This window comes from Solanum lycopersicum, chromosome 11 (assembly GCF_036512215.1).
Source record: "Solanum lycopersicum chromosome 11, SLM_r2.1".
NCBI classification, from domain to species: Eukaryota; Viridiplantae; Streptophyta; class Magnoliopsida; order Solanales; family Solanaceae; genus Solanum; species Solanum lycopersicum.
Genome location: NC_090810.1, coordinates 6,974,164 through 7,046,252, shown reverse-complemented (window position 1 = coordinate 7,046,252; position 72,089 = coordinate 6,974,164). Strand labels below are relative to the sequence as shown.

The 72,089-nt window shown below is 34.3% G+C and overlaps 4 protein-coding genes and 2 long non-coding RNA genes across 9 annotated transcripts in view; 4 read left to right on the top strand and 2 right to left on the bottom strand.

Annotated features, from left to right (window-relative positions):
* Positions 1 to 13,694: 13,694 nt before the first annotated feature.
* LOC101255158 (uncharacterized) lies at positions 13,695 to 19,517 on the top strand. Its single transcript, XM_010314498.4, is given in 4 exon segments — positions 13,695 to 14,053; positions 15,358 to 15,672; positions 15,674 to 15,868; positions 19,152 to 19,517. Coding segments are annotated over 4 exon segments (756 nt in total). The 5' UTR covers positions 13,695 to 13,813; the 3' UTR covers positions 19,158 to 19,517.
* A 1,913-nt stretch (positions 19,518 to 21,430) lies between these two features.
* Positions 21,431 to 42,024, top strand: LOC101254859 (E3 ubiquitin-protein ligase BRE1-like 1). 4 transcript variants are annotated; one of them, XM_010314495.4, is made up of 19 exons: positions 21,431 to 21,656; positions 22,391 to 22,552; positions 22,755 to 22,842; positions 24,233 to 24,457; positions 24,548 to 24,709; positions 26,360 to 26,553; positions 26,641 to 26,724; positions 26,853 to 26,972; positions 27,039 to 27,225; positions 27,329 to 27,489; positions 27,589 to 27,660; positions 27,889 to 27,965; positions 31,138 to 31,332; positions 31,859 to 31,931; positions 32,039 to 32,125; positions 40,156 to 40,293; positions 40,368 to 40,570; positions 40,674 to 40,839; positions 41,627 to 42,024. In XM_010314495.4, exons 1-19 carry the CDS (start codon positions 21,639 to 21,641, stop codon positions 41,756 to 41,758), a joined length of 2,544 nt encoding a protein of 847 aa, XP_010312797.1. In that variant the 5' UTR covers positions 21,431 to 21,638; the 3' UTR covers positions 41,759 to 42,024. The 4 variants fall into 4 exon arrangements, with proteins under 4 accessions (XP_010312797.1, XP_069147534.1, XP_010312798.1 ...); XM_010314496.4 differs by lacking the exon at positions 21,431 to 21,656 and adding an exon at positions 21,709 to 22,025; XM_069291433.1 differs by lacking the exon at positions 22,755 to 22,842 and having other exon boundaries at positions 21,480 to 21,656.
* A 1,166-nt stretch (positions 42,025 to 43,190) lies between these two features.
* On the top strand, positions 43,191 to 46,547 carry LOC138339603 (gibberellin 20 oxidase 2-like). Its single transcript, XM_069291435.1, has 3 exons — positions 43,191 to 43,777; positions 44,884 to 45,205; positions 45,899 to 46,547. Exons 1-3 carry the CDS (start codon positions 43,332 to 43,334, stop codon positions 46,064 to 46,066), a joined length of 936 nt encoding a protein of 311 aa, XP_069147536.1. The 5' UTR covers positions 43,191 to 43,331; the 3' UTR covers positions 46,067 to 46,547.
* A 2,763-nt stretch (positions 46,548 to 49,310) lies between these two features.
* Positions 49,311 to 58,576, bottom strand: LOC101254352 (uncharacterized). Its single transcript, XR_183229.5, has 3 exons — positions 58,179 to 58,576; positions 57,947 to 58,103; positions 49,311 to 49,659 (listed from the first exon to the last, which is right to left on the bottom strand). It is a non-coding gene; the product is annotated as an uncharacterized lncRNA (long non-coding RNA).
* Positions 58,577 to 62,214: 3,638 nt separating this feature from the next.
* On the top strand, positions 62,215 to 67,940 carry LOC112940319 (uncharacterized). The gene is made up of 2 exons (XR_003244310.2): positions 62,215 to 67,151; positions 67,471 to 67,940. It is a non-coding gene; the product is annotated as an uncharacterized lncRNA (long non-coding RNA).
* A 2,939-nt stretch (positions 67,941 to 70,879) lies between these two features.
* Positions 70,880 to 72,089, bottom strand: part of LOC101254049 (uncharacterized) — a 2,560-nt gene continuing 1,350 nt past the window's right edge. The window contains exon 2 of the mRNA XM_004250296.5: positions 70,880 to 71,612. Coding sequence (XP_004250344.1) covers positions 71,010 to 71,612 — 603 coding nt within the window. The 3' untranslated portion in view covers positions 70,880 to 71,009. The remainder of the gene's footprint in view (positions 71,613 to 72,089) is intronic.

The window sequence follows — 72,089 nt, the reverse complement described above, 5'->3', positions numbered from 1 at the left end:
CTCAACATTTACCAATATTTCAACGATAGTGAACAAAATATAATGCGGAAGACTCAAAACTCATTAAGGAAAATCAATTAAATAACTTCTAAAACTCAATACTTATTATTCCCAAAATCTGGAAGTCATCACATCAAGAACATCTATCCTCAAATTTCTAAATCTAAGAGTATTAAGAAGATAAAATAAGTAAAAGGATGGTCCATGTCCGAACTTCAAGACATCAAGACGCGAAGGAGAGAATCCGCACGAGCTAGGAACAATAGCTCACCCTGAATTCTAATATGCTGGAGACTGGCTAGAGTTGAGGGCGAGTCGAAGTCGATGGCGCACTTGCTGCACTCCACAAAATAACAAAGAAGAAAATACAAGTAGGGGTCAGTACAAGGAACAAGTACTGAGTAGGTATCATCGGCCAACTCAGAATAGAAAGCAATATATATTGAATAATAATATAAAATCAACCATAGTACTTAACAGGTGACAATCAACAAGTATAAGAACCATTGACAACAACACCAAGCACACCTATGAGGACTCAAGCCTCCACACCATACTCATTTGGGAATTAGGTTCTTTGAATTTGAGTATATTAACATAATTCAAAATTACTTCTCTTCTTTATTATCATGTCGGAACGTGACACTCCGATCCCTTAATTCTACGTGTCGGAACGTGACACCTGATCCCTTAATGCTACGTGTCGGAACGTGACACCCGATCCCTTAATACTACATGTCGGAACATGACACTCTGATCCCCTAATTCTACGTGTCAGAACGTGACACCCGATCCATTTATCTCATTACTTTAGTTCATCAAGCCTTCTTTATGTCAAGGCATCATCTTAATAGAGAGGGATAAGATTAAAGATTTCCACAATCACAACATACAAACACACAATCAAACATATAGAAGACTTTACAACAGGGGTGCATATCGGTCGGTTCGGTTTGGTTTTGAACATTATCGGTTTTGCTTATCGGTTTGTAGACTAGCTAAACCGTTAAAGAACCATTAAGTTATCGGTTAATCGGTTATTGGTTAATCGGTTGTCGACCCTTATCGGTTCGGTTATCGGGTTAACCGTTAACATATCACACATTTTTTAAAAATAAAAATCACATGAAGAACAGGCAAAAGGTCCTGCAGGCTGCAACGGTGCAACTAAAGTGACAACATACTAGCAATTAGCAAACACTTACACTGCTTCTTTTACTTGCTAAAGCACAAAGTCACACACTAAAACACAAACAAAACAGTACATGATTCAATATTCATCACAACCTTTTTATACTATGGTAGGTGAGCATGGAACCCAACTATCTGGTGGACAAAAGCAAAGACTTGCAATAGCAAGGGCTATCTTAAAGAACCCAAGATTACTACTCTTTGATGAAGCTACAAGTGCACTTGATGCTGAATCAGAGAGTCTTCACAGAAAACACTAGAAAATTCTACTAGAAAACACAACAGCCACAACAGTCAGCAGCCCACAGAACACACAACCACAGCCCACAGCAATAGCCACAGTCCAACAGAAAATTCTACTCGACACAACAGCCACAGCCCACAGCAGTCAGCAGACTCTGCACAACACAACATTTTCTACTAGAAAACACTCGACACAACAGCCACAACAGTCAACAAATCCCCAACAGCTCACACAGGCACAATCAAAATTTCAAAAATTCAAAATAGCAGTCACACAAACTGAAAATTTAGTCCAAACATAGTACTAATATTTCACATTCAAGTAAACCAAATAATAGCTAGTAATCAATTCTTGCGAGTTAACGATTCTGGTTTCTTGTTTCCAAAAACAACGTTTAACATGATTTCTTAAGGAGGCAGTTCCATTATAGTGTGAATGGTAATAAGCAACACGACCACAATGAATACATTTCACTGTCCACGATCCATCTTCTTTTTCTTCAAGTTTTTCATAGTGATTCCAAATAGGTGATCGAGCATTAGAACCATGAAGTTGAGGCATGATGAAATCTGATGAACAAAGAAACAGAGAAAGCATTAGATATTTTAATGATTAAAATGAAAGATTAGTCAAGATAAAGTGATAAACTGATACAGAACACCAAATTCTACTGGGAGCTTTGCACAAATATTTGTATCAACCATAATATTACATACCTATTACTCATTAGTCATCAGAAAAGAGAAGTCAATCATAAATCATGCATAAAGACAAGATAATAAATAACACATGTATGATGTAATATAAGAGACCATCTCAATAGTAAGACATCTACCTTCCTTTTCCTTTAGTAGAATTAGTGAAGGAAACCTCCAATTTTACATGTCATCAATGCAAAGTTCGTTTCCAAGTTTTGCCAAATCTAAAGACAAATATAACAAGTCAAGGCTCAAGACTTAAAAAATAAAAATATAGAATAAACTATTCACAGTTTTACATCAATAAGGTTCTTTTTTTACCTTCTTCAAGTTGCTCAAGAAAATCTAAATCTTCCTCAATACTTATGGGTTGTGGCTCACTTCGAAGCCAATCTTGAAGGCACACTAGAGCTTGTACCAATTTAGGAGTTAATGAACTCCTAAACGAATCAAGTATTCGTCCTCCAGTACTAAAAGCACATTCAGACGCCACACTTGAAACGGGAATAGACAACACATCTCGAGCCATCTCAGAAAGAATTGGAAATCTAGGGGAGTTAACTTTCCACCAAAGCAATACATCAAAATTTGATTTTCCAACTTCAATTTCTTCATCAAGATACTTAACTAATTCTGACTTTGAACTTGCTCCTCCTTTTTCAGATGTATGTTTTTGTAATTCCTCAAAAAAATTTCCAAATTCTCCTCCAGACCTTGAATCAGAAGTATCCACCTCAGTTGAAGAAAATTGGCCATTTTTATCAGAATCAACAGGCTTTGTATACTTATTAAACAAAGATTCCATGTATGTTCGCACACCGATTTCTAAAGCAGCCCCTTTTTCTCCAAACATCTTCCTAAGTGCAAAGCCAAGAGTGATAAATTTGTGACGAGGATCCAAAACACATGGTATAAAAACCATTTTATTCATTTTTTCAGTATCACCCGAATATTTATCAAATTTCTCCTTCATATTTTTTGCCATTTTAGCCAAAACATGATCTTCATTTGATATCAATTGATTCAAGTAAACACCAACTTGACAAATTTCAAGAAAATGAAGATTTGATGTAACATATCGTGATCCAGATATCTTCAAAGTAAGATTAAAAAACATTTCAAGAAATTTTGTGATTCGCTTTATGCCCTCCCAATCACTACTCAAAAGTGTACCTGTAGAATTTTTATCCACCATATCAACAAACTTAAGATGTAGTGTCAAGCCAATATCACGATCGGCGTACTCTACAATTGCACCTTCATATTCAATTACCCGCTTCAACATCATGTAGGTTGAATTCCACCTTGTAGGAACATCCAAGCATAAAGACTTTTTAGCAAGATTTTCATCTTCACAACATTCTTGAAACTTTTTCCACCTAGCAGGAGATTGTCTGATGTATCTCACTGCTTGCCTAACTCGTTCAATAGATAAATTTGCTTCTTTTGTACCGTCTTGAACAATAAGATTTACAATATGAGCCATACACCTTATATGAAGGTGACTACCACCCATTAGGTTGGTCCCTCATTTAGTTAATTGCTTAGACAACTCAGTTATTGCCACACTATTTGAACCAGCATTATCAACTGTAACGGTGAAAATGTGATGCAATCCCCACTCATGTAAGCACTTACTAATAGACTTTCCAAGATCTTCACCTCTATGACTAGTGATTGGACAAAACTTGATAATTCTTTTATGCAAAGTCCAATTTTTATCAATCCAATGAGCAGTAATGACCATATAATTAATTCTTTGGATGGAAGTCCAAGTATCAGTGGTTAAAGACACCCTTTGTTTTGTTCCCTTAAAAAAAGCCATCAACTTATGTTTTTCTTCATCAAAAAGATTAAAACAATCACGAGTCACAGTGGTACGAGAAGGAATGTGGAAACAAGGTTGTGCTACTTTCATAAATTGTTTAAAACCTTCTTTTTCAACAAATCTAAAAGGAAGTTCATCAATAATTACCATACGACACAAGGCCTTTCTACACTCTTCCTGATCAAATTTCCATGGAACAACAACTACATCACCCTTGTTACCACCTATCATTGGTTGAAATGCTAATCTTGATTGTCTAATATCAATGTTATAAGGCATCTTAGGGCATTTGGATATATGAGTAAGCATTGACGTCGTACCATGTTCTTTTGTATCAGCAAAATACTCTTTCTTACAGTAGTTGCAAACATCCTTTTCATTTCCATCAGAATCAGTTTTACGAGAAAAATGATCCCACGCACGAGATCTTTTTTTCCTCCCTTTCTTTAATTGAGACTCAACAATTTGACTTTGATCTATTGCATTTGAATTAGAAGCTCCACTTTCACCAACAACCTTATCAGTTATGACATTTTCAGCCATGATACTTTCACCAAAAACTGCGAAAAGATATGCCATAATCGTTTATTATTAACGTTCAACAAGGAGGAACCATCATCCACTTGTCCTAATCTTGAAAAAAGAAACACACACAATAGCTAGCTAACATGAAGATTTTTTTAAACATGTAAATGTAAAATAACATCATCGAATAGGAGATAATAGAGGGCATGAGACAATAAAATATCCCATTGGGATAGCATAGATTTACTTCAGGCTAAAGGCAATACCTCAAACTCTGGAAAGCAGTAAGGCACGCCTGAAAAACTCTATAGGAAAGATCATGATTAGAAATCAAGTAAATATAGGAGCAATAGGAAAAAAGGCAAACACTAGTATGTCTCTTAATGACATTGTAAAATCAAAACTGGTTCCTGCAAAACATTAATCATCCGACCAAGTTCCAATATTAAGTGATTCTCCACTTACTCTTTTTCAACACATCTCATCTACATTTCAGATTTTTGACTTCAACAGATCTCATTGCCTGATTCTGAGAACTTATTTTATTGAGTTGAATCAATGATAATGCACAATTTCCATTGCTAAACAAAAGTATCTGATATTTATCCATTTTCCAATTGAAAGTCTTATGATGACCAACATAAAAGAGTTTCATACAATTAAAATACATTTGGCAAAGAACAAGAAGACATCTGATATCACGAACTCGAAGGATACAAACTACACTTCGTTAAACAAGTTAGAGTTTCAATTTGTGAACTACTGATCATTGCCCCATATAAGCTCAGCACACAGCCACACATACCATAATCAATTAAATTGCTTCACAAATTCACATGTTCTTGTAAACAAATAATGCACCATGAAATCATATACAACACAACGAGAAGGGTAAAAGATACAACACAACGCGAAGGGTAAACACATAATGCACCATGAAATCATTGTTAGTCATTAGTCGTTACCTTGTGAGACCGATATGCACCCCTAGACCCTAGTTGTCGCCTCGCCGGACGGCTGACTGGAGTGGAGAGTTGGTTAGTCGAGTTCTGTCCTCGCCTCACCGGAGTTTCGAAATTGGAGACTGGAGAGTGGAGACTGGAGTGGAGAGAGCGGCGGAAGCAGAAGGAGTGAAGGACGAAGCCACGAAGGTTTCTCCTTTCTAGACTTTGTGTTTGTAACCTAGAATTAGAAAATTAGAAAATAAATTTAGGGGGAAATAGTCGGGTAATCGGGTGACCCGGTATATTTCCTTCCCAAACCCATCACCCGAACCGATAATCCAATTAAAAAAATTACTGAACCGGTGCCCGACCCAATTACCCAATAGCCCGACCCGTTAACCCAATAAACCGAAAATTGGGTCGGGTTATTGGTTTTACCCGTTTTTTGCACAGCCCTACTTTACAATACTACCCAACACATATCAATCGCTATTTTGAGTTTATCTATTAGATAGAAACAAACCATAACCTACCTCCACTGAAGAATCGTGATCAAACAAGCTACTTCCCAATGCCTTTGCTTTCCTCTTCGCTTCTCCCTTTTCTCGCTCGTTCTCCCTCTCTATGTTCTTTTTATTTTTCCTCTCCAAATTCTTTTTCTTTTACCCTAGTTATCATATAATTCATTATGACAAAAGTAACCCATTATTTATTTCAAGGTTATCTCCTTTAACCCCCAAGTAAATAAATTATTAAACTTACCCCACTAATTTCATAAAGTTTGTCATGAATGGTCCAAAACACCCCTTTAAAACTTTTAGCAGAAATCCGACCCAGTCAGGGTTACGCAACTCGTGACGGTCCGTCGTATCTATGACGGGTCGTCCTGCAAGTTCGTCACAAAGTTCAAAGACTCAAATTCAGTAAAGAGGTTTGTGACGGTCCGTCGTATCTTCGACAGTCCGTGCTGCAATTTCATCGCGAAGTTCAAAGAGTTGATCCCAGTACCCAGATTTCCGAGTTGAAGTGTTTTGGAACGGAAACTCTCGACAGACCGTTGTGCATATGACGGTTCGTCCTACCTGTCGTCGAGGGCAATGAGGAGAGCAACAGAAGAATTTACACAAGTGTGGGACGACGTAGTCCATCACAGTCCGTCGTGTGATCCGTCGACCCAGTCAATTTTTTTATCAAAAATAGTTTTACTGCTCGAACTGACTAAACAGGTCGTTAGAGTATATCAGACCCTTTTCCCTTAAGTAAATAACGTAAATAATCTATTGTAAAATAAATTTTAATTTGGTTAATTTTAAAATATAAAGCATTTTATCATCAAAATATTCTTATTATCAATGTTCGTAAATTGAACAGAGAAAATATTATTATTTCTCTTCAATATTTGATTCACAAAATTTTAAAACTCTAACCAAAGAACTATTATTATAAATTTGGTAAGACTCTTAGTTTACTTTAATTTCATTTAGTTTATCTATCTATCTATTTTATTTATTATTTTTTATTTTAATGCTCCATACTTAAAATATTTTTACTGTCATTTGATACATTTTAAATCATATTTATTTTAGTGCAAAAAGAAATGTGCTAATGAAAATTAATAAAATACTCCTTCTGTCCCTTTTTACTTGTCCACTTTTGAATTGACACACCTATTAAGAAAAATAATTAATGACGTAGTGAGTTTACCATTTTACCCCTATTAATTATGAAGTGGATGAAAAGTTGTACATTTTTCAAAGTAATTAGTCATTTAATTGTGGCTATAATAGGTAAAAGAAAATGTATTTTCTTGATTTATCAAAATGGAAAAGTAATTAGGGACAACTATAAAAGAAAAAGTTGACAAGTAATTAGGGACGGAGGAAGTAATAAGTACTCTTCTAAAAAAATGGGTCCACAATTTTAGATAGACACATAGTCATCATAATTACAATTTTATATTACCCTCAAAAATAAATTATTTACAACTTTGTCATTGGTCGTCCCTCACTTCACTCTTCTATATAGTAATAAAATAATAAATATATATAATAGAAATATATTTTAAAGGCCCTACGTATGTTAGTTTTTTCCTTCAATTTAGTTTTTTTCCTTCAATTTATGTGACACAAATGAAATTTGAAAAAGGTGAACTAAATTTTTTATGTGTTTTCTAAAAAAATATTTTAAATTGTTAATTTATGGAGTACCTTTTATGTTATTTTCGAATAATATATGTTACTCCATCTGTTTTATTTTATGTGATACAAGTGATTTTAGAAAAGTAAACGGAATTTCTTATATGATTCTCACATATTTTTAGTTGTCATTTTACTGTGATTCATAGTACTTTCTAATTCTTACGTTATTTTCAAACAATATATGCAACTTTATTTGTTTCGATAAAAATAAGGGAGTCAACCAACTTTCATTGTGTTTTTTAACTATTTTTTTTAAAAATATCTTAAATTGTCACATTGCGTTTTTAAGATTCTTTCTTTTTATGTAATTTTCAAATATGTAACAAATTAGAAATTAAAACGAAGAATTAAAGTTTTCAAATCATTATATTTCTATATTAAAATGTTCAAAACTTTAAAACTCCACATATATGCACAAATTAATAAAGGAAGCCAATTTTTTTTCCAAAAATAATAATATATGAAAGCTCATTTCAATAATAACACATATATATTTCATTTTTAATGTATGACTCCCTCCTTTTTGATTTATATGAACATATTTTTTATTTCATTTAAAAAAAATAACTTCTGAATTTTAATTTTTTTATATAGCATATTAAAGATCACAAATTTAAAAAATATTTCAATATACAAAATTTAATATACATATAAATTTTAATTTTAATTTTAATTGGTCTCGCCAAACATTATACTTGATATATAATTATAAAGAGCTAAGTGTAATCATTATTTATTAACTTTCATATAATAAATAGATATCACAATAACTCATTAAAAAAAAAGAAATAACAAAAATGAGGTAATACTAATAATAATACCTAAAGATGTTTTTAGAACTATTTAATTTTCTTGTTATCATTTTTCGTAGATTTTTGCTTGCATGAGTTAAATTTTTACCTTTGATCACCATTCACTTCATATATAGAAAGATGTTTCTAAAATTATTTATTCTTAATAGATTTTTATTAGAATGAAATTACATTTTTATTCCTGGTCATCTTTAATACAAATATATCATCCTATTTATTTTTATTTGTTTAGTTACTTTTAAAATCTCTTTCTTTAATTTCAATCTAATATATATTATTAATTTTATCATACTAATTTATTTTCAAGTATGTTAATTAGAGCAAAATAAAGATAAAAATAATTAATTATGATATTTTTATATAAAAAATAGGTTTTTTAATAAGCATAACGAATAAAAAAATATTAAGAATTAAATCAAAGTAATAGTAAAATAGAGTAGTAATAAAATAGGTACCACCATAGCTCACAAAAGAAATAAAAAGGAAATGAAGTAACAACAAAATAAGTTAATGGTATTAACAATTACTGAAGATATTTCTAGAACTATTTAATTTTTTTGTTATCATTCTTGGTAGATTTTTGTTAGAGTGAAATTATATTTTTGCCCTTCATCATTATTCATTTCATATATAGAAAGATAATTCTAGAATTATTCTTTATCTTTCTTCATAGATTTTTGTTAGCATGAAATTACATTTTTACCCTTGATCATCCTCCACTTCACTCTTGTATATTATAGAAAAATAAAATAATAAATATATATAATAGAAATATATTTTAAAATATAATAGACAAAAAAAGGAAATAATAAATAAATAGGAGAACATTCATTTGTCATTTGTTTTCAACACTTTTTTTTTGGGAACTAGAAGTTGTTTCAACACTATATATAAAAAAGGGATATTTGTATAAAATAAAAAAATTATTAATTTAAATTAAATGTTATAACCATTGTTTAATTTAATTGTAACTTGTGGCAAACTATTGTCATTTCGCCTCTCTCTCGCTCGTCACTCTCGTCTCTTGTCGGGCAGTCTCTTCTCGCCTCTCTCACTTTATACAATCACAACTGTATAAAATGTGTTTCTGTTTGTTTAAAACGGGAGAATATTGTTTATATACATATCTTTTCGTTCCCCTCTCTCCCCTCTCCTATATCTCGGTCCTCACTCTCCCATATCTCGCTCGCCTCTTTCACTTTATACAAACACAAATGAATAAATTGTGTTTGTGTTTGTATAAAGCGAGAGAAAATTGTATATACAAATACAGATACATATATTTTTGTCTTGTACACTTATTATTATACAAATACATATACAATTGATTCTTTTGTATATGTATACCGAAACAAATTTATAATTGTTTCTTTTGTATATGTATATCAAAATATACATATTAATAATCTTAACAAATAACATACCGAAAGTTTGTTATGGAACACAATTATACAAACTAAAGATATAATATATAAATATAATTTTTATATTTGCTATATGTGAAAGTTAATACTTTAAAAAAATGTAGGACGAGACTTTTTTTTTGTCTTATTCCAAATTTATATAAAACTTAAAGAAAATAAAGAAGCATTTTGAATTTTATGATTTTTGATTAAAAATATATTTAATGTACCAAAATGTTCATATGGTTTCAAACATGGTAAAAAATCAAAATTAAGGAGTTGATAAAAAGGGAAAGATGCATATTTTTATAAATAAACTAATTAAAAGTAGAGATGTATATAGGATTTTGACATGATGTTGCTCTATTATAAAAAGGTGAATTTAAGATATAAATTTAATTGATTTGACATTTAAGGTTCTTATCACTTAAATTTATAAAATTATAGGTCGAAATTTAATTTTTATCTATTCAAATAACCATACTAAGAAAAGAAAGAAGAATTTGGTAGTACGAAAAAAACTCTATCTGAAGAATACCCTACGTTGTCAAACATCAAACCCTAAAAGCGTACCAACATTGTGGCAATGACCATCAACCCACCAGGCTAAGAGCCAATTAAACATGTGGGTTCACTAGAACCACCATTAAGAATTATACGGTCACTTTAGGAGCATTCTCAGTCAATAACAAACCCATACTAATAATAAAATTTATCACATGTCTCCACGGGGAACCTAGAGTGATTTAGGAAGAAGAGAAAGTTGAGCAGTAATACAAAATGAAAATTTGTTGTATACAATTGTTGAGAAATGGATCGTCAGACATCTAAAAACTATGAATGTTAATCCTTAAACAATGTGAATTGAAAGGGGAATGCAATATAAGGCTGATGAGCAATGGACATATTCTTATTAGAACGATAAATATGGAGGATTATGTGAACCTATTGTCAAAGACAACCTTCTACATAACAAACAGGAATTGGAGTTATCCATGAGAACTTTGAAGTGTGAAACTTTATTTGATTCGCATCAATGATTTTTTCTATCTCTATCATCGAACTTTTTCGGAAAAGAGTCAATTTTCTCACTGACGGCAGCGGTTAGAAAACCGCTACAAGTAGATCTAGCCACGAGGAACCAAACGAGACCTAGTTGTACACGGGTGAAAGTCGATTTGGGTCAGTTACAGTTCTTAGACGTGAAGCTCTTGCTCAATTTCATAAAGCTTTTGGTTGATTTTCTTTTGATCTTGTCTGAAATTCTTACCAAGTAAATGATTATCCATTCTTATAATGTGTTATAGTTTGTTTTATTTACCGTTTTTATTTGTATTTTGTCATATTTTTAGTATAGGGTTTCACAATATTTTTTTACTAGAATTTTGCCATAGTTTAGAGTTTTTACTTATTGAATATATAATGTGAACTTGCTTAACTTATGCATGAGAATTAGGTTTATAGTAATTAGTTCAATTATTTATAGTAATTAGTTCAATTAATTTGTTTTTATTTTATCGAGGAGTACTTAAACGAGACATAATTTAGGTGTAAGAACTTCAACTTGGGGGGACTGATGAGCCCTTTTGCCTATATAATTAATTAAGAATATGTACTAATAAGAGGGGAGGGATTTCAATCCTCTCATCTCAAATCATATTAATAAAATTCATATAATTTAAATTTTATTTATCATTATATTCAATAAAATATAGTAAAAAAGAGTATGTAATATTTCAATTAAGATATGTGTTTAGTTTTTTAAGGAAATACGTTTGTTTGCTATTAAAAATTATTTTTTTCTTATAATTATTGTAACTAAGATATTAATAATATCTAATTTATCATTTTATATGAAATAAATAACAAAATCCCGCTCAATTGTACTAAAAGTATTACTTCAACGGAAAAAGATATTACACTTTGTGTGTGTTTTGATATGGAGGAAACTATTTTCTGAAAAATGCTTTTTAATTTTCCATGTTTGGTTTGACTCAAATGTTTGAAAAATATATTTCAAATCAACTTATTTTCTTCAAATTTAAGGAAAGTGATTTTTTTTTAAAAATAAAGGAAAATATTTTTCAAAACTCTACTTTATTATTTAATTTTTTTCCTGACACTTACCCATACCCGTACTCGACCCTCCTTGTTCATTTTTTTTAGAACTTTTTAGTTTTTTTTCTTTTAATTTCAAATATATTTTTATTCTTACCACTGAACCAGCACCCCCTCAAAAAATAATTATTTTTGAAAAATGTTTCAAAATTAAAAAAATAAATTTACCTCACCTACCCCTACCCCTCCCCCACCAGTGGGCCGCCCCCGCTGCCCCATCAATATTTTTCTAAGAAAAATATTTTTAGAAAACATTTCAATTTTTTTTATTTTTACACCACTTTACCCCTCGGGCCACCCCAATCGAGGCCATTTTCGTCAATTTTTTTAAAAAAGTTAATTTAAGAAAATATTTCAAATTCCAAATTTTTTTCTTTTTATTGCCAACCCCACCCTGGCCATTCCCACCAATTTTTTTTTAAGAAAAATTATTTTTGAAAATTGTTTCAAATTTAAAAAACTGTCATTCTTCTAGCTAACCCTAATCTCTCCATCAAAAAATTTGTTTTTGAAAAATATTTCATTTTTATGTCGTCTCCATCCCTACCTCCCCTCGCGACCCCGCCTATTTTTTTTAAAAAAATTATTTTGGTTTAGGTCCTAGGTCAATTTCAGGGTCGATTTTTGAACAGTCATCGGTGTCTTGTCCTATTTTGTGTTCGGATCGGGTCGTAAATCAATTATTATAGTTGATTTTTAGATGAGAATTATTTTTCTAAATAGTATTTTTTTAGTCTCATGCTAAAAATAAAAGATATTTTCTGAAAAATATTTTTCATTCACCAATCAAACATTAAAAAATATTTTCTACTCGCCAATCAACACTACAACAAAAATGATCATTAGCGACAATTAATAATTAATTGCCGCTAAATATGTATTTTTAGCGACAATGGTCACTCTTTGTATATGTCCCTAAAACCTTTAGCGACATTGGTTCTAATGACACTTAATTAATGTCGGTAAAGGCTTTAACACTCTTTATTAAGGCATAATACATATATTGGACCCTAAACTTATCTTCAAATTTTAACTTTGATCTCCACCTCTTATAATGCACAAGCAGACACTTTAACTATCCAACTTTTAAATAAATTAACATATGAGTCCTACATGACACAATACACGTAGGATACCACCTAGGACGACAAATGACACATAGGATGACATGTAGGACATGTGTGTCTATTTGTTCAACTTTATACAAGTTTAAGTGTCTCTTTATGCACACCCAATGTTGAAGGGCATAAATGTGATTCAAAGTCAAGTTAAAGGGCATATTTATGTATTATGCCCTTTATTAATGTTAATATTTAATGCCGCTAAAAGTTATTTTATTGTAGTGCAAATATAAGAAAATAAGTTAGAAATTCACTTGTTTTCCAAGAAAACATTTTCCTTCATACCAAACACATTCTTTATTTGGACGGTTGTTATGTTTGAATAGATGATATTGTTTTCCATAGTTACACATTCGAGAAAAAGTAAAGTACCAAGTAGATCTATTATGAAAAAGTATTATAATTATTAAATAGTAAATAAAAATAAAATATCAAAATAAAGAAGCAATCACACCAAATCAGTCATTACATAAAACGAGATCTTTTTTATTGTTACATAACAATATATTTAAACAATACGGTATAATAAAATTTAAATAACAATCATTATAAATATAATATTTAAAGTAACAATATAATATGAGACCCCCATGATATTGTAAAAACTTAGAAAAATATTCCTAATCCAAAAATATTGTCCAAATCACATAATCAAAGGATTACTGTTTACTCAAATTTCATTCCCCTTTCTCCTAACGAGAGACCTGAATTTCTCTCTATCTTTGAAAAAAATGACAGCTTCGGCTCCTCTTTCTCACACTTTCTGCACACTTCGATTCCCTTCTTCGTCTTCTAAAGCAGCAAGAACCTCAATTCCTCAATGTTCTCAATGTACCCATCACAATTTCTCCCTCAACAAACAATGTGAAACCACTAAATTTGCTCTATCTAGATGGAATCCAATACTAGTGAACTATACCAGACGTTCCTCGGCGAAAACCTGCCTCTCATTCCAAGACTCTGCTTCGGAAGTAATTTCTCTCTCTCCCAATTTGATGTTTTATTGCAATTTTATGGCTTTGGGGTAATTGGGTTTTACTTACTTGTAGGTTCAGTGTGAATTCAAGGTTTAAGCATTGGAAATTAGCAAGTTTCAATCACCTCCTTTTGTATGCCTTAAAACAGTTTAAAGACTTTTTTTTTTGTTGTGAAAGCCCATAGTTTATCCCTTTTTAATGTTTTTGATGTAGTAGAGATTAAGTTATCTTGTATTGGTGGATAGTCCTAGAGCCAAGTTCTTTATAAAGTGTTGGTAACTATTAATTTTAAGGTTGGTGTTCTTCTTGTGGGTGCTGATTTCCTAAGCAGGTGTGTAATGATGTAAATATTCTTATGACATGACCTACAAATTTTGGTTAGGTGTGTGTATAAAGTGGGAAAATTAATAAGAAGGAAGAAGGTTAGGTTGACAGTGTTTCTGTGCAGACTGTGCTTTGAAATGGTTGATTTATTGATATGCTGATTTGGGAAATTGTAGAAGGCTAACTGGTTATTGAGTAGGGGACGTGTATAATAGGAGGACAGAGGACTAGTGCGAAGTAGAGTGCAAATAGCTCGTTTTGTAGTTGTTGACTAGATGATCAATGTTTTACTTGTAGTTCCTCCTGCGAAGTACTTGGTGGTCCTTGGATTTGTTGCTTATGGATTTTGAATGTGCTTAATGGTGGGTAAATGCTGGTTATGTCGTTTTATATCCTTTCATTTCCCCATGTAAATATAATTAATAAACTACAAATAAGCACTTCCTGACTTCCTGTCATTTTTGAAGTATCTACATGAAAAACTTTCGACAAAATTTCACTTTAGCATTAGTTGCCTTATATAAGTATGATATGTACTTCTTACTTGCAAGGACTATAGGTTGGAATTTGGAGATTCTAAGTGCCCGTTTAGATTGACTTATTTTAGGTGCTTTTAAGCCAAAATAGCTTTTAAGCAATTTTGAAGTGTTCGGGTAAAGTTAAAAAGTGCTCATAAGAACTTATTTTTAAGCTAAAATAACAAAAATAAGCCAAAAGTCATAAGTTAGAACTCCTAACTATGACTTTTGACTTATGAGCCATAAGCCAAAAGCCAATCCAAACAAGCCCTAAATTGGTTTTGTAGATAGCTTTTAGAAGAGATAACATTCAATATAGCTTTATTCACATTTATTAATTATGGTCGATATCCCCCTTAGTTACCTAATCTAACTCCTCATATTTAGTCATCAGTGGATTTTGCTTGTCATAATATTACTGCAGTGAACTGATGATGAGACATTAATTTATTGTAGGCAAGTGATGATGAGGATAACCTCAGTGAATTGGAAATGTCAAAAGATGTAGCAGAAGAGAAATATCCATCTAGATTGAAGCCCCTCATGCAAGTTTGCAAGGAGGCCATCCTAGTTGGAGACGTAAAGCTTATTTCAGAAATAGAGGCGGTCATATCCTCGGTAGATAAGGAGAGAGATGACATGACTCAAAAAGTATCTGCTCTATCAGCAGATATCAATTCTGGAAAGGAAAAATATATCCATTTGCAAGCAGATTTTGATAATTATAGGAAAAGATCTGAGAATGAGAAATTAAGAATTAGAGCCAATGCTCAAGGGGGAAATAATTGAGAGCCTCTTGCCCATGGTTGATAACTTTGAGAGAGCTAAGCGACAGATCAAACTAAAAACAGAGATGGAAAAGAAAATTGATGCAAGCTACCAGGGAATATACAAACAATCCGTTGAGATAATGAGGAGTTTGCGCGTTGCTGTTGTTCCAACTCTTGGCAAACCATTTGATCCCGCGGTAAGAAATTACTGATTCTCTGCTATCTCTCTCCCTCTCTATGAAGTCATTCTTTGTCCCCATTTGCGTGAAAGAAGTTGGTCTCTTTACTTTTGTTGTCATTACATTCTAGGAAGCACATCCAGCAAATATACAGTTGTGGATCCAGGTTGTACTCTAGTTTGTCATGGCCAACACCACATGTCAAATACGCTGTCCCATTTTCTTTATATGTCCTAAATGTTAAAACCCATGTCACTCATCTGGCCAAATTGTGTCACGCGCACACACACACACATATGCACATCACATAATTTTGCAAGCGCACGTGCATGTATAATCAACATCTCAAAGTATAATTTAGAAACTTCAAAGATAACATGCAAATGATAGTCCTCATTTTTATATGATCGTATTCGGCAGCTTGCATGTATCTTGATTATTCCACCGAGTACCTATTATATCCTAATGGCCCAAGTACCGAGTAACTCTGTCTATCAAAGCTTAGGCAAATGGATGAAACTACTTAGTATTTTTTCTCTCTATTGGGATTTGAACTCAGGTCACCAAGGTTTGAACTCACTCAATAACTACTAGGTCACACTATGGGCGAAAGGATACCCTATTAATTCCATGAGTTATACTTCAAAAACTATATCAAATTAACTGCACTTCAATCCCAAATTAGTTGAGATCGCTCTTATAAGTCTTCTACATCCATTCTTATCAAGCGTCTTCCGCTCCAATACTAAATAGTTCTCTTTAAAACATATTAGGATTCAGGAGTTCACCAAATCTTACACTTTAGATTACACGGTCAACTAGTTCAATCCCAACCTAAGTTGCTCGAACTCTTTACTTTCGATGTCGCACCCATGTTGGATTCTCTAAAATACATAATTTTTGGAGATTCAGACACACACTTGTTGACATTTTTGAACAGTTCTAGCAACATAGATCCCAATTACTTGGTAGATGCTGATTCTTGTTTCTGTGTTTTATTTTTTTTTAGCTAAAACTGCATTTACATAACTTCATCATATGATTTTACGATGTACTCTTTTAGTATCTTCAATCATCATAACAATCTGGTGCATCTGGAGGTCAATGTACCACATAGCAAACTTCATTAGCTATGAATCAACATAATTCAGTATCTCAAACAACTACTATGACGTCTCAGCTTCAAACAAATTGCGGTCGGCTATGTGAATCCCTACTAACCATGTTTAACAACAAAAAATTAGAAGAAGTTTCTAATTAGTTCAAATCACTTGAGTAAATGTAAAACAGGGCATGGGTAGATAGTCTTAGAGTTGCCTTTTGAATTTGGAACCAGGTTATTGATTAGATTGAAACAAGAACAAATAACATAGAAAGACTGTCACTATAAAGACCTCTCAATTTAGCTTCAAGGAGGGTAAAAGGCTGCATTTCTCAACTTTGATGCTTAAAATTGTCTTGGGCTTCGAGTTTCTCATGATCATTGATACAATTACATGATAATTAATGCAGGAACGTTTTTTGCTTTATGAAAATTTAAATAACATTGTTATATATAAAAGGTTTTATTAAGTATAAATCATCTGAAAGTTGTCCTCATTAAAAATGAATTATCATTTCACTTCTTTCCATAAATTCCAAAGAAAAATGTAAAATGTTAACTTGACATGTTTGATTAACCATTTAATAGATGTCGTATGTTTTGCATGTTTAAGGTTTATGATATGTTTGGTAAAGATTGTATGAGGATTACTGATATTTGTTACCATTAGAGTCTTGCCATATTAAAGATGTACCCTGTTGGGTGCTTCTAACCTTTAAAAAGGAAATAAAATGAATTGAATTTAAAGTAAATATTGCTGTCAAATTTGAAAATTTTTACAGAAAAAAGAGGATTTGTAATGTTGAAAATCATGATGAAAGGTATAAAGTTCAAAAGAGTTGATAAATACTTTTGACATAAAAGTGTTGTTTCTTCTCCTTGTACAAACTACAAAGCTTTAAACTCTAGCATTACATATGCATTCAAATCTCACATACACAGGTATTGTGAGTTTGTGACAGATGCATAAATTATCTTACTTAAGTGGTAATGTAAAAAACAAGAGATAAATAACTTTTTATTGAACTTTTACTTTTATCAAAGTATGAAAGCAAATACAGTCTTACCTTTCTATGTTGGAAACACAAAAAAAGGAAATTGAGAAAGTAAGAGAGTTCTATTAGCCTAAGGAATATTGTAACTGTAAAGGAAAATCCGGAAGTCAACCAAGAAACTTCATAATAGCACTCCACAAACTATTAGCTTATGCTTTGTGGAGTAACTGGAACTAGTGCTAATAGCAGCAAAATTTGAGCGTTGAACTTCTGTACATTCAACTACTGGTCAAATCAAAAGGGCAATTTGTTCTATAATGTTTATTTCAATTTAGTATTTAACTATGTTTTTCTAGATGCATTAGAAAGTTATACTATCATTTGTGGTTTACCATTCTTTCACATCGACGATTTCCGTTGCTTTTCATAATGCTTTGTTGGTATTTGCTGAACTAGCCTCTTCAAAGTCGGACATGTATAATACCTTTCTTAATTAGGAAAACTAAATCAGAAAAAAGGAAGAAGTGGGAAAGTAGAAGGAGATGGGAAAAGAGGAAGAAAGAAAACTATCGAGTGATTTTGCTTTAGATTTTGAGTTAAGAACCAACCCTGGGTGAAGCACTCTAGAAGGATTTGACGTTATTCAGATTCTTACTTAAACTGCAATTAGTTTTCTCTTTCACACACTATTTTCTTTCTTTACTATGTATAAAGAGAAACCTTTCCCTCGGTCATCGTCTCACAGATATAAGTAAGATGGAGCAGTTGTTTGCATTCAATTAGGATGGACCTAAATCTAATATGTTATTATTAGTTTCTTATTCATTGTCCGACTTTGGTGCAATCAGAATATATTTGGTGATAACCTAATTGAACACTGGTTGACGGCGACAATGAAGCAACTATAGCAATATAATGTGTTGCATCGTGTGGTTTTTGCTGCAATGAGAAATATTTGATGACTAGCTAATTGAACACGTGTTGATAGTGACAGTTGAAGAAATGTATACTACGTGCTCAAATGCAGATTTAGCTGTAGAGACTAGGCATCCTCATCTGGGTGTGACCTTGACTTTGACTACCTCATACAATGCTTCCTCTACCTATATGTTTTGAAACATTCATTGAATTGGGATTTTTTTGTTCGGGTGGTGGGTGTGAATTGTTGGTAGTGTCCATGTTACATACAGTCTTATCCATGCAGGTCTAACTATTACTAATCTTTAGCATCACATGAGGCTATTGCTCGTGAGGAATCTGAGTAATTTAGTGAGGGAATTATAATAGAAGAATTTTGCTGTGGGTTTTTACTTGGAGACCGCCTTCTAAGACCAGCTATGGTTAAGGTTTCATCTGGACCTGGTAAAAAGGCACCCTCTTCAGTCTCACAGAAATCCCCAGCAGCAACTGTCGGAGTTGATGAAAGCTAGTTCATTTTCACAGGATTACATTCAATTCTTTGAAGAGCAATCTAGTTGTTGAAGGAAAATATGCTTGTTCTGATGTTTGTCTAAAGGCTTGTGAACTCTCTTTTGCATTAATATGAAAAACCATTTTGGGATCTTACTAATTTGGCAGTTCATCTACCTTCTACTACACCACTAAGGGTGTGTTTCTTGTGGAAATATATTTTTTGATTTTTTCATGTCCAGTTGTTCAAAATTTTTGGAAAATTTATTTTTCGTAAATTCTTAAAATGGAGGGATTTACTTTCCTAATTACATTCCATATTGACAATGTATTTCCCACCTTTTAAAACACCTCATCTTCACCCTACCCCGTAGCTCCCATCCTCAGCCCCAAATAAAATTTAAAAAATTCATTTGGCTAACAAGTATATTTGTCATAATTCCCTTATTTACATTATACTTTATATGAGTCCAAAGAAATTGTTGTTAAATGTCTAAGTGAAAATGGGACATTATTTTTCACAAGCATAAAGATTGTCTGCTTCGATAAATCAGACATTAAAGCAAAAACACAATACTCTGAGAACATATGCAAAATCTTTATTTAAAATATAAGAATATTAAACTAAAACGTAAAAATTGAAACAAAAAAACATTCAAAAAAAAAATATAAATTAGAGACAGGATAAAAATAAAGGAATCCAAAGAGATTCACATTACTTGATATTAATTCTACCTTCATTTATTTTGTGTAATACAAAGAGCATAAAGTAAATTGTGTTACAAAGGGAATAACTTTTCCATTTCAAAACAAAAGAAGAGTTTTGTAGAATACGATGTAATGACTTTTAAAGCCATTAGCATTCACAATGCGTTATACAAATTGATTATTCACTTTGAAACTTCTCTTTTGCAACACAACCAACATAAGAAAAGATAACATTTCCATCTTTCTTCTTATTTTTAGTACATCTTTTTGGGCAATGGTTTTGGGAAACCTCCAAATCTTCAACCACAAGGGCATGTGTTTAAGAATAATCGTGGAACCTTGGAGAGCGACCGACTACAATGATTTGCATCTAGTCAAGCCGAAATTGCTTTAAAGACAGTGACTTGCCACGATACGGTATTTATAATAAGTTGTTTACTATATAATTTCAGTCGAATAAAACACTATAGTATTTTCGCCAACATTTACTAATCCAAAATATTTACAAAGTCACTAAAACCTGAAAACTCACAAAAGAAGGAGGGAACAACGAGGGGGAGGAGGGGGGGGGGGGGCATGAGAGGCAAGAACATTTCGATCTTTAAAGGATATTTGACTTATCCGTAAGGATAATATTGATCATTTGGGTGACCAGATTCTTCGCAGATCTAAGCAAGCTTATGATGTACTGAGCCATTTTTGAGCTATTTATCAAAAGATTCACACTACTGTGATTCTCAACTTTTATAATCTGATAAGGTGCACATGAGGAGGGCCAATTTCACAATTCAAAATTTTGATCTGGAACCTCTAAAATCATCTCATAATATTAAACAGACTACTTTGAACCTACCTCTAACGTAAGAGATAATTTTGTTATTTTTTCTAATATGATATGAAAAAATTAGATATGCTTTGTCAACAACAACTAGATTTTAAATCATGTAAAGAGTAAATGATAATATGACTATGATAATTATTGTTATTAATTATATACATCCTAATTAATTGGCTAAAAAGTTACGTCGACAAAATATATACTCATTAATTCCGATGATAATTTACTACTTTCATATGTTACTTCCTCCTTCGAACTTTTTAACGTAAATTTAAACATTAATTTCATAAGTTCTTACAAATTTTTTTTTACATATTTATAATTTACAAACACGAAAAGACTATAAGATGAAGTTTAGAAAAGATAAGATCTCTTATCCTCATATAAATAGGATAAAAAAATGAATTTTTCTTATATCTTATATCGAACATTTCTTAGTAAAATTTTTCGATAAAAAAATATAAAATAAAATAAAAAGAGACTATTTAGTAAATCATAATATTTTAACATAAAAAAGTTTGCAATAAAATTACTTTACTCAACTACTATATAAGAGCAAAAAAACAGGTGGTATATATCGCCATCAGAACCTATTTTACTTGACCCTACTCTGCAAATACAAATGTTTCTTCTGATGGTTTTTCTGCCGGAGTAGCAGTTCCGTTGCCGGAGACAGCAAAGATATAGTTAACAACATTAGTAGATTCACTGTTTTCTGTTTTTTTTTGTTTATCAATGGAAAACTTGCTACCGGTGAGTACTTTCCCCTCACCTCTTTACTATGCAAAGTTCACTTTGGTTTGATAATTCAATTGCGTAATTTGTGTTTTTTTTGTCGTTATTTGAATTTTGTTGATGATTCACGGCACGTCTCAATTGCTTTTGTTTGTATTAAGTTCGTTTTGGAATATACAAAATTTTGTTTTCAAGCAAATTGGGTCGGTGGAGGCGGTGGATTGTAGAATTTGTCGATTTGGAATAGGTAACGTATACTTCTAGGTGATGAAGCCCTAGTGAGGTTTTGGTAGTGTCTAATTTGGACGCTGGTTTTCTCATGATCCCTCAAAAAACAGTGAAGGAATTGAAGCAAATAATCTAAAGTGAGACATGAATTGTTCACAGGTATCCAGCAAAAGTGCTAATCTTTGGGGGAAAATTGACCTTCTATGTTAGCTTCCATAGCCACTGATCAATTAGAGTTTTGTTGGAAATCAAAAGTTTTGCAGTCTGGCTTTTCCTTCATATTTCCTTTAAACCAATCAAACTTATGTCTTCTTTCCATTTGTTTATTTTCTCCATTGTGCATTTTGGGTATTGATATGCTTATTGTTTCTTTTATTCACATGTCACAGAATTGTTTAGTCTTCACCTTCTCGGAAATTAAAATTGTCAAAGGGTGTCCCCTCTTTCTAATTGTATTCTCGTTTCGTTTGATACTGCTCTTACAAATTTTGTTTCATCCATGTTTATTTTTTTGCTTGCTATAGCTTGACACTGCGGTTCTGCTACATCAAAACCAAAAACTCTCTCAAAAGCTTGAAGCTCAGAAGATTGAGATTGCAGTTCTTGAAGAAAAATTCACTGAGTTGAGGGACAAACAGAAGCCATATGATAACACTCTGTCTGCTATTCAGAAATCATGGGAAGAGGTATTTTATTTCATTCCAGTAGTTGGACGCTTAAGCATGATATTGCCTAACACAGATTTGTGTTCTCTATATGAGAATCGTCAGTGTGGTCCTCAACGACACGCAAATGGACAAGTAGACACATGTATGGACATGTTTTTCCATGTCCTGTATAGTACTGCGTGTTTCTGAAATGGATTTTTTTGACTTTCTTCTTCACTAGTTGGTTGGTGAATTGGAAATTTGTTCTACGCGCACAGAGGATCCGATAAGACATGGAAATGCAAGTAATGATCAATCTTGCGCAGAAGGTGAGAGATGCCCAACTATGCTAGTTTTCGTTCTTCATTAACTCCCAAACTCTCCTTCCTCTCGTTCTAAAAAGGACATAATGTGATTGTGCAAAGAAATGGTTAAGCATGGTTAGCAAGATTCTGACTCACAATGGATTAGAGGATATGGATGCTATCTGGATTTGTTAAAGAAGAAGAGTTTGATGGAACAGTCTGTGCAGCCTTCTAACTATTTATAACTTAATTAGCTATGATAAGTTGATAACTAACTTGTTTCTTTGATGATTATTGAAAACTAATTTTAATATCTAGTTCTTATTTTTTTTCCTGGTAGGAAAGAAACAAAGATAATTAAACTCTCTAGAACACTATTGGCAGTGTTAATTAGGTAACCTAGTAGGTCAGTATAACCCTTGTCAATCACTTGGTGGCTCAAGTTGAAATTATCCAGAAATCTGTGGTGAGGGATATAACATTAAGCCTAACAACAGGTGTTATATGTTTAATCTTAATCTCCATTGTCTAACTACCTTGTTCTATCTTTGTCTATCTTCCGGAACTCTTTAAGTAAAACATAAGAGGTAATATAGTGGAAAGAGATAGGATTCTATAGTGTAAGGTGCTTTTTATGCTTCCCAATAAGCTCTTCAGGTTTCGTGTTGGTTTCCATGAGCAGATGCAAACTCTAATGGCTTGTTTAGAGGGTTTGGTGCAGATAGTTCACACACATTTAAAACCAGCTTATATAGTACATTTTTCGTGATATATATATCTATATATTATTTTAGATAATGGTAACTGTATATTCACACCAAAAATCCTACAGTTAAAAGCTGATGTGGTGGGATTTACAACCCTAGAGGGTATTATCAAGACCAAAGTCTAGATAGAAACTTTACAATTGTCTATGAAGTCACTAAGGTATCTATCTCCCGCGCTATATCTTGTTTACACCAAAAATACAAAAAACTTATACTCTTCATCTTGATCTTTTGGAGACTGCTAGCTTTTCCATCATGGCATCTTTCATTTCTGCTATTTGTTTTTGTTTTCCTTTTGCTTTCTAGCCAATATTGTCTTGTTCTCTGCGCATCGTTAAATTTGTGCATCGTGTCTATCTAACCAGTTTATAATATTGTTGATAGACCTCGAGATATTGTATATAGATCATTGTTATCTTACCTTGAATACTAATTTGGTAAAAGTGCTTTTTCTGGTGTTGTATTTTTCTAAAGGCTGTTCCCATACATACTGTTACGGTAAGATGAATTATTATGAAGATTCCTATCTCTTCTAACATAGTCTGTGTTATTGGTTGTCTTAGTAAAAGGAAAAAATTAGAGCTATAGGTTTCTAAATTGGATCAATTTTTTCTCTCTCATCTATATTTGCATCTTCTTGTTGCTAGATGGTTCTGTCTATGCATGCGATGATTCTTTCTTAAGTCTCCTTTTACAAACTGGTGCAACTGGAAGCAGCTCTGATGTTAACACTCAAACGGAATATGAACAGAAGAAAATGGATGATCAAAAGATCGTGAAAATATTCCGGAATATAGTATCAACTGTAGATAACGTTAGGCAAATGAAGGACAAGTTGTGTGCTGCAGTTCTTGAGGTGCTTCCTGAAGATGGTAACAAGTTCTGATATGTTTTATCTTCTATTCGAATGATACATCCTTATTCCTTCTCCAGTTATAATTTTTTTACTTTTTGCTCTGTAGGATCATGCCTCCAAAAGTCATTGAGTGATTTGCATGTAGGAGTTAAAAATCTTATACAAACAATAAATGAACTTCATTTGAAGCATCGATCCCTGGCTGGTGCATTGCAGAATCATAGAGATACCGATGCTAAGAATAAAGCCGAGCTTAAGTGTTTAAGAGGTAACTCCTTATTCTTGATTCAAGTTAATGGAAATATTTTGAAATCTTATTATTGTGGAAATAAATTATATGTTTATGCCATGTAAACATGGACCCCACAAGTAAATAAGTTAAAGAAAATTATTAAAGAGTTTCTACAGGCAAACTTAAGTAGTGAAAACAAATTCCATGATATTACTGTATAATATTATGAAAATCTTTGTGTTAGTGAAACAAATATTGTGGTATTAATTTAAAACATTCTAGCATTTTAAAAATAGAACTTGTATATTTATACCAACTAGTTAAGTTTATGTGCTTTTTCTCGTGTGTCTCGCGTCAATCAATTAAACTATCTACAAGAAGAATAAAATTATTAATAAATAGAATTTTATTTTAAAATTAATGTTATATATTTATCTCAATGATAAGAGTATATAGCAAGGTTAAAAAAGTTGCTTAAAAAAATGTGAACCTCTTTCTCTAATATTTTTAATTCTTCTATTTATTTATCTTGTTTACTATGATTTAAGTAGGACTTATATAAGGTAAAAAACATTGATTTTGAAGTCTTAAATTTTAGGACTTGTAATGTAGTTCAACTAAGGAAAATTTAAGAAACAAATTTTAGTCAATTTTAAAGTAGTAAATATTAGGAGTTCTTACTTACTAAAAATAAACAAAAATTTAATAGCTATACATTTAATTAATTTTAAAGTTGAAAATATTATGATACTGATTAAACAACAATTATTGAGGAAAGTAGTAAGTGTGAATTTTTTCTATTGTATAGTCTTTTAATGAAGGACAAAAAGTATGATCAACATGTCTAAGGATCTTTATGCTTTTTGACCTGTCTACCACAATTCCATCGTAATGTTCTGTATTTGTAGACTATATTATTATAAAAGCGGTAAGTCTTCAAATTGAAAAGTCAAATTACTTAAGTACTCTTTTTAGAACAAATTACCTTACTTACAATTATTTTTTGAAGTGAGTATTTTTTTTAGAGAAAGCCTACTTGAATTATTTTAAAAAGCTCTCAATTAGTAATATGTTGTCTAAAACAAAAATAATAATATCTATCCTTATATATAGGGGAAAACTATTCCAAATAGAATGAGATTAGAATCTACTTTTATGGAATTAATAAATAAAATCTAACTAGGGAACTTTAAACTAAGAATGCATATAAAAATAATACCAAAAATCCTTCCCCAAGGAAATAAGGAGAACTTCCCAAATTTGACCAAAACATGTGGGCGCTTCCCAAGTCACTTGTACGTGACTTTTTCCTCCCATTTGGGTGAGTATTTTGAACTCATTTTGGGCAGAAATTTCAGCCCCATGTGGGCCCAAACCTTCTCCCATTTGGGCTTGTTGTTGAACAGTCCATGATAAACTTCTTGATTTCCCATTGAAGCCCAACAATCTTGGCTTGCAAGTCCTTAGCTTTAGACCTTGACAATTGTCTTTTTAGGGCTTCTATAGTATCATCCTTGTGTATGGAGCTATCGTAAATTGTAAGAATTTGTTTCACGTTTTTTTTTGATTTATTCTACGTGCATTTTAGTCAAAACTGTTAACTTTCAGTAATGCCATCATGAATATTGATTGCTCATGTTCCAAAGGTTGATTTTTGGATTTACTTTCATTTTTCTTGTTATGAAGGGGAGTTGGAGAAAACCATTGCACATTTGGATGAAAGTAACAGAAAATTGGCAATTCTAAAAGCAGAGAAAGATGCTGCCAAGGGGGTTCTCTTCCCTGTCCTGAATCTTGGAAATAAGCACTCTGCTAACGATAAGGCGAGAGATAAGCAGAGAGACATGCAGGATATGGAATCCACACTTAAGGAGTATTTGGTAATTTACTAGTTTGTGCGTCTGCACTCATGTTTGGGTCCCATTAAAGTAGGTGAATGTATTATATGAACAAGATCTTGTTTACAGGACCAATCCTCTTTCCGTCTATTCGAACTCAAGCGTCTTCATGAAGAAAGGATAGACATATTGAAGCAGTTGTCCAACTTACAGGTAAACTTTGGTTGGCTTGATTTTTTTTCTTCCACTCTCTTCATTGCTAGTGTTCTTGCTGTTATACTATGTAGAACCTCATTTGCTTTCTTCTTCACTAGTGATTTGAATGGATGTTTCCTTGACAGAACAAACTAAAGAATCTGAAAGCCATATGCTCTTCCCAACCATATATCTTGGTTAAAGATCAACTTGCGAAAGCTAAAGAGGATCTATCTCTTTATCAGTCCTTATACGAGAAACTACAGGTTGTAGCTAGTTGGTAGTTCAATTTTATTTTGTTTATCTGTTGCTAATTTTCGTGATTAAACTAGGTGGAGAAAGACAATCTTTCGTGGAGGGAAAAAGAAATGAATTTGAAGAATGATATAACTGATGTTTTTCGGCGATCTTCCACCATTGCTGATTCCAGAATAGCCTGGTTAGAAAAGGAGATGCAGAAACACATGCAAGAAAGAAATATGATTGAGGGCAAGCTGGAAGAAGCATCAAGAGAACCTGGTATATTGAAGAGCAGTTGTTGTTGGTTACTGTTTTCCCCCCTTAAAATGTGTATTACAGTGTAGCAACTGCAGCAATATTTAATGATAGATTTTTGTTTCAGGTAGGAAAGAAATTATTGCTGAATTTAAGAAATTGGTTTCTTCATTCCCTGAAACCATGGGCGATATGCAGAATCAGCTAAGTAATTATAAGGAGACTGCTTCAGATGTTCATTCACTACGAACTGATGTTCAGTCACTTTCCAGTATTCTTGACCGGAAGGTTTTGGTGCTAATCCACTAACTTGTACTATTCCCTTATTTTTCAAATGGTCATTTCTTCTCACTTAATGCCTCTTTTTTTTTTTTTGCTTTTTAATAGTCAAAAGAGATAGAAGCATTGTCTGCCAAGTCAGCTTCCCAGGTGACTGAAATGCTGAAGTTGCAAGCTGTGGTATGTTCAATCTTGCTCTCTTCTCTCTGTTTGCAGTTGTTCACCATCTATTTTCGGTCTGTTATTCCTGTTTGGTGTTTTATTAATTTTAAGTTAGTTCTTACTTCATTGTATTCTGTCACTTGCAATTTTCTTTGCCTTTTCTGTGAGACGTTTTTGATTTCAGGTACTTGAATGAGTACACATTTTAACGTTTGGTTACTCATTGGTTTGAATTTCCTGGCGTAGGTTAATGATTTGAAAGAGAGTGATATGCATTTAAAGCTCATTTTGGAAATGTATACGCGTGAATCTGCTTTCTCAAGGTAAAGACACGACTAAATGTTTATTATGATAAAATGAAGTCACTTTATGATATAAGAGTTTCTTGGTGCACTTTTTTTTTCTTTAAGCTTCCAACTTTGATCATTGATAAGGGCAAAAATACAGCTTTGAGTTTGGCATCCCAAACTTTGATCAAGGGGTAAAACGGGGTAAAAACAGTGTAGGGCTGTTCTACAAAGTATCACCAAAAGGGGGTGGGGGTGGGGTGGGTGGGTGTCCAAATTAGCTCAAAAGCTAACTGGACATAGATGTACTACTTAGGGGGGCTCGTAAATAATATTGGCAGGTCTCATGGTTTTGTTATTAATGTTGGAAATCTCATTTATCCAAGGAACCATTTGATCCTATTCCCCTAATTTTCCACGATATGAAGCGAAACATTGGAAACATTAGTGGTAGGGACTATTTGATCTTGAAGATTAGTTGTGGCAGCTTCGATGGTAATGTTAGAGCTTCCTACCAGATTGGAGGGGTTCATTGGAGATAGATTGTGCTTGGTTGTTGTGTCTAAAGAATCCATAGGGGGGCATTTAAGTGATGAGCATCTCTTTTCAGGATCCCTGGTAGCCCATCGTCCAATTTAGAGGAAGTGAGATCCTCTTAAAACATTCCATGAACATATCTAATTCTCCACATGCAGTGGTGTTCCAGTGATTGAATTGTTCAAACTGGTTTTCTTATCCCTTTTCTCTAATACATTTATCAGGAGGATTAGGGGCCTTGCAGCTGGAACCCCCTTCCCTTTATTTTCATAGTATCTATTTTTTTCAGTAATGCCTGGGACTGTTTTCCTGGATCCCAATCTTCTTTAGCCTCTCTACGGAGCTTTTCATAATCTTTTCATGTTAAGTCCGGGATACTTAGAGTTAAAATTTCCTTTGGAGAAGTATAACCCTCCTTTAGAAAAGTCTGGGTATGTTATTGTAATTGATTGTCTTTCCTCAATCAATTAGGATTCACTTGTATAAATATCTTTTTTCCCCTCAAAATTCTACATGGTATCAAAGCCATTGGTGTGTTTTTCTCCCTCGCAGCAATAAGGTTTCGTCTTACTAAAAAGAGGTCAAGTTTTTCCCTCCTTGAAGCTGTCCGCAAAGGCTACTTCCCTGGATCTTCTTCAAGACTTCCTTTCTTGGATTGTCTATCAATTTCGAGCATACCCACCAAGTTCTAGATTTTTTTCGATCACCCGAGCTAGGGTTCTGGCAAGACAGTTTTCGGGTGAGACTCTGTCTGAGCAATTTTTTCTTCTCCAAGGGACTTCTATTTAAATGCGATTTCCTTCTAGAGTTTTAGGAAATTTTATTTTCTGATTTGGGATCCTATTAAAACTATGGGGACGACGACTTCGGGAGAAACTGTCTTCGGATGAAATTCAGCATCTTCGCCGATTTTGACCAAATCTGACTTGCCTTTGGTTGCCATATTTAATTATATGCAATCAGGTACTACATTTACTGCTCATTGTAATTCTTGGATTGTTGATTTTGGTGCGAATAGGCACATGACATGTTCCTCTAAAGGCTTACAGAATACTCTCCTACTTCTAGTCCCAAAGGGAATTTTGTCAGAATAGGCAACTAGAAATTAGAAGTGAGCAGTATATAGAGAAACGACCTTAGTGTTTCAATAAGAACTTCATCAAGAACAACATACCAGTGTAATCCTACTTCACTAAAAAATAAAAAGTACCAGTGTAATCCTAAAAGTGAAGTTTGGGGAGGTTGGGGGTATACGCGAACCTTAGTGTTATTTACTTTAATTATATACATTGGATTAGGGCTGGGCATAATTTGGTTGAAATCGAAAAAACCGACCAAACTGATTTCTTTTTTAATTTTGGTTTCGGTTTTTCAGTTCTACAGTCTCGGTATTTCGGTTCGGTTTTCGGGTTTTAAGTGTTCTTTTTCGGTTAATCGAAAATCCGAATTTTATGGAATACATTGAAGTTATATTTTTTTATATGCAAATACTTACACATTACATTAAAATTACTGAAAAGCCAAATAATATATAAAAGCCCATTATTTATCCCTATATCTATATCCACCCCAAACCCAAAGACCAAATCTCAAATCCCTAAATCACAGTTGAGTAAGAACTGAAGAGTGAAGAAGAGCAGGCCGCAAGACATCAGACATAGTTCTCTCTGAATTCTCACTTTTCACTTCTCCTTCCCATCGTTGATTTGTCATTAGTTTTCACTGCGCGAGACGTTATTTGTGTTTCATGTAAGTGTTATTGATATGTAGTGGTAGTAATGATTAATGAGTAGTAATTAATTACTTGCCACACTTCCAGTGATTGATTTTGATTGTTGAAATCAATAAATCATGTTGAAAATTCTATTTTTTAAAAGTTGATCCAGTTTAAAAAGTCCAGTTATGACCAAAAAAAGAGAGCCCAAAATGATATTCAAACCGAAAAAATAAATCAAACCGAAAGTACCAAAACCGAACTAAACCGAATTTATTTCAGGTTAGTTTCGGTTCATATTTTTATCAAACCGAACCGAATTTCGCAAATCGAACCGAACCGACCGAATGCCCAGCCCTAAGTTGGATTAGTGCGATGGTGGATTTTCTCAAGTAATTTATTTTTTGAATTGGACTGAGATATTGTGGCTTTGATGGTGGGTTCAGCTTGGAATTTGTTATAATATGTGCATGTATGAAACTGAGGTGCATGTGTTAAGGATCTGTTTTTGTGGCTTGATTATACTTATAATGATAACTAATGTGTCAATGTAGAAAAACGGCTGGTTCTCTATATTTCTGAATATGGCATGCTTCAATCATTCTTGTAAATTTTATCTGGACATATCACATTGACATTTTGTTTTTCTTACGGAGTTTCTAATTGCATTTGAGCTGCCTACGGTACTGTTGACCAATCGTATGTTTAATCTTGAAGATGGTTTTTGGAAATAAATATATGAATGAATATCTTTTCTGCAGTGGTCTTATCAAACACTGCTTTTAGAAGCTCTTTGTCCACTTTGTAATGCTGAAATAGCAGTTAGTGTTCGTGATATATATCCTTGCTGATGAACTGTTGAATCTCATATCTTTTAGATACATATATTTTCAAAGGGCATATATTGATCTTTTTCTTCACTAAGAATGCTTCCAAATATTACCATGGTGACTTCAGGGATGTTTTTGAGGCTCGGAGTTCCGAGTACAGAGCTTGGGCACGTGTTCAGAGTCTGAAGACTTCTCTTGATGAACACAATTTGGAAGTGAGAGTGAAATCTGCTATTGAAGCCGAGGCTGACTCCCAGCAGAAGCTAGGTGCTGCAGAAGCTGAGATTGCTGAGCTGAGACAGAAGTTAGATGCTTCTAAAAGGTCTGTTTGCCCTCTTGTTATTTTGAATGATGAGTCGTCATACTGCTGTCAGTAGATCATTCAGAAAATTTTCTCTATGCGGCTGTGCACTTTAACAATAAGATGACATCTTCCTAACAAAGTTGAAGTTATTCTGTTTTCACATACATGAAAAGTCTCATACTCCTGTTCTTGGTAATGGCCTTGGTGAATGGTTTGCCATGCTTTCTGGGCTCGACTTTATAGAAAGTATTGGTTGGAGGGTCACAAGTCCACTATTGGTGGGAAGAGTGTATTTTAGTCATGCATTCCCGGCTTCATTACAACTTTCAGCTTGTTTATACAAGTTGCTGTAGTGGGGAACCATGTGCTCATCAGAAGGTCTTGATGGTTTTTAGAGAGGACCTTGGGCTTTCGAGAGAAAGATGGCGCTGGAGAACGTTTCTTTTTATCAGTTTGATAGAATCTTGTTTTCCTTTTTCCTTGTAATAATTAATTAGTGTCCTACGAAAATATTCACGAAGATAGTTGGTTCTCGTTACTTCAGGGAACGGTCTAGACTCTCGGAAGTCTTGAAGTCTAAGCATGAAGAAACCGAGGCCTACCTCTCTGAGATTGAGGTCTGTTTACTGCTCAACTTGTATGCTTATGGGTCAGTTGTATGGAAGTTGGAACACATTTGCTTTGTAAAACAATCTGAAAGATTTGAGAGATTCTTTTATTGCAGACAATTGGGCAGGCCTACGATGATATGCAAGCTCAAAATCAGCAGCTTTTCCAGCAAATCACAGAGAGAGATGATTACAATATAAAGGTAATATATTCGACAAGAATGCATTCAATCACTTTAGTGTTTCTGTAAAATTGGTAAAAATCTCAAAACTTTTTTATGTACTATTTGTTACTTAATATGAAAAGGTACCATTAGTCCTCCCTATTTTTTTGGACACTAGTAACATTGTATTTCAGTCGGTACTTAGTAGTACTGAAAATCCACATATACAAAAAGAAAAAAAAGATTAAAGTCCTTCCAATGCTAAACCAGGAACTAGATGGATCCTAAACCATCTATGATTGACTCAGTCTCATTGGAGTAGACATTTGTACACCAAAAACAAAACAACAAAAATACATTTAAGCTTGACTTCCTGCAGGTTGTTCTCCACATTTTCAAAACATCTATCATTTCTCTCTCTCCATATAGTCCACCATATACAAGCAGGTACTATCCTCCATCTTTCTCTGTTTGTAGCCTCAACTGCAGCCTCCTCCCAACTAAAAAGAGTCTCATCAATCTTACTAGGCATACTCCAGGAAATGCCTCAGTGAAATTGCAGTGTAGAAAGAGGTGTTTTACTGTCTCTGTATCCTTACCACATAAGGAGCATCTGTTGCATAAAGATAAACCTGTCTTGCCACATTTTCCAATGTCAGAACCGCTTCATTGGATAGCAGCCAGGTGAAGCATGCCACTTTTTGTGGCACTTTGACTCTCCAAATTTGCTTCCAAGGCCATCTGAAATCTTGATTCTCCATAAGACTTGTTTGTTTATATCCTTCAGTCACCCTATATCTTCCTTTGTTGTGCCCATGCCACCATAAATAGTCTTCACCTGGTTGGATTTCTTGGAAACTCTCCAGTAGTTTGAAAACTTCAATCATTCTGGGTATTTCCCAGTCATTCAAGTTTCTTCTGAAGATCATATTCCATCCTTGTGGTGACCACATTTCAGCAACAGTTTTCTCTTGGTGTTGAGCCAAAACAAAGATGTCAGGAAAGAGATCTTTAAAGCTCACAGTACCCACCCATTTATCAATCCAAAAACTTGTTTTCTACCATTTCGAACTTCGACAGTTAATTGATTACTGAGAAACTGCCAGAATATTCTAATGGATTTCCAGAGGCTACCATAGGGGGTGTTGACCTCTTTAGTTACCCATGTGTTCAGTTGCTCATACTTGCTCTTGATTACCCTGTACCAGAGGGTTTGGTCCTCCTGATGGTACCTCCATAGCCACTTGACCTTGAGTGCTTTGCTTGGATTTAAGGTTCTTGATACCTAGTCCACCTTGTTCTTTACTTCTAATAATGTTCTTCCATTTGACCAAATGAAAACCCTTCCTTTCATTATTGCCGTGCCACAAGAAGTTTCTTCTGACTTTATCCAACCTTTGAACTACTGACTGGAGTATATGAAAGAGAGATAACATATACGTAGGGAGGGCGTCTAAGACTGGAGTTAAGCAAAGTTAGTCTACCTCCCAAGGATAGATATTGTGATCTCCATCTGGTTAAATTCTTTTCACATTTCTCCACAATTGGACTCCAAATATCTATGGACCTATACTCGGCCCCCAGAGGCATGCCCAAATATATTGATGGCAAAGTGCCTATAGCACCTCCTAGGATTTGAGAAAGGTGATCCATTTCTAGAACCACATTAATTGGATACAAGTGGCTTTTGTTCCAATTTATATGGAGCCCAGAAATGGATTCAAAATACACCAATATAAGTCTTATTATCAAGAGTTGCTCCTCGTCAGCCCCACAAAAAAATAGTGTATCATCAACATATTGCAAATGTGTAATCTCTACACTGTTTCCAGCAACCTTGCTAACTTCAAATCCTTGAATTCTTCCTGTTATCTTAGCTATATTCAGCATGTTGTTGAGTCCCTCCATGGCTATGATGAACAGGAAAGGGGATAGGGGATCCCCTTGCCTGATCGCTCTATGTGCATTGAAGAATCCTTCCGGTGACCCATTAATGAGTACTGAAAATTTCACAGTTGAGATACAGAACTTGATCCAGCTGGTCCACCTCCCACCAAAACCCATTAGACTCAGCATACTTAAAATGAATTCCCAGTTCACGTGATCATATGCTTTCTCAATATCAAGTTTGCATAATATACCGGGTTTTTTCTGAGTCACTCTGGAGTCAATTGCTTCATTAGCTATGAGCACTGCGTCTATTATCTGCCTGCCTTTGTTAAAAGCCATTTGTTGCTTGTCTACCAATTTATCCACAACTCTCTTGAGTTTTTCTGTAAGTACCTTGGAAATCAACTTGTAAAAGCTTCCAATTAAGCTGATGGGTCCGAAGTCTTTGAGTTCTTTTTCCTGTCTTCTTAGGAATCAGTGCTATGTAAGTTGCATTATGGCTTTTTTCAAACATCCCAGTTGAGTGAAATTTTGGAATGCCCCCATAATATCTTGTTTAATGATGTCCCAACATTTTAGATAAAAGCCCATTGTGTGACCATCAGGGCCAGGGGCTTTGTCTGCAACACACATCTTTAGACACTCAAAAACTTCTTGCTCCTCAAACGCAGCCTGCAATACTTTATTCTCATCCTCTGTAATGGTAGGGTGATTGCTAATATTTCCAGAAGGCCTCCACTCTTCAGGTTCTGTATATAACTTCTTGTAGAAGGAAATGATTTCTTCCTTGATTCTATTTGGCTCTGATATGGTCTCTCCCCGCACTTTGAGCTGATCAATGTGGTTATATCTCTTGTGGGCATTAGCAGTTTGATGAAAAAACTTTGTATTCCTATTCCCTTCCTTGAGCCATAAAGCTCTTGATCTCTGCTTCCAGACCACTTCCGCATTCTTTAAACACCCCTCATACTCCATGAAAAGTGATGCTTTTTGGCTATTTCCTCCTCTGTTAAAGCTCTACTGTTTAGATGTAAATCCAGCTCAGCCATCTGAGTGAGAAGGTTGTTCTTTTGCAATTTCAGATTTCCTCGTTCATTTCTGCTTCATTCTTTCAATTTCCCTTTGAGAGCTTTGCGTTTACATGCTAAGATGTAATCAGGCTTCCCATAGAATTCAAAGGCATTCCACGAGTCTTTGATTCTTTCAACAAAACCTTCTTGGTTTAGCCACCAATTTTCAAACTTGAAATAGGATTTCGATTGCTCCCAGTGCCCACAGAATAGAGCTATAGGGACATGATCTGAAATCACTCTTTGCAAAAGTAGTCTGCTTTAGGATATTGAAGAGATTATTCCATTCTATGGAGACCAGAATCCTGTCAATTCTAGATGCAGTGGTATGGTTATCACCTTTGTACCAAGTATAGCTTTCACTACCTAGCTGTGGATCAACGAGGTCCATGTCTTCAATGCAATCTGAGAACTCTCTCATTGCTGAATTTCTCTTGCTACAATCCCTTTTTTCAGAGGGAAATTTACAAACATTGAAGTCACCACAGATTGCCCATGGTCCGTCCATCAATCCTCTTACATCAGCCAATTCCTCCCAGACTAGCCTCGTCTCCACTTGACTTTTGGGAGCATATACACTAGTAATGTGACATTCAAAAATGCTTAGACCCTGACTTGCAAGACACAGTATATGCTCCAACTTGTAAAGTTTCCCCTTCCCAAATTCTAGAATCCCATAGTATTAGGATTCCCCCTCTGGTTCCACTAGCCTCCAGACATGCTTATTTAATCCATCTCCCTGCCCAAATTTGTTTGATTAATTCTTGTACATTGCCTTCAAGTTTTGTCTCCTGGAGGCAGACTATGTCTGCTTTCCAATCCTGAATCATATTTTGTACCACAATTCTCTTCCCCGGATCCTTCAACCCCCTAACATTCCATGAGATTAATTTGATCTTCATGGAGTATTCTGTGAGCTCCCCTTCCCCTTCCCTCTGTATCCATTGCTTTTGAATTTAGCATCAAAGGATATCAGATTCTTTAATTCTTGTGCTCCTTTATGTTTTGTTCTATTAACGTCCGTTGACCTCTCCATTTTCCTTACTTGCCTGCTTGCATCCAACAGCTTTAGGAGTTCAAGTGCTTCCTCTTCCATCCCCTGGAAATCCACTCCAAACATCTTATGGAGTTTCAGTAAGTTCTGATGAATCCAGGCTGTGACCTTCCTTTCTGTTTCAGTAAGAGCTCCTTGTTGTGTACAAAGGTGTTCAACCTCCTGTACATCCCATAATTCCCCAGAATTTCCCAATATTTCCTGATTTGTTACAAGATCACCTGTGACAATTTCCCCATGTTCTTTTCTTCAGTTACTTCCTCGCTTGCTACGCACAGTTGCGCAGTTTTTTTTCCCCTTCAATTTCTAGTTCTTCTTCAATGGTGAAAGGTGCAGCTTCCTGTATTTCCTGTATTCTCTGCATGTGGTGATTTGAAGAATAAGTCACCGTGGTTTCATCCACTATGACCTCCTGGAATAGATCCTTGGGCTGCTGGTTAAAATTGTTAGCAATAATATTTGCATGGTCCAGACCATTAGGTTTCAGGCCCATTCTTCGTTTTAAATTGTGCACATGCCCATTACGTGCTTTTTCAGTCAATTTAAAAAATTCTCCAGCTGTCCCCATGTGTTTCTCCCCTGTTCCATCACCATCATGTTCTGGATTCTCGGATATAGAGGTTGAAGGCTCTATTATCTGCTGGATCTTCCTTTGAGCCCCCTCATCTTCTCCGGCAACTGTTCCATCTCTCTCCGGCGACAACTCAAATCGAGTTTTCCTTTCCACCCATATCGGGATGATGAAGTTGACTCCTTCTCTGTAATGGTGACTTCCGTCGGCATGCTCCGATCATCCCCTTGTGTCTCAATCCTAGCCCATTTGAGGTGGTTTCTTAGCTTTGTTTCCTTCTCCGTCGCCAACCACCATCCACAGAGTTCTCCGATTTCGTGGAAAGTCTCTTCTGTCCAAAGATGCTTTGGAATACCTATATCCCTAATCCAAGTGGATTTGGGTTTGTAAGAGATAGGTACACATCCTGCAGTAGGGTTCCACCACTCTAACTTGAGGATGCTTCTGTTCCACATCCATTCTCCCTGGAGAACTTGTTCTGCCATGTATTTGTTTGGGAACTCGAAGAGATAACAATTGTCCAGCATCTCATAAATATTGATCCCAAAAGCCTTTTTCCATACCGTCGAAGACCAACGTCTAACCTCAGACAGGGTGGGATTTTCAACTTTCTACTTGTCAAAAAATCCAAAGATACATCTTCCCAGTACTCCTTGATCATTGATTTTGGCTTCACAGATGGTTCCAGTCTCTTTGCCTTTGGTTGTGACCATATCAGGGCTGTTGCTTTGCCATTTGCTGTGTTTAACTGCTTTTGCATATGTCATCTTAGAGTCATGTGTCCTGCTTTGTGTCTTCTCCTTTTGTGGTGAACATTTAATAAAACTTTGAATCTTAAATGCCACACTTCTCCATCCAGCATTTATGTCTGACTCGGGTACAATAATAACTGTTCTGTCCTCTCCGTTCAGTGAGAGAATACTCATATATCTCCCATGAGAGTTATGTTTCCTCGTACCAAAGAATTCTGCCACCTGATCTTTTAATTTCCACCTTCTCACCTGGTTTTTTTGGTCTGATGATGCTTCTCTGAGAATGAAACAAATCCATTCAAGCACCTTCTCACTAAGCGTAACCCTCCTCATTTTTCTGCTTCTTTCCACCCAGTCATACCATGCAACATTGTTTGAAGTCCATCTGGTGTTGTCGTATGATTTAAAACCTTGGTTGAGATATATTCTATTATCCCCCATAATTTCTTAAGACGGGAGATGATTTTTTGTAAAACTGTAATCACGGGATGTAAGAACTGAGTTGTTTGAATGGAAGGGGTCAATTTCCGGCTAGTCTACCGGAAAAGGAAGGTTGCAATCCTAGGAAGTAGGAGAGAGTGTCATTGGTAAATGTGCCTGGGAGCATTCTGTTTGTTGTTTCCTAATACTGCGCTTTATTTGTCTTTTCATCCTCCCTATATTTTCTAATTGGCGAAAGCTGGAATTTTCTTCTCAATTTAGATGCTTCATGAGTCAATTATTTTCATCATGTGTGAGGTGGAGTCACTAAAGTTTTAGGAAGTGGGGTATGATTTTGATATTTCTCGTTAGACTTCATTTGTCAGATGTGAAGTATTTATGGTGTTGTTCTCCAGCGATTAACTTTTGCTTTTCCTTTTAATCATATGTCAACGGAGGAAAAGTGGTTAATATTGCTTAGGGATTTTCATTGTTTTCTGATGAATGATTTACATTGTTTAAGGGTAATAATATTTCTGATGTAACTGCACCCAAGGTTGTGACCTAGTGGTTAATGAAGTGGTTGAGAACCTTGAGGTCTTAGGTTCAAAACTCAGTGGAGACAAAAAACACTAGGTGATTCTTTCCATCTGTCCCAGCCTTCGTCGATAGGTGCGAAAACTGGCCTAGACACCACGGTCATTAAGAAAAAATGATGTAACTAGTTACGAGCTTAAAAAAAATAATAATTCCATTGCAACTTTGTTACTGCATCTAATTTTACAGATTCGGATTTGTTTTCAGTAAACTCATTTAGTTGCTGCTAATTCCATGGCCATCTTTCTTCAGCCATTTTTCTCTTATAAACATTTATTTGGGGAAAAGTACTTAGAATTATACATCTAAACCACAATGAGTGAAAGTAGTTTAACCGTTAAGAAGTTTGGAAAATCTTTTACTGTAAGAATGCTTTCAAGTTTCAACCAAATTGCATGTAACCTCACTGACTACCTCACAACTATAGCAAGGAGCCTGAAGAGTTGGTAGAAGACCTGGCAGTGAACAACACATTATCTCATTACAAGTTCTCAAAGGTCAAAGATGTAGAGTGAAAGAAAAAGTCGAGGTCAGTTGGTGTTCAAAGCACAAATATAGAGTGAGAGCATTAATGAAGAAAGGGTAATAAAAATAAGTAAAAAAAATGTGTATACATATGGTCAAGAGTAATAAGCAGTTTCATCAAAGGTGAAAAGGATAAAAATTATAGTGGGTTTCTAGAGCCAGTGCAGACGAAGTGCTAGCCCCTTAAGAAAGAAAGGCTCTAGATGCAAACAAACAGTTATCTAGACAAAATAATATAAAATATCATATTAGGTGAAATATTTATTCTTTATTGCCAAATCTCTTCAAGAAAACTTATAGGCGAAAAAGCATATGCTTTAGTGCCTTGAGGCCTCAATTGAGGCACGGGCAACTACTTTGCACATAGCCTCAAGGCTTAAGTGTGTGTAAAGCGAGCCTTTGACAATGCTGAAGTCGTGGACATTTACAGCAACTTGTGTTCAATTGATTTCCCCCTTATCTGTGGCGATTATTCTTTTTTTTTTCTTTTTTTTCCATTCAGTCATGGTAGTTCTGGTCTGACTCTACAACTTGGGTTATTTGTTTAATTGTTTTTTTGTTCTTAATTCAGAATGCCTTCTTGTTTTCAACCTTTCTGTATGCATTACATTTTTAAACTTATCCTGTTAGGGTTTTCTTTTCTAGATTTTCATGCACTAATCTGTGTAAATATTTTTCCTCCTTGTAGCTGTTGTTAGATCTTATTTCCATGACCCCAACTTATCTTTGAACAGGGGAGGGTAAACACTTGGCTAATCGGTAGTGGATTGGCCAGTATTACCACTTTTAAAAAATAGCACCTGGTTTGCTTTTCTTAAGCTTTATTTGATTGAATCTCATTGTTATCCATTCTCAGTAAGACTGACAATGAATGTGGCATTAATTTGTCCCGCACTGCTTTGATGCCGGGGAGATTCCAGCATTGTGTTGTGCATTATATGCCTGTTTTATTCTTTTTTTCCCTCATGGTTAAGATGTTTGCAGAATTAGTTCCTTTTATAGGACTACTTTAGACACATTTCTGTAGCTTTACATGGATATGTTGGGTTTTTAGAGTTTCGCATCCACAAATTTCCTTACATCGCTTCAAGAGTACTCCAAAAAACGTTCTGTCTGTGCATTTCTAGTGTCTCAGGTTTCTACTGCTGCCAATGTTGTACACTGTGGTTAGTTTATTTCCTGTTCTACAGCTTGTTTTAGAAGGAGTACGGGCAAGACAACAGCGGGATTGTTTGGCTTGGGAAAGTCAAATCACAGAGAGAGCAGTTGAAGATGCCAATACAATGGTCAGTTCCTATGAAATGAAAGCTGCCAAAATTGATGACCAGGTAATTGCATATCTTCTCTGAAGTGCCAAATGTTTATATTTCTCCAGACTTTAAGTGTATGTATTTCCTTTCAGTTGAGGGGATGCTCAGACTTGATCCAGAAGCTTGCTGAAGATAGGGGTCAGAATTCTCTTGCTTTAGAGAACACCCAAAAACGGTTTTTAGATGTAAGAAAATCTTCCCAGCAATTGCGGGAGACGCTGGAAGAATGGCAATCCAAGATCGACGAAGTTCGAGTTGATCTTGCACAGTTGCAGATAGAACTAGAGAAAGAAAGGTAACTGAAGGTTAACCTTTGTCTGTATACCCATTATGAATTTATCTTAAACCAATACTCTCATATGTTCCTTTATTATATGATCTTCGCTTTACTTGGCTAGGTTTGAGAGAAAAAGAGCAGAGGAGGATGTAGAAGCTCTGAGGAGAAAGACTTCACGTTTGAGATCACACATTGAAGGGTCATCTGTTATTGAGAAGCTTCAGCAAAAACTAAGGGAATACAAGGAAATACTCAATTGTAGTATTTGCTTTGATAGGCGCAAAGAGGTTGGACCGACTGACCTTTCCTTATTTATTTGGTTGATCAGCATCAGTTTGGTGAAGTTGAAAGTACCTATAGAATGTCACATCTGATGTAGGATCCACTGTTGCAAGTTTGTGATTCTGGCAGCAGATGGGATGAAAAGATTGCGTTCTTACTTTAGATTGGTTATTGAGATAATAGTATGGCGATATCCAAGAGATTCTTCAGTTATGAGATCCATGGTTCTGAATTAGGGAACAACCAGTGTCCAGTAGTGAGACCGAATAGTACCTCCTTACCAAAAAAATAGTACATTTAACCAAACATGTGTTAATTTGTTACATGATCTTGTCTGATGTGAATAAGCACAGTGATGCTTACGTCCACCATCTGGTGAGATTCTAAGAGATCCTGACAGCTAACTTGTTACAGTGGTTGGTTTAATTTTTGCCATGGTGGTAATAGAACTAGTATTCTCCAAATATTTTTTTGATAGCGATGGAGTCCAGGTCAGTTTGTTCATACCTCGACTATCCCATCGGTATGCTACTTCCCACTAGAACAGGTACTAGGTAACATTACCTATAAAGATTTATTATTGTTTAGACATGACAAAGATAATGCCTATGTTTTTTTTTTCGGGATTGGTTTGCACCCGCTTCATTGACCACCAGGCCACACCCTTGGGTTCAACTAGTTTTCTCCAAACATGTAATTGTGTCCTTAGTGAGGAAAGAATTTAACTTTGCTAGACTCTTTATCTGATACCTATTTCACTCTGAGAGCTAAGTTTTCTTTATTACATTACAGGTTGTCCTCGCAAAATGTTACCATCTCTTTTGTAATCCGTGTATCCAAAAAATTGTGGAGACTCGTCACCGCAAATGTCCTGTCTGCTCTGCAAGCTTTGGAGCAAATGATGTCAAGGCCGTTTATATCTGATCAGAAACATGAGGATGTCTAGGCCTTTTATTATGTCACTGTTGTGAAGCAAGGTTGTCGTTCACTTATGGTCTATGCATATATTTATGCAGGAAATAACATAAAACAGAAAAAAATTCTGGTGGTTGAAAGTGGATAGTCTGCATGGATTTGCTGGTGCTAGTCCAAAGGTTAATGATTTTGTTAATCTTTTGCTGGTGCGTGTCCAAGGTTGTTGATCTTGTTCATTAACCTTTCCTTTATTTAAGTGGATGCACTTAAGTTCACATCTTTGGTTGCTGAGTTCTATTGTTTATTGCCTTGTTATTAAGTCCCAATCCATTGCCTCAAATAGAGTTTGTTCACCCCGTTGTCGCCCCCTCCATCGCTTCTCCTAGTATATAGGTTTTCCCCCATACTCACTCAATTGCCTGAAAAGGTGAACATAATTTTTTTTTAAACCACAATTTTTAGTTGCTGGTTAGGAAGTAAACTCATGTATTAAAACTAGCATAACTAATACCATGTTCTGTAGCATTTTAGTTGCTATGTATAGAATATAGCACACGAACCAATACATGTATAATTCATGAGGGGGTTTATGCATTATTTTATGCCAAGTAAAAGATGGACCAACTAAGTCTTGCATAATTAGTTCGTACATTACTATTACTACTATCCAAACGACCCCTTATTTCATTATCCTGGGTCTCGAACCCGAGATCTTTGATTATGTCCTGTGTTGCTGTAGCGGTTGTGATTGAGTTTGTTTGTTTCCTCTTAGTTCAACTATAAGGAAGATTTTAAATTTGGGTATTTTTTGGTTACTACCTTGTCGTGCATCTTTGCAAGTGCTCAGTTTGAATGAATAAGCTTGTATCGCGGTGATCACTCCACCCAACACAAACCAATTTTTAACATCCTTTCCTTGAGCGCTAATTTGTTCTCGAGCCATCCTCTTCCTCAAAAGGCACATTTTCATTCCCTAAGTACCTATATGCATCATCCTAACTCCAATTATTAGATTAATACTTCACAATCATGTATTTAACATGATGTATCACCTAAAAGTGGTAAAAATGCAAAGAAAATAACGTCTTAAGATCACATATTAATATACCTAACATCATATCCCTCTAGGAAAACTCTAGACATATGCCCTTCTTTTTATCTAGACACAAATTTAGCGTTTATAAATGAGTTGTAGATCTGTGGCGGTATAAAGTCTTAACAATATATCAACATGGGTTGCAGTGCACTGGTGGGAGGGATCCAGATCTCAGGTTCGAGCCCAGATAAGGAGAAAATTCTGCTGGGATTGTCACCTCCGAATGGATCTTACACCGCGCGATTTGAATTTAGTCTTTGAATGTGGGGAAACTAAAATAAGAAGTCTTAATATAATTATTAAGTTTAACTTATAGTAATAGGTAACCATACATAGCAAGGTTAATATGAAAATCTAAAAATTGAAACTGGCCTCTTTTTTTTCACCTTATCAATTATAAATAACTTAAATCCTTTATAAATGAAAGGAGGACATATATATATATATATATGAGCCACAAGTCCAGTGTCCCTTTTGTATTTCTCAATGGACCCTTTTCATCAACAAACCAACACACCTAAAGAATTCATTTATCTAAAAGAAGACTCAATACAAGCACAAGAAGAGCTAAATGAGCCAATAATAGACCTAATTGGAGACATCAATTCTGTGTCCATGCTTGTGAAAACAGCTTGCTTGAACCATGGATTCTTTCAAGTTATAAACCATGGAGTTGATTCTCAATTAATTAACATGGCTCATGCTCATGTCAATCATTTCTTTAAGCTTCCATTAGAAGTAAAACTAAAGGTTCAAAAACAACATGGTAGTTTATGGGGTTATTCAAGTGCCCATGCAGAGAGATTTACTTCAAGACTGCCATGGAAAGAAACATTATCCTTCAATTTTCATGAAAATTGTGGCTCTAATAAGGGTGGTATTGTTGTTGATTTCTTTGAATCTTCACTTGGAAAAGAATTTGAACAAATGGGGTAAGTTTTCTTTGCACATTTTATGTTGAAATTAATGTGAGGACATGTATCTCAGATAAAATTTCATAGCTAAACAACAATTTTCTTTTATGTTAATCTCCTTTAGCTACGAATTAATGATGGACACTTAAAAAAAAGACTGAATTACATGAGGATTTTTCTGGAAATTAGTATGAAAATTCGCAGAAAACTTATTATCCTGCAAATTGTCATATTAATTCCCAGAAAAATCCGTAATTTACAGTTTTCTTGGAGTGAGACAAAGTTTCGTAGCTACACATAAAAATTCTATACTAATCTCATTAAGCTATGAATTAGCGTCGAATTAGAAGAATATTCAATTAACTTGGAGATACTCTAAAATATTTAATTCCATGTTTTATAGTAATGTATATGGGATATCCAAAGTTTTTGTATTTGCTTAAGATTTTATATTTACTAATTATTCGTATATATATGTGTTTGAATTATATATTATCGATATAGTGTGAACAATTTCTATATCATCATTGCTATTTTTAAAGACCACATTATGTTTATCACGACATGTTAATTTAGATTTATTTAATTTGATAATGTAAAGATTCTACATACTATCCATATACAAAATTAGTAGTATTTAACTATCATTTCATTAAAAAGAATTATACTCAATTTATTCATTTTACATGTCAATAAAATACCAAATCAATCTACCATTGTAGCTGATCTAAAATATATCATGGAAGATGAACAAATATATTGTCTAAAGGAACTCCAATATATTTGACATATATTTACAAACTAATTTACGTTTCAGGTGCGTGAACAAAATTTCATATTGATAGTTAAAAAGACTGAAATGATACACAAAAGATGTAAAGAGACTCTTAATAGCGTAAGTATTTTGAAAAAAACGCACTGAATTTGTGTCCTAAGTTAAAAGGAAGTAAAACCTAATCGACTTAATATATGTAAGTCGATTTTAATATAAAGACTTACTTGTATGTCAATATGTTTTAAAGTAGCAAGTAATCTGTCTTATTTTTTGAAGTCGGTTGATCCTATAATTACCACATGACCATTTGCCCCCCCCCCCACCCCCCACCCCCCACCCCCCCAAACAGATTGGTGTTTGAGAGATACTGCAAGGAAATGAAGAGAGTAGGACTTACAATCATGGAGATACTTGGTATAAGCCTTGGTTTAGAAAAATGTTACTACAAAGAATTTTTCAAAGATACAAGTTCTATAATGAGATGTAATTTCTATCCAACTTGTCAAGATCCTAATTTAGTCTTTGGAACTCCACCTCATTGTGATTTTAATTCATTTACAATTCTTCATCAAGATCAAGTTGGAGGATTGGAAGTCTTTGTTGATAACAAATGGAAATCAATCCAACCTAGGCATGATGCACTTGTCATCAATATTGGTGACACTTTTACGGTGAGTCCAATGTTAAATTTGTCATGATCTAGTTCACAGATTACTATTATTATTATTTTAAAGTATGTTACGACAAATCGAATGTCAATTATGAAATGAATCATCAAGACAACAACAACAATCCAGTAGAATCTGACTAAGTAGCTAAGGTCTGGAAAGAGTAGAGTATATGCATAGCTTACTATTACCTATGGGAGGTAAGAGTCGGCTTTCTATTTTACTATTTAAATTATCAACAATATCCAGATTATCAGAGTTTTTGTGTGAAATAGGGTCAGATTATTGCTCCAAATAATCTAAAAAACATGTCATGACTACAATTTCTAATTTAATATCATATATCAAATAGAAACAAGATTAGGGTTTGTTTGATAAAGAGAACAAGTATGTATGTGACAACTTTATAAAGATAATTCTAAATTTAACTAATCATTGTAAAAATAATTTGCACCTCCAAACTAGGGCTAGCTAGAATGAAGAGAAGAGGTTGTGGAACACAGGCTAAAGTACTATAGTCTAATGCTTGCAACTTCACCTTTCATCTCTTAGGTACATCGAAGGTTCTATAGTCTGTTTAACCAAGTTTGTACGAAGTTAAAAGTGTATCACGTTAGTATAGGTACTAACAAATTTTGTAACCGTATATATATATAACACTCAAATATGTAGTAGATATTACATGTAAAATTGCAGGCACTATCAAATGGAATATACAAAAGTTGCTTGCACAGAGCAATTGTAAAGAGACAAGTTGAAAGGATATCTTTGGCTTTTTTCTTGTGTCCAAAGGAAGACAAAGTGATAGTACCCCCACAACATCTTCTTGTTTCCAACTCAAGAATTTATCCCGACTTCACATGATCTGATTTGCTCTATTTTATACAAAATCACTATAGTCCTGATCATGCTACTCTACAAAACTTCACTCTTTGGTTCCTTTCTTCTAAGAAGACATAGCTAAAAACAAAAACAAATTTAATGTATATCTACTTTGTCCCTTGCCTTCTATATAAAATATGATTGTCGGCACACTGTAGGGCCCATTGAAGTGGCGCTTTTAACAAGATTTTTTCTATATTCAGGGTTCAAACTCGAGACCTTTTTATTAAGGGTGAAGCAGTACTTTCACCAGTGCACTACAACTCAGTTAGTGTCAGCGTATTATATTTTATAAGAGATTTTGATGTAAGTAGAAAACTTTTAGTACTTTTATTTTTATAAGAGATTTCGATGTAAGTAGAGAACTTTTAATACTTTTATTTTGTTTAATATTGACATATGATGGATTTAAAAGAAGAAAGGTGATTAGTCAAGAATTTATATAATTAATTTCATTCTCTTATGACCTATTCTCTTGGAAGTCCATAGTTTGTGTTTGGTATGAATTATTTTTTTCTTATTTTATTGGCTGAAACGTTTTATGAATTATTTTCTTCAAATTTTAGGAAGATAGAAGTGAGAAAAATATTTTCCCAAACTCTTTTTCAACCTCACTGCTCAACTTTCTATCCTAAATCAAGTCTCTGAGACCAATTTTCTATACTAATTCGAGATATGACTCATAATTCTCGATTTAAGACTCAACTCCCTCGTCCAGATCAGTGTCGATTTCTAGTTCAGAAGTCGTATCTCAGTTTGCATTTTGGATCCCAAATCGAGAGTCAAGGTCGGGCATCGGGTCCTGTGTGAGGGTTGGATCCTGAATTGGTCGTCGAGGACGTATCCATATTTGAATGTCGAATCCCGGATTGATTGTCCAGTCCCGATTTGAGAGTAAGGGTCGGGTCTCAAGGGATTGATCGTTGGGGTTGTGTTCCTATTCAAATCTCGAGGTCGGTTAAACGTTCCAGTTCAAATGTCAGGTTCCGGGTCTGTATCTTGAGTGTCGTCGTGTCAAGGTCAAGGTCGGTCTCGAATCAGTTATTGAGCTTGACTTCTAGATTAGAAACTATTTTCTTTTAAAAATATTTTCTAGCAAAATATTTTTCATTCATTATCAAAACCACAAGCATTTGAAGTCTTGGGAAGCAACAACAGACCCCGCATGGGCCGAGCCATTTAAAGTGAAGGGTGCTCAAATCAAAGGCGGATCCAGAATTCGAAAGCTAGGGGTGTCATATCATCTAAATGATAAATGGATCGGTTCTTCATTTTAGGTTATGATGCGGGTTATTTAGTTTTCTTGATATTTATACATTGATCAAATATATACATACATCTTTAGTACTGTTTTTTTTTTCTTTTTAATATTATAATATAAAATATTTACACCTATATGATATTTCTTTTATATTTGTTTAGGAATAAGAGACCTTATTTTCTACAACTTTGAAAAAACAAGAGATTTCTCTCCTTAAAATATAAATTTGTATATATCATCTAATATCATATAGTTGAGAAAAAAATTATAGTTTCAATCCGATTATATCCACTTAATTTGACGTTAAAGATTGAAAGAACCTTTACATTCAAAAGGTTTAATATGATTATATCCATCTTTTTAAAAGCTTTTTTTTCTTTTTAAAAAAAAGGCCACTTAATTTTTTATTTTATTAATATCATATGTGACAATTCAAAATTTAATATTAATCTATAATTAATATAGAACACCACGCAACACTCATATCAATTAAAGATAAGTAAATAAGTAAAAAGTAGCAAATAAAGAAACTAATTGAGGGAATCGAGAAACTGAAGCAAATAAAAAAAAACCTAGTGCTGTCATGGAGATTTGAATCCTCGACACCCTATTGGAAAGGTGCATCCTTTGCCCGTTGCACCATTCAACATATGGTTTATTGGGTGGCAGGTATATTAAATAAAAAACTTGTTATACTCATACATATATATATATATATATATACACAAAATTTTAATCGAGGCCAGTGGGTACCGTGACACCCCACCTATAAAGCTAGATTCGCACCTGGGTCAAATGCATATTTTTCATTGAAAAATTATATGATACATATAGATTAAATAATAATTATGAATGTATATTTAGATTTGTACATTCTTCATTAAATTTTCAACTCCGTCACTAAGATTCGTCTAGATTACATCAATTTTGTCGAGTTCACAATTGAAATTAATATTATAGTACTAGATGACATTTATATATACATACAAAAAATCATAAGACATCAAATATCTTACTCACTTCTCTCCTTATATATCTGTATTTCAGATCAAATTCGATATATATCTCGTATTTCAAATATATGTATCTAGTGTGCTTACATGCAAGTGGAATATATAGTCCATCTCGCTCGCCTTTCTCCCTATTTAAGGAAATTTTATAACAAAAATACATATATCTAGGTGTGCTAATTTGAAATTGAGTATGAAATTATAATTAGTGAGACAATATGTAATTATTTCAAATTATACAGAGAATTAGTAAATATAATATGAACATTGTATAATTAGATAGCATTAGAAACATGTCAAATGCATCAAAATGTTCAATAATCTTGTGATCTAGATCATGTCATATAAAAATTGAAATTAAAGAGTTACTTTAAAAAAAAAAAAACTTTTCTTTCAAAACAATTCTTCTTAAGAAAAAAGGTCAAACAACTCACTCCTGTCCCTATATACTTGTCAAATATTATCTACTACTTGTCATTTTTTAATTACAAATTAAACAATGATAAAAATAAAAATTCTAATATAGCCTCAATTTACTAACATTGAATTAATGTTTTGAAAAAATATAGTAAGTAAATATATTTAAGATTCTATCAATTAATAAAAGATAAAATGATACACTCACTATATCAGTTGTTTTCTTAATAGGTATGCCAAGTAAAAAACGACGGAGGGATTTGAGCTTCTCACATCACCATAATCTTTTCTTTTTGGCAAGGAACTAAAAAAAGAGCTAGACTGTCAAACTTAAAATTTAATCTATAACCTTATATGCTAAAATATACTTTTGAACTATACTTTTGAACTCACTTTACCACTTATACTAGAACTAGTTTAGTGTACGTGCTTCACGCTGATATAATATACGCGAAAATTCCCTTGTTCGGTTTCATGAACTGATAGTTAGCCCTCCCAAACAGGTTCAAATCTAAGGTTTCCACACGATTTGCATGGCTTTTGAAAAATCATCAACCCCACTTACACTGAAGCCACAATATAATTACAATTGTAACATGTCAACTTAACAAAAAGTAAAAAGAAACAAAGAAATAATGGACACTTTTCTCTCCAAATGCTTACATTATTAGCTAATTCATTGCAAATATTTTTTGGCCTTGCAATCACTAACCCATATGTTATACACACTAATGTAACAGCGCTATACATGTGGGAAAATGAGGATCAGCTGAAGATAAGTGTGTTGATTACAGAGATTGACACCTGATGCTCCCCAAAGCACAAGAAAATTCAGCTTCTAATCCTGGACAGTGGATACCATCACGCGTAGGGCTTACCTATACAGTCTAAAGTCGAACTAAATCACAAAAAGCCCCAAAAATGATATATGCAAGCTCAAGAGGTATCTGCACAATATTATCACAATCCTTGTGTTGTTTGTGCTTGAAATAAAATAAAATTATACAGCAATCGCTGAAATGACTTGTGAAGAAAAAGCTTTTGCATCAATAGATGTGTTTCTTAACTAAAAGATATGCTATGTTTAGGCAAAAGGTAATAATACAACAATATGTGCCAGCATCCTTGAGATTTCGATACTGAAAGTAGAGGTGAAAAACTTAAAGAGTGTCGATGAATTTACTTCTACAGTATTTTATGTTAACCAATGTATCAACTCTGTAGTACCTAAACTAGCATGAATGATATTTTTGACAGAGAAAGATCAGATGTTAAGGACATCTAACAGGTAAACACTGGTATGTTCGTGATTTATGAGACCAAGACAATTATTGAACAGTCTTCAACCACAAAGGACTCATCACGAATTACAGGTCACAGGAAGTGCACTCAAGATGTAAAATTATGCAGTAAGAATGATCATTACATTACACCAGGGCATTTAGGATTGTAAATGAGAAAGTCTGGAGTGATTCTAAATAGTAAAGAGACCGATTATCAATAGTCGGCAGTTTCACTGACTCTCTCACAGCACCAAAGAGAAAAACTTGACATGTAAAAAGTTATTCTTCATGAATTTCAAGTTAGCAGAGCAGCATGCAAAATAGATACTTAGATAAAGCGAGTAAACTTTAAGATAGATTTAAGTTATTTGTGATGGTTAAATGGATACTGACATCAAAGAAATAAACTTCCCAAAAAGGCTAGGCTATTTCGGGTGGTTAATGTTATATCTAGAAGATATGGCCATAAAAAAAACTAATGTCGATTGTATGAGGTTCCATTCCATGATTTCTTAAGAGAGGCAGAGGGGTCTAGGAGAAGCAATCAATATACACTTTTTTCTATAAGTACAACCGGTATATACAACAACTGTGTATGAACCCTACACCTCAAAACCCAGTTTGTTACCCAAATTCTCAAAACATCTATTATTCAAATCTAGCTCACTATAACACCTTTTTACTCCAAGAGCACTCTCAGTCTTTCACTAGGTTGTAAAAGAGTGAGTTCCCTAGATTTACTAGGACGGATTTCTAAGCTTGGTGGTATAAGGTTGAACGAGTTTTCTCACAGAAGTTTGGCCCCATCTGAAGGTGATAGTGGTATCGTTACACTTGGATGATATTGCTCTCCAGTGGCATCAGACCTTCATGAGGAATAGATAACATCTTCCACCTCCTACTTGGGAAGAGTATATTTTTTATTTTATTTTTTTAAACTGGTAAGTTTGTATTCTTCAGCAGTAATGATATGCTGGCCACCACCAAAAAGTTAAACTACAGACTCCCTTATCAGATCTATAATCTGATCAGTATCTTTACTTGGGAAGAGTATATTTTTGCTTTGGTTGATCAGTTTGGGGGTTAATATGATGATCCTATAAGTAACTTGTTTCATGAAACAAACTGGGGGAGTGATTGAGTTTCAGGAATCCTTTGATAGAGCCATGACTAGGATTCATATGGATTCTAACCATGCTATCTACATAATTCTAAAGGATTAAAGCCAGAATTTAGTGATGTTTTATGAATTCATAGACCTTATTCTTTTCCAGATCAATATTCTTTAAGCAATCGAAAGACATAAGAGTACTTCATCACTTTCTAACTCCAATAATAACAGATTTACTACCTTCCTATGCTAAGGTTAAACAACTGACTACACCAACTATCATTTGTCCAAGCCTACTTAACTTACCTTGGATGACAAAATCAAGAGATAAGTAATACATAAAGGGTGGCTTTTGAAGGGTTGAAAAAGAAACCAAAGCCTTGTTGATGAAGATTGATGAGAAGAAATGACAACTATCAATCTTATGATGGGGCCTGGTAAGCACAGCTTCTACACCAAAGAGCAGTGGAATTGGGAAAAACAAGTTGAAAAACCTAAAATACAGCTTGAATGAAGAAGTGGAAGGAAAAAGAAGTAGAGGGACGATCTGCGTTTAACTTCTAAATGAAAGTTAATCTGCAGACCTGGAATGTAAGAGGGTTGAACAACCAAAGCAAGAGAGAAATGGTGAAGATTTTAATGCAAAAGGTGGATGTCTAATGCTTCAAGCAACAAAGATCAGCAAGGAAGTTGAAGTAATGGCTAAGCAATTATGGTCAAGCCGATGGATGAAGTGTGCTTACCTGGAAGCTGAGGGTCTGTGGAGGGGTTCTTATGATGTGGGACAGTAGAAGCTGGAGCAGGATTCTAGTTGAATCTGGGCAATACTCCATTACTTATGAGTTTGTATCAACTCATAACTTCTATACCTGGTACCTCAATGAAGTGTATCAGCTTAGAACCATCTGTGATGGTCCTTGGATCACCTATGGAGACTTCAATACCAACAGAACTATGGAAGAAAGAAGATGACAAAATCTCCTTTGTTATGTCTGAGTTCTCAACGTGGATACAGGAGATGGAATTACATGGAGAAAATGATCAAAATGGTCCTTGATGTATTGGGGTTACTTTATTTTGGTCCTTAATATATTTTAGGTGATTGATATAGTCCTTCATGTATGACAAAATATGTTCAATTTAGTCTTTTACCCTAAACTTAACAATTTACACCAAAAATCTATTAAATATAACGGTGGACCCCACATAACTTACAAAATCCACCATTTTTATCATCTTTATTAGCTCAAAGATTAGAGTTTCATGAATTCTAAAACATCATTTTCTCTAACATCTAAACACACAATTACAAAATAATTCTCTCTAAAGTCACACATGTGAAATTTTCCTGAATTCATCACAACAAAAGACAAATAATTTTGAAAAATTTCACAATAGAACAGTTCCAAAATAGATCATAAAGCATTAGCAGAAAACACAAAAAAAATCATTTGCCCATGCTTTAGATTGGTATAGCGTATATTGCCAAAAGGTATACAATCATTGAGCTATTTCCCACAAATCTGGCAATAAAACATAAAAATATAAAATAATAATAATGGGAGATCGGTAGAGTGAAAAAGAAAGGTGTTATCTGTCATTGTTCAATCAGAAACACGGACGAATTTTGTTCATCATATCTTCCAAATACAATAATTATTCAACCTTTTTGTAATACTTATTTTGTAGTTGTGTGGTTAGATGTTAGAGAAAATGGTGTTTTAGAATTCGTGAAACTCTTTTCTTTGAGCTAATAAAGATGGTAAAAATGGTGGATTTTGTAAGTTATGTGGGGCCCACCGTTATATTTAACAGATTTTGGGTGTAAATTGTTAAGTTTAGGGTAAAAGACTAAATTGAACACATTTTGTCATACATGAAGGACTATCTCAATCACCTAAAATATATTAAGGACCAAAATAAAGCAACCCCAATATATCAAGGACCATTTTGATCATTTTCTCGAATTACATGACCCCCATTTACATGGTGGAATCTTTTCTTGGTTTAGAGGCCTTGATCATCCAAAGTGCAGCTAGGATAGATAGATTTTTACTCTCTATGGAATGGGAAGAAAAATTCAAAAATATCAAGCAAAAGCTGCTACCTAGAGTGCTCTCTGACCACTCCCCAATCATGTTAGAATGTGGAAACTGGGAGAAGAAAAGGTCAAGCTTCAAGTTTTAGAAATGGTTGCTCATGGTGGAAGGCATCACTGATCTGATACAAGCATGGTGGAATGAGTTCTTGGTGGAAGGATGCCCAGACAACAAACTACATGTTACATTAAGAATGCTCAAGGAAAAATGAAGGAATGAGCAAAGCAAATTTTGGGAAGCTGGTAAATAAGAACAGTTTACTTGAAGAATTGCTGAAATTATTGAGTTACAGGCCGCAAGAGATTTGACGGAATATTACCCGAAATCAAGAATATTATGGCTGAAATTATTTCATTATTGTACAATAAAAAAATTTATGTATCTTTAGCTACTCCTAATTCATATATTATTTCTACTAAGTAAACTAACAAGTCCAACAACTATTAGGTTGAAACGACGTAAATCCCTATTGTCTTTTACTGCTAATGACATTAAAACATTCGATATATTAGAGGTCATTTGGACATTGATAGTGGGAATATATAAGATTATTTTCAAACTGATTACTGAGAGGTTGAAGATTGTAATGGGGAAGTGGGGAAGCTGGTTGATGACATCAAATGGCTTTCCTAAAAGGAAGGCAAATTATTAGATGCTTCCCTTATTGCTAATGAATTAGTGGACTCCAGAGTTCACCAAAAAGAAGGCTCAAATCTTATGCAAGCTGGATATAGAAAAGGCATATGATCATGTCAATTGGCTTTTTCTGCTAAAGATTTTGATGGACATGGGCTTTGGGAGGAAATGGCATAATTGGGTAAGATTCTGCATATCCATTATTAAGTTTTCACTAATTATAAATAGAAATCGTGAAGGCTTCTTCCAATCTCAAAGGGGGCTAAGACCGGGACCTCCTCTCACCCTTGTTATTCATTTAAGCCATGGAAGGCCTCAATACATGATTAGGAGAGCAAATGTTAATGGATGGTTAATAGGTTTTAAAGCTCGTATGCATGGAAGTATGGATAATGAGGTGGGGGTAACTCACCTACTATGTGCAGATGACTCATTGATTTTCTGTAAGGTAGGCGTGACATAAAAGAGATATCAGAGCAATTCTCACTATCTTTAAAGGTAGTTCTGGGCTACATGTTAATTGGAAAAAGAGTTTCTTCTACCCAGTTAACCAAGTAAGCAATATGGAGCTGCTAGCTAGCAACCTTGGTTAACAAATAGCAACTCTACCTACAAAGTATCTGGGTAAGCCTTTGGGAGCACAAAACAAGGACATAAGAGTGTGGAATGGCATGAAAACTGAATTCTGGAATGATCTATGGATTGGGGAAGAAAGTTTAGCAACATTATTTCCAAACTTGTTTAAGATCAAAGTGTCAGCCAACAGAACAAGGGCACAATCTTTTAGATGTGGTGCCCTTAGTGATGGAATTTCTTGTTTAGAAAAGCGCTTAATGACGGGAAATAGAGAGAATCATTACTCTATTTCAGTTCCTAAATACCTTTCCAGGTACTTCCACTCAGATGATAAGCCTATGTGGAGATTACAAAGGAAAGGAGTGTCCACAGTGAAGTCTTGTTACTGGAGTAGCAATGTTGGTCAAACACAGAATAGAATTTGGCCTTAGAAGCTAATCTGGAAGATAAAAATACCTTTAAAGGTCTCATGTTTTGCTTGGTTGGTGTGCAGAAGGGCATGCTTAACACATGAAGTTCTTCAAAAAAAAGGAAGGCAGATTTGCTCAAGGTGCTTTATGTGTGACCAAGAAGTCGAAGTCAATGGACACTTGTTCCTTCACTGCAAGGTAGCTGCTAACCTATGGAACAAGTTTTTTTGCATCCTTGGTGTATGTTGAGTAATTCCACAGACCACTGAGGGTCTACTTGACAGCTGGAAGGAGATAGGAAGAAGACACTCTGCTGAAGACTGGTGGGAGTTAATCCCAGTTTGCATTTGGGACTTTATGGAAAGAAAGGAATGCTAAATGTTTTAACGATAAGAGTAACAATATTCAGAAGATTAGAATGAATAGCCATAGCCTTTTGTACTTTTGGTATAAAAAGGATATGACGGGGGATATAAAACTTTTTGTTGATTTCATAGGAAATTCGTAATCTCCTTCGGGGTAGTTTTCATATGCTCTGATGAGATAGTAAGTGGCATATGCTCATCATTATTTGATGATGAGACTTTCGTGAAAACACAGTTATCCTCGTCTCCAAAAAAAAAAGAGAAAAGTTTGAGCCCTGGTGAGCTGAGTGAAAAGAGAGTTGAGGAGTTATGTATAAATGTGATGAGAAACAGCAACCTGAACATGTGTGTAAGGCCAAGGCACAATTATTCTTATTGGAATTCAAAGAAGAGGTAGCAGAAGAAATAGTGGAGGAAGAAGAACAGATTTATAAGGAATGGATGGCAAAGGCACATGATATCTCTATTGATGCTATTAATGGGAAAAGTGGTTATATAACATGGAGGGTTGCTGATTATGGACAAAGAAGACCTTTCAACATCTTAATTGATATTGGCTCCACTCACAAGTCACAACTTCCTTGATGTGTTTTAGTATCTAGGATGGGCCGGAAGGTGGACCCTTGTCAGCTCCTTGATGCAAACTTGGCAGACGGGAATCCAGTGCTAGTATCAGGAATGTGCTAGGGACTAGAATGATTACTGCAATGCATTGTATTTAAACTTGACTTCCTCTTTTTACCCTTAAGTTTCCAAGCCGTGGTTTTGGGAGTGCAGCGGCTATGTGACTTAGGGGACATCTTGCTTGACTTTAAGAAGTTGACTATGTTGTTTGAGCATCAAGGTAAACTGTTTTCACTAAAGGGTGTGGCATTTTAAATGAAGTTGGTTGACACTGTCAGGGTCAGCCATGGCAATGCTCAACTGTGAAAGGGTAAAGAAGAGAAGAGTGTACAATATCAAGGAAAAGAACCAGTAGTGATATTGCAGGAACATGAGGTGGTATTCATGGAACCAAAAGAATTGACTCCCTATATAGACCAATTTGATCATATCACATGGAAGGAAAGGTCCAATCAATCAATACAAGGCCTGATACAACACAGTTTGTAACACATTTGCGCATTTGCTTTTCTATTGGCGTTGGTAGGCAAAAAAGATGCCAGCGACTGTGCGAAAATTACAGGACTCTAAATCATATTTACTATCAAAGACAAATATCACATACTCATCATACAAGAATTGTTGGATGAATTGGGATGTCAACATGTGTATTCAAAGATAGATCTCAGATTTGGGTATCATCATATTATAATGTACTTGATGTCCACGAAACTGACTTTAGGACACATTATGAATATTTAATCATGCCTTTTGACCTAACTAATGCTCCTATCTTCCAGATCTTAATGAATCATGTGTTCAAGGAGTAATTGAGGAAATTCATCTTGATCTTTCTTGATGACATATTGATCTTCAGTTAGAATTTGGAGGAGCATGTTAAGCATTTGAGGGTTACTTTCATGCAAAAAGATCTAACAGTCATTTTGCTACGGCAAGCATTGAGTTAGGTCATTCAATCTTCTTTCCTCAAAGGGGTTTCTACTAACCCTAAAAAAAGTCCAGATAGTTCAGTAACGGCCTATGCCTGCCAACACCAAATAGTTGAGGGGATTCTTAGGGTTAGTAAGGTACTACAAGAGGTCCATATAGACAGATTAGCAAACCCCTAATTGATTTGCTAAAGAAAGGTGGGTTTAATTGGACTGACAGATCAACAGCAACATCTTCAACTTTAACTTCAGCTTCAGTATTGACATTAACTGACTTTTTCTTCGTTTTCACTATGAAGATAGATGCATATGATGTAGATATTGGGACAGTACCAATGCAAAAAGGGCAAGCAATATGCTTATTTAAGCTAGCACATTTCTTCTCAACACCAAGATATGTATGTGTATGACAAAGAACTGCTAGCACTAATAATGGCTATGAAGATTTGTATGGCCAACACCACCCCAACCCACCATGCATTTAACTTCTGTTCAAGGTGACCAAAGTAGACAGAAGTTTTAACTCTCAATAACCATGGAATTCAAATTACAGTTGCTTAAATTCCAATGATTCATCTATCCAGATCTCAGCACAAAATGGTTGACCAAGCCAACTAGATAAGATCAGATAAGCAGTTTTCAAGGTGGGATACCCGGAATATCTTAAGATCCAATCATACAAAAAACTGATTTCGTCTAGCAAGCATTTGTCTAAACTTTCTTCCAAATACCATGAACCCTATCAAATTGTTCATGCGGCTTATAAAGCTCTCCTTACCAAAACAGTTACTATTACATCCTACCTTCTGTGTTTTTTATCAAACCTTATAATGAATTCCTAAATAAGAAGGTACATTGTCCAATAACAGATTTATCCAGTCCTTACTTTCCTCAGTTTCCAGGTTTCCTGTTCAAGTTTAATTCAGTTATCTTGTTCAGCTTAATTCAGTTTTCTTGTTCAAGTTTACATCATATCCTTTGCTTTGAGAATATTAACAATTAAAGCATTTTGTTAAAACAACTTAATAACAACAAGGGAGATCCCGTTCATTGACTATCTAAACTTTCACCACATTAATGAAGGTCAGTTAGCTAAAATTAGTTGTAAAGCTGCAGACTCTCAGACTAGAAAAGTTTTTACCACTGGGAAGCATCAGATTGTGAGTCCATATTGTTGTAGATTTGAGTATACCGCCGTCGATTTTCAGGTTTCGGCATAACGGGTTTCTTCCGCAAACCAAAGATTTCTTGTACCAAAGGAACATGAACCAGCACTAATTTCCAAGCTAAAAACCAACCTGCACAAATCTCAGATCAAGTTCTTATTCTTATCGATAACTCAAATTCCGGATTACTACCATAAAAATACAAACCTAAGATAAGTAAGGAGAAGACGAAGACGATAGCCAGAAGGGGACGAAAAAGGAATAAAGTGAGAAATTCCAACGATGATACAGAGGCATTCAACTCATACGATGAAGACGACTCCATGATTCAACTGATGATGGAATTTTCTGGAATAATGGCTTGACTAATTATTTTTTGTAATGAATATGGCTTAATTTATTTTATTTTTACAAAATTTAAAAATTATGTCCAAGTTTTAAGTTTTACAAAAATTTATTAAATATAATTTTGAAGTTGAAATTAGTGAATTTTGGGATTTGATATTAGAATTTTCAAGTTGAAGTTTTAAGTTGACAAGGATCATGATATAATTACTCGATGTAAGCACGATTGTGATAAAGGGTTATTATGAACGACTTTGTCTAAAGCTAAAGTGCAGGTGCAATCAATCATGTATGTGGGCGAAGTTTTGGCATGACTTAGTGATGTCAAATAATGCTCATAAGAAACTGACATGGACGTTGGCAAGCATCAAATTATGGCATGAGATGGACTATAATAGGCATCAGTTGTGGATAAATTTGGAATGAAAAAGCACGTGATCTGGTCAAGTGCAAAAAAGTCGACCTGAGCTAAATTTAAGCATAGTCAAATATGAATGAAACACAGTAAGAAAACAATGAATGACATGAGTGAATAAAAAGTTAGCATGGTCAAGGCAACACAGGCAAGGCAGCGACAAGTGATAACGCGCCGACATGGAAAATCGGTAGATGAATTCGGGTGGACTTTGATGAAGCAATAACTATACAATGTTACATTGCATTGAAGCCAAAATTATGGAAGAAAAATGCAACAAAGGGCCGAAATCCAGTCAGCCAAAGTCACATACCAAGCACATGCGATAATTATTTTTTTGTAATCGCTTGTAATAGCCTTTTGAATTCAAAACTTGAATGCTTCCTATCAGTTTGGGATGTTAATCGAAGTTTAATTTAGTGGGCTGCTTGACAAGTGTTAGACATGTGTCACAAAATTATGCATTCTAAAATACAAGGCTGCCATTTAGACTATAAATGGACAACTTTGGTGTTGGACGTTTTAGACAGAAAAAAGAGAATTAAAGAGGGAAGAATTAAGTCTTGAATTTCACTCAGACACTTAAAAATAACGTGAGAAATTTAGAAAGGTATCAAAGACAGCAATCGACTTGTTATTGTGCCTAAGTCGAAATTGAAGTTAGAATAAAATTGTTATCCTAACGAGTGAGTCCTTTGTATTTGTTTTAATTATTAATATAAGGTTGGATTTACCCATATATCTTATGTGCATTAAATTTTAATGTTAAGCTTTAAAAAAATAATCCAAGGCGAAAAGAAAGAAAAACATCATTGAGCGTTAGGTAAATTAGGCTGAAAACAATTTGAGTTAAGTGAGACTTAACTGCATTGAATTTAGGTGAAGTAGTCTGTGTGACAACATCCATGAGAACAGAAGAGATAATTTTAAATCACAAATATAATTTAACAACGTATTTAAATTATTTAAAATATTTTTGAGCTTTTTCTATTTTTTTTCTTTATATCATTTTTTTTAAAAGACATTAAATCAAACCGAAGTGAACTAATTTGATTCAATATCGCATACTTTTCAATATAAAAAATTGAATGGAAGTTTGATAAAAATCAAATAGAGAAAATTGAAATATTTCTTCCATACCCAACAACCCCCTAATGAGCTTCATTTTCAATCCTTTTCTATCGAACCCGAACGAAAGTTGAGAATCTTCACCAATAAACAGGTAGGAAATTGTAGTACTGCTCACTAGGTATAAAGAATTCATCTGGGTTGATGGAGAACACAGTGCCGATTTCCACTACTGCTCCATCAAACTCCAGTACTGGCAATCGCCGATCACAGCCACGCTACTTGTACTGTAGCTGCTTCAGGCGCTGCTGCCGCTGTTTCTGCTGCTTCTACTCCTATCCATGATTCGTTGATCAGATTCTCTTGACTGCTTGTAAATATACGATGTCTTTTCAGTATATAGAAGTGTTGTACAGTTTTCACTTTGTATTATTATACTTTTCGCCCTTTTGTTGAATAAAGAATCAATTGATGATCTATAGCTTTTGTTGGCTAAAGTGAATTAGTTTATGTGTAGTTGTAGAATTAGGAAACAATTGATGATTTCTATGTGCTATTCGTATTAGTGGCTAGTTTAATTGTTTTCATGTGAAGGAAAATTGAGATGACAGATATATAATGAGTTAGTTGAATTTGTTGATAATCATGTATTATGAACAAGTATGTGAAACTTAGGCCTTTTTGGTGTGGCAACATGTTTTCCTTTGTGAAATTCTATTATGGTGTTTGGTTGCTGAAATTGTTGGAAATAATTTACTAAATAAGTGTGTGCAACATTTTCTACTTCCTTCCTACTCCGTTGAAAACTTGCTACTGTTGAGGCAACTGATTTTCTTAGCATAGCATTTTTCCGCGTAAAATATGAGCTTTTGGAATTTTATTACTTTGTACCAAACATGGCTTTGCTCCTTTTACCTGAAAAAGACGGAGGCTGAAAATGAGAATTCAGGACTGGTGACTACTTGAGTTGTATGGTCTCATGTGCTTTTGGTTAAGAAATCTCCGTACCCAATTAAAATTATGTATCAAAAGATTTCTCTAACTTCTGGGATGTTTGTCTGTTTGTAAAAATAAGTATGCGATTGCTATATACACCCACTCAATACATTTGGTATGGTATAAGATTCACTGTCCTGAATAAATCCAAAAATTGTTGAATTCGACAAGTGATTCCATCATTTCTTGTTCAATAAGAGACAAATTGTCCGGGCATGGTCTTTTAATGAGGAATCAAGCCATTACTTTGTAATTGCTTTATATATGTGAAGAATTTCTTGCCTGCATTAGTTGCATGCTAGTGGAGAGCGTCATTAAATAGAAGAAAAATGAAGTGTCCAATAATTATGTGAAGGTTTAGAGCAGTTATGTGACTTCAAAAAAAAGTGTCGATGTAAGTAGTGTGGATACAAGCACATATCAGAAGTTATGTTGAAGATAGAAGATGGATGGCATGCATACATGACCTAGAAGGTATCTATTAGCTGCTGAGGTATGTGGTACTGTTCCAAGTAGCTATATGCAATTGTAAAGATTGATATATGTGTGGGTGAAATCCTATTTCATTGCTATATAAGCTGAAATGGAACAGTAAGGCTTATGGAATTACTATGGTTTGAGCCAAATATGTGATTTACTGTCTAATTAGAGCTACCAATCTGAGAGCTTTCAGGACTTCAACTTGTCAATCCGTAAGTTCACTTCTTAGCTCACATTATAATCTATCAATCTCAAAGAAGTTGTCCCTTTCATAGTGGCCACGTGTGGGAGAAGGGTGGTGAAAGATCATTTTGTCTATGATTGGAACCATTTAAACAAAATAGTTAGTTGCTTTACTACTTGAATAAGAAACTATCTCAGTAGTTTGTAATAGTTGACACTGCTCTATACTCATAATACTCGTAATTTGGTTTAGTGTTTTCAAATATCTTCACACTAGATTGAAGCAACATTGTGTGGGTGCTCCTTTTATTGTCTTTCATTTACAAGTTCTTTTAACTTTGACTTTAATTTCGTTATTTTTTTAAATGCATCTTTCTACTAGGCTCCTCTATATCTATCTTCAAAGACCAGATTAGAGAATTATTGTGGAGAACACTGATGACCAACCACCATTCAAGGCACTCTCCAAATTAAACAGAAAATCTTTATATGCATGTTGCACATGTTCAATTCCTCCCTTCTCGTCTTCTGTGCAATTTTTTGAACTTTATTGTTCATTGTCCTGATATTATCTTCCTGCTGTTGTCATTCTCAATTTGCATATACACCTTTCAACAACAAAATACCCAGTGTAGTTCCACAAAGTGGGGTCTAGATTTGCATGTGAACCTTTATTGGGTGAAATTCTGTACTAAATTTTGTAGGTTCCATTCTTTGGTGCTGCAAGGTTGGAAAATGTTGTCATTGCTTTGTAAGTTTTTTTTTTTTTTTTTTTTAACAACGATTGCTTCGTAAGTTTCTTTGTTCTCTGTCATTTAAGAAGGTGACTATTCCATGTCTCTCTGGTGAAAAACTACTAAGAGGATTTCAACCAACCAACTGTTATCTACTTTCTCCGTATGAAAAATTATTCTATAGAGAATTTACTACTATGGATTTGATGAAAATTTCCTAAATTTAGTAGAATGCTCTTTTTTTTTTCAAAAGAATGGAAGTTGTCAGTATGCAATGTTAAGAGTTTGAATATTTAAAGTATTAGGTGTATGTTAGAATATACTTGTCTTATGTTGAATACCTATGAATTGATATACCCTGTATTCATCAAATTGCCTAGCCTTCAATATATCTCTACCACCTAAGCTTAAAGGCAAGTTCTACAATTTGTTGTGTGGGATGGAGTTTGGCCAATCAAGAACTCCCATAGTCCCATGTTCAACAGGTGCATGTTGAGGAAATGAGGATGCTTAGATGGATGTATGGGTATCCTAGGAGCGATAAGATTAAGAATGAGGATATCCGAGCAAAGGTGGGAGTGGAATTAGTGGTGGACAAGATGAGTGAAGCGAGGCTGAGATAGTTTGTGCATGTGAAGAGGAGATACACAGATGCTTTTGTGAGGAGGTGTGAGAGGTTGGATATAGTGGGTGCAAGGAGAGGTAGAGGTAGGCTGAAAAAGCATTGTGGAGAGGTTATTAGAGGACATGGCACAATTCTAGCTTACTGAGGACCTGTCCTTAGATAGGAGGGTGTGGAGGTCACAAATTACGGTAGAAGGTTAACATGTAGTGGAAGGTTCTCTTGCTTCCTGAAGGGTTTAGGCTTAGTGGTGTCTGTAGTAGTAGTAGCTTTTTTCTTGTAATGTCTTGCGTTTGCTTTTTAACACCATCTATTTTTATGATGTTTCGTTGATTGCATTCTTTTGTTGTTGTTACTGTTTCCATAGTAGTTGCTATATTTTCTTCTCTGTCCTTTTTCCTTTTCATACTTACTTTGATTGCTGTACTCGAGTCTAAGGTCTTGTAGAAACAGCTTTTCTACCTCCGCGACTGGTATTTCACTGGGTATGTTAATGTCTGCATACTCTCTACCTCCCAGACACACTTGTGGGATTTCACTGTGTATGTTGTTGTTTTTGGTATCCTTAAGTTTTAAGTAATTTCTGCCTGCTGGTTCTCTTACACTGCTTGGCCGGCTAAAGGTCTTTTTCTTTCTGGTGTAGGGCTGTCTGCCTGGCCAAAGTCTTCTCTTCTTTTCCTCTATCTGGCAATTGTTCTGACATCGTCACCTTCTCTTTGACAATTACTCTAGCACGCCATGCCTCTATCCTCACTCTCACACTCTGCCTTTTCTGGACAACGGCTTTGACAGCACTATGCCCCTTAACAGTGATTGCTCCAGTGGAACCACACCTCTTTTGGCGACCATTCCAATACCACTGCTCTTAATTTCTATGTCACTCCCATAGCAGTGGGCCTCTATTCAGGAAACTGTTCAAACGGATTTGTGCGTTTCCTCAATGATATTTCTGGCAATGCCATGTTTCTTCTGGTGATCTTTCTGGTGGCGCAGCGTCTCATTCAGCTGACCAACCAGCCAAATAGCGTGCCTCTTTTCAAATAATATTCTTACTACAATTTTCCTTGCAACATCCCAGCAACCACAACTTTTCTGACAACTTTGTACCTATTTTCCAGTGATATTTCTATATTACTATAATAAGCAAACTCAAGTTGGTTTCTCCACTTTGAAATGTTGAGTCCTGTGATGGATATTGTTGTACTGGAAAAATATTGGATCTGTGTCATGTTTAACACTTAATAATAGTAAGTCTCATTCACTTCTCTTGTTTCTCATTCGTTCATAGTACTTTCAATGTGGCCCAGGAATATCCCCAATTAGTTTAAGTGAAATCAAGGAAATGATCAACCAGAAAATTGAAGTGTTTAACCTCATCATACTCTGAGCCGCTGAAAGGATATGTTTGGGTCATTTCTTTTCATGAGGTAACACGACTCCAGAAGTACATGAAGAGATGAAGTCCATCATGCGTGTTTCTTCTTATCCGCTCTTTATTCATCCATTTCTCTTCTCTGTTTGATCCTTTTAAGGAAAGCACAGGTCAAAGATAAAGGTATGACAACCTAAACAATGGAGTGGGATGCTGTCCACTTCTCCTGCTAATTTCCATCAGAACTCAGTTCTCGGGCATCCATCACTAGCAAGGGAAAGTGGGTAACCAGTCTCCTCCGCCCTCGCCTTTCCCTCTCCTCCTCTTTATTTAGGGGCATGGAGGAGTAAGTAAGTGGCTTGAGGGGGCCTTTAGGAGTGTGAAAGACCGGGATTATGAAAAAAGAGATGCATAGATATGCAGAGTACAAGTTGCATCTTGTGGGGTACTGGAACTAGGAAAGTTGTGAAATGAATAGAACTAAAATGACCTCTTCTTTTTGAACCCCTGGGGGTGGCTTAGTGGTTGAAGTGCTGGAGTGATTGTAGTTCAAATTCCAGTAGAGGTGAGATTCTGTGATTCTTGCTATCTATTTAAGTCTGTATGTATAGGGTTACCAAATCTTGGAAATTAGTCAAAGTGTGTGTCTACTGGCCCTGATATCGCCATTCTTACAAATATGGTCTCACTTTCATATCCTCATTGTCCAATTCCTCAAAATGATAATTTAATGGCTATTGGTGCCTTTGGTTTTCTGTATCATCGCAGAAGCTGATTTCTCTCTCGTTTTTGTATCTCCGATTTTGCGAGAGGAAGATATATGCAAGATTGGTAGTCTGGTTTTCATGGTACATGCACCAAATGGAGGACCCTAAGCATGTTCCATGTCTTTCAAAATGATCTCAAGTTGTCATATCCAAAAAAAATATATGTATATCTTGCTGCTAATTAAATCATCCTATTTATGTTTGAAGATATGAGTATCGACCAGAGTAAATTTGACAAGGAATGTGTCTAGCAGTGTGCTTGGTTGTGGGTACATTTTTGCTGGTCTTTATTCATTCTAGTAGAAAGTGATAAAAAAAAATAGATTTATTCGTCAGCTGAAGCATATGAGGCTTGAGAATTTGCATGAACACGAGTCAATTTCAAGAAAAATCCTGGTATCTGTTGAGGTTTTTGCTTGAAATGAAAACCACCAGGTTTTACTGCGGATTTGATGATCTTGTGTCTTCAAGTTCCTTTGCTAGCAATCTCTTCGAAAAAGGGCAATTTAATGTTAACCTTCTATCTCTTTACCCTTCCTTCTCTCCCGCTTCAACAAGTGGCATCAACTGTTACTGTTTTAATTCTCTGAATCCTCTTCCTCTCTTTCTGTTTCTTGCTGTCACCTGTCCCTCACTAATGAAATTATGTGATCAATCGCAAACTGTGCAACCACCTAATGCTTTTCGGCCTATGATAATGAAATTTCATGTTTTGTAGTGCTACTATTGGTGCTTTATATCAATCTGTGAAACGCAAACCTAAATTGTACCAACACAATGGTATTTTTTACGATAGTTAGCTTAAAAAAAGGTGCAAATATTTGACTTGACCATAGATGTGGTTGATCTCTTCTGTAAATAGATATTGTTTTCCTCCTCAAGGAAAAGTAATGAATATTTTGGATCGATAAAAAACTAGAGAACATATCTTAGTGAATGTTTATTTCTATAGCATTACAGTGAATCATCAGCGATCTGTAAAGAAAAACTAAGAAATCCTTCTCAAAAGGAGATAAAATAACTGGAATTTGGTGTTTCTGATCAAGTCTTCAAGAACTACACAGCTCATAGAAGAGGAACCTGATAGTCTGAAGGTGTTGTTCTATTTTCGACTGAATGGCTGACACTCCTCATTCCAGCCGGATATTATAGTAGTTTGTTCTACCCTGGGGTTAGTTGTGCCATTTATGGTGGTTATAGTGAAGCATATCTCGTTAAGGCCATCCATTACTATCATTTCACTAATTTGAAGTTTGACTTGCTTTTTATTGGCCAAGGGAATTTTGGCAGGAGGGATTTCTAGCTTGATCTTAATCTTGGCAAGACGAACCCAAATGAGTGAAATTGTTTACTCGAGATCAAAGAGCCTACTTCATGCATTTATTATGTGTCACTGCTTAATCATTCTTGGAAGGCTACACAACTAAAACACATTTGGTTGGATAATAGTTTGTGCATGGATTTTGATACTTTAAACTTCTATCCTTTTTCCCAGGTATCTGCTCAAAGAGTTTTCCAGGGCAGTGTGTTGATAAATTGCATACTTGTGAACTGGTGTAAGTCACACTTGATTTGACTGAATATATCAATACTTTATGTGACAGTTGCAGGAGAAGAGCATAAAAGTCCACGAGACAGAACGGATATTGGCAAACCCTACTGGCAAGATCTTTTTACATGCAATGCATAAATCATACTGATATTCTTATATGACGAGCTGAAAGTTTTGTTGAATTCAACCTCCTTGTTAGCTTTCCTTGCACAACCCTCCTCCCTTGTCTATATCTCACTGTTATATGGTGTATAATTGTCCTAGAACTCATAGTCAGCCTTCTTTATTGCCTAGTCGTCTTAATGTTCATAATGAGCAGAAATATTAATATGGAAACGTAAAGATATGACTATTGAATCTAATTCAACCCCAAAAGCAAGCTCATGAGGAGAAGATCGCTCAAGTTCATATAAGTAGTCCATCTGTTCATTCTTCACCCAATGTAAGATTCTAATCCATTCTTACACCTTCTTCATGCCTAGACTCAACTTGAGCCTGGACTAGGAGCTCAAACGAGGGTGGAACTGTCCTTGATACCATGTGAAGTATAACATTTGAGGCTAATTCAACTCTTAATGCAAGTTCATGAGGGGAGGATTTTGTCCAAGTTCATATAAATAGACCATCCGTCCATTCTCCAATCAATGTAAGACGCTAACTCACTAAATAAATCGAAAGTGGTATTTTTAGGGATAAAGGTTCAAAGGTGTGACAGGAAGCATATTGTTGAATTCATTCAAGTCTGTCTCTATTATGAATGCATGAACGCTTTGATCTGTTATATGAGTACTTTTTGCTCACATTAATACACTCATCACTTCTAATTTGACCCTTCTTGCCATGCCAGTTATGAACTGTGTGCATTTACTTGCTTTGTGGTCCTCTCCAGTTCAATCCTTGCTGGTTGCTACTGATGAGTTGCCAAATGAATTAAGGAATTCTTTTTGACACTTGACACGTTACAGGGGATCCTTGTAGCATGATAAAAGTCTTCGTACAACCTACAGATCACAGATTCGAGTCGTGGGATTCAGCTAGCTAGGTTGACTGTTACATTACACTCCTTGAGGTACGGTCTTTCCCTGAATCATGCGTGAATGTGGGATGTTTAGTTTACGTTGCTCTTTTATTTGCAAGTCTACTTATTTTTGTGTTCCACTCCGTGGTCCTGGGAAAGTGCCATAAACGATGTTACCTGCAAGTTGTTCCTTAATAGTATTTATTCTTTGTCCCCTTATCCGCTGGCTTGACTGCTAGTTTCATGTCATCGAAAGCGAGGGGTTTCTTTTTTATCTTTTTGTCTTTTCTACTTAAATCCCAATGGACCTATTGCACTTGTTACATTTCATTTTAGAGTTTGCACCTTTTTTCTCTCTTTAGTTACACGTTTGAGAATCTCTTTATCTAAAAAGTATAATTATTTTTCGATATTCAATATGATTTGTATTAGTCAGATTTCATAGCATACTAGACAACACATCAAATCATTTATTGATGTGTAAGTTGGATTTCGAAGCATATCAAATGAATTTGTATTAGTTAAGTTTCAAAGCATACACGTTTTTGACAGAAAACTCTTTATCTCAAAGAGTAGAACTATTTTTTATGTGTTAGTTAAATTTTAAGGCATATCTGAATTTGTATTAGGCAGGCTCTAAAATATATCAGACTTCGACATCAGGTTGAGTAATATAAAGAAAAACAAAAATCATTGTTCGATGTGTTAAAAGCAACGGCGCTATAAACGCTTGGCTGCCACAAGCCAGTTATAACTTTTCCGACACCTCTAGCTTCGAATTCCGAAGGTCTAAAGGATGGTTAGGTCACGCTTTTATGGTTGGTATTCGTACTGGAAAGTTGAATTTCAAAGCATATCTAAATTTGTATTAGCCAGGCTCTAAAATGTAGTACACTTAGACATCAGGTTGGAAAATAAAAAGAAAAAAAAGTGTATTATGAGAAAAAATAATTATAAAAATTGGTCAAATCATGACACCTCCAAACTATATTAATTAAAAAAGATAGTGTCATCCAATCATATACGCTTAGACTTATAATATCCATCTATAAAATACAATTATTTGTGCATTTTGTATTTTTTTAAAAAAATTATATCCAGATAGGTGATTTTTGGGGGGGGGGGGGGGGTACGTTAGTTGACAATGATTATAATTAGGAAATTATTAGGAATATATATGTGTAATTTCTACAGGTACTTAAAATAAATTAAGCATGCTAGATGAACAGAAAATTGTCTTCAACTAAGGCAGAATACAGAATGAATATGTTGCTGAAACCAGTGGCAAGACAATTTTTCATTATTTTCAATTATTCCTTTTTAAAAAAATTATATTTCTTTGACTCTTATTATTATTATTATATTAATTATTATGCATAATTGATATTGTTAATCTTTTAATATGTTGACTAGGTATTTCACTAAGTAAACCCCTAAAGTGAGGCAAGTCACGAATTTCCGTCAAGGGACAAAAAACATGAAATCTAGTTTGCAGGATATGAAAGCTACATCGATTTTTTCATATCATTATTTTAATATCTAACATCCCAAAAATAAGGGAAGAAAAATGGTAACAATAAGAATCACCCTAACAATAAATGAAGATTTAAAATTTATAAATTTTTAATGATATTGTAAATGTCAATGGAACTAAAACTCTAATAGAGGAAGGCAATAAAGCTTAAAACATGTTTCAATGTATAATTTTTACGCATTTAATAAATTTCTCAATATAAATTTAAGATCTACACGAAAGTTACCAACTCTCAAAACTCGTATCTAATATCCTAGATCCTTCCATGTCAGGACAGATGAAAAAGAAAGCATACATCTGGAATTGAACTTGTATTATTATGTTAGAAATCTCTCGATACCACTAAACTGAAAATGTTTGTAGTGAACCGTGAGTGATAATTTCGGAATTTGTTTAGGATGAGTCTATCTCATGTTCGATTGCAATTTAATCACATAAACACTTACTCTCTCTGTCCAACAATAGTTGTCCACCATTGACTTGACATAGAGATTAAGAAGCAGTAAATGATAGAAGTAATTTTACCAAATCACCTTTATTGAATCTAAGTTATATAAACATTGAAAAATGAAAAGTATTTAATAGCAGAGGTAAAATAAATACATGATAAATTATTCATTGATTTTATAAACTAGACAATTTGTTAGACATTCTAAAATAGTATAGTGAACAAGTAAAAATAAATAGAGAAAGTATTTTGAAATTGTTATATATCTGTATCCCACATTAAAAAACCAATCTTGAGATAACTTATTTCTATCTAAACAAAGCCTAAAAATCAATCTCGAGATAACTTGTTTCTGACTAAACAAGGCCTAAAAGAGTTATAGAGTTTAGGATTTAATATAAGAGGATGGGTGAGGAAACATTTGAAAGTGTCCATTACATGCAAAAGGGAAGTGAATCAAAGAAAAGCTTCCACACTTGACATTCCACATACTTGTTTTGGACATTAAAGGCCAAATCCAGGAATCTATTTTATTTTTTCTCTTTTAATTTCATCATTTTCTTGGTACTCAAATCATTTTATTACAAAACTCAGCACACTCCATCATCACACTTAAAGAGTTGAATCATAATTATTTTTTTCTTTTTCCCTACATAATAAACATTCAAAAATACTTATATATTTTTGTGACCCATAATGTCTCCTTTGGTTGAGTAACAAAAGAAGGTTCCATTCTTTTCTTTCTTCTGCCTTACAGCTACTTGTTGTCCTTTCATGAATATTCATCATACTTCCTTTTTTTACTTTTTGTGACTATTCGAAAGTGTCTTCAAATTTTACTAATGATGAAAATTAATGACAAATCTAAAAATTTTGATAAGAAAGTTCAGAATTTAAAGAAGTAAAAATCATAAGAGAGTTAACATCTATTTTATATATATATATATAAATTAATATTAATCATATATAAATAATAATTTTTTCGTCAACGTGGTTCGATAGGCTCCATCCTTGATGAAGGTTTAAATTGAATTACACCAAATCATTAAAAAAAGTGTTCTATTGATCAATAAAAATAGGACACAGTAAAAACTTGTCCCTTCCAAAAAAAAAAAGTAAAAAAATATTAGTAGTGGATATAAATCATGTTATATTAATCCTCTTTTCCTTCTAGACTTTTTAAAAAAGTGTTCAGACTCTTTAAAAATATTATCAAATTTTTTAAAAATATACTACGTTCAAAATATTCACGCTATACTCTCAATAACATCTTTAAAGAGTCTAAACAGGACTGATCTCACCTAACTACATCATCATAGAAAATTACACATGAAGAAAAAGTAATAAAACCCCAAAGTAAAAAAAAGATTGATATTTAGAGAGAGAGAGAAAAATTAAATTAAATAAAAACCAACAAAAAAGATACAACCAACAACTAAAGATTTTTTTTTTAACCCTAACTTGTATTTCATTTTTTTTTCTTCTAATTTTTTTTTTTTTTGAATTATCTATGGCTGCAGAAATCCAAAAGTTTCTTCCTTCCTTCAACAATTTCATCAAAAAAATCATCTAATTGTCCAATAATATTCTCAGTGCCATTTTTCAAAACCCCAAAATATGCTTTCAAATTCTCCACTCTTTCTCTTATAATCCCATTTTCACATTTATTCTCCAATTCTCCTCTAAGTTCATCCATGGCTGCTTTTGATCTCCTAAATTCATACAACAAAATGGATCTTCTACCTGGATTCATTTGATTAATCTGAGAACCAATTCTTTGTTGTAATCTTGAGATTGATATCATAAAATTTGAACCAAAAAACAGACACCCCCCTGTTTCTGATGTTGAAAAATCAGAGGAAGATGATGATGATTCAGGCCAACAATAGACTAATCCATGAAGCAAAATCATTAGCAAAACTGAACTAACATTTCTCATTGCATAAAGTACTCCTCTGAATCCATTAAATCCATTTAGCTTTGATTCTACTGAAACAATTTCATCAAATCTTAATGAGAGTGGCTCAATTCTTGTTTCCATTAATGCTCTGTTTTCTTCCTCTAATCCATTTGCTTCTCTTCTACACCCTGTTATTGCTCTACTCACCTGTTTTTTTTTTTTTGTAAATCAAAAATTCTCAACTTAATTAATACCGATTATTATCTCAGAAAGTTAAATCAAACCAGACATAATAACTATTAATTAAGTGATCAACACCAGAAATCAACGCTAGAAAAACATGTTTGATTTCTCGAATGCTCATTTAGAAAGTTGATTTTTTCAAATTTTAAGTGATTATTTGAGATAATAACTATTAGTTAAGTAATGATACGGGAAATCAAACTCCTAAACAAAAGGTCATTTAACTCACAAAGATACTTTTTTTTTTCGAAATTTAAATGATCTTTTGAGATAACAACTATTAGTTAATTAATAATACGATAAATTCACATAAAAAAAGTGTTGATTTCTCATAAAGTCAGTTAACTCAAAAAGTTAAATTTTTTCGAATTTCAAGTGACTTTGTGAGATAATAACCATTAGCTAACTGTCGATACGAGAAATCAAACTCTTATTGATTTC

Excerpts from the sequence above, each read along its gene's own strand:
- LOC101254859 (XM_010314495.4), top strand. Across the intron at positions 27,966-31,137 it reads CGTGAATCTGCTTTCTCAAG|GGATGTTTTTGAGGCTCGGA; the intron begins GTAAAGACACGA and ends TGGTGACTTCAG. Across the intron at positions 40,571-40,673 it reads ATAGAACTAGAGAAAGAAAG|GTTTGAGAGAAAAAGAGCAG; the intron begins GTAACTGAAGGT and ends TTACTTGGCTAG.
- LOC138339603 (XM_069291435.1), top strand. The coding sequence starts at position 43,332 with ATGGACCCTTTTCATCAACAAACCAACACACCTAAAGAATTCATTTAT. Across the intron at positions 43,778-44,883 it reads AAAGAATTTGAACAAATGGG|ATTGGTGTTTGAGAGATACT; the intron begins GTAAGTTTTCTT and ends CCCCCCAAACAG. Across the intron at positions 45,206-45,898 it reads ATATTGGTGACACTTTTACG|GCACTATCAAATGGAATATA; the intron begins GTGAGTCCAATG and ends GTAAAATTGCAG.